Genomic DNA, 72,089 nt, shown 5'->3' with positions numbered 1-72,089 from the left:
AAACACCATGAAATTAGAAAACATAGAAAAAGATGCTGAGAATATTTAAGGTAGGAAACATTATTAGGTCTTTAAGTTTGTTCTTGCAGTCGAAATAAGTGAGTTCTGAGAGCACTCTTGAATGTGATCACTGTATCTTTGTGTCTAAGTTCAGTGCGGAATTCATTCCACATTGCTGGGCCCTGGTATGCAAAAGAACGCTGTCCATATGACTTTGTTTTCGTAGTGGGAATAATGAGTATACGATTGTCAGAAGAGGAGTGTAAATATCTTGCTGGTGTATACACATGGGTGAGGTCGGATAGGTATGTTGGACTAGAGTCCGTCAGTGAAACGTAGCACAGATTTCATTATGGTTTCCAGTTCTTGTTCATCTCCTGCTAAGCCATCGATATCATTAGTGAAGCAGAGTTTGGTGATTGTTCTGCCTCCAAAGCTGACACTGCCTCATGTTCTTCCAATGCATAGGACATTATCCTTTCCAGGTAGTTGTCCCTGTCTGACTCTCGCTGTGGTTCTGAACTAATTTTGTATAGGTATTATATGGTGCTGATAGATGGTTTCGGCAATGCCCAAAAATCCAGCATGTCGAGCCATAATGCCAAGAAGAAATTCAGTGAGCTAACATATGATTCTTTTATGTTAATCAGTGCATACTATTACGTAAAATTCCTTTAGTTTTTATATTCGTTCTTATATTTTCTTCAGAATGTAGGTCTGCTTGCTTGCTATTACAACGTTGATGCAACTATTAGAAAAGCAATGTAACCATGATCATGGACATGTACTAAATAAAATTCTGAATTATTCACATTCCTTTCAAATCTTTGCAGTTCATTTCTATTATTGTATTACGCGTCCTTAAATCAATTGCTATTTTACAGTGATAAATCGTGTTTGTGTGTGCATATTTATTTGAATCCCACCGAGTCTTTGAAGAAGGCAATTACAGTACAAAACTAAGACGAACAATAGAAACAAAAGAAAAACATTGAATTTACAGATTTTATATGATTCTTCCTAATGGACGCATTGTTTGAAAAATATTATATACATTGACAGGTAATCAATGTAGCTATTAAGTAAAGATCAATGAAGAAAGATTTAATTACATACTGACTCTTTTTAGCAGTACTCAGAACTGAATTATAATTTCAATCGCCCAGGAATGGAGTTGTTGTTACAGTAATATAATCCGGATTTAGTCTCACTACCAGTAACATCATCCGGATTTAGCCTCATTACAGAAAAACAAGGACACTGACAGAAAAACGATAGCAAGTGCAGAAAAGCAAAGAAAAGGACAATGGCAGATAACGAAGGACAATTACAAATTCAATGACAGAAAACCAAGAACGGTGACAAGGACAGAGAAAAACAAGTCATTAAAATCAATAACAATGATAAGGACATATAAACAATGACAATGACATGGACAAAAAAATCAGTTGCAGAAAAACAAGGACAAAGACAAACAAGGACAGATAAATAAGGACAAGGACAGGGACAGAAAAACAAGGACAAGGACAGGGACAGAAAAACAAGGACAAAGACAAGCAAGGACAGATAAATAAGGAAAAGGACAGGGACAGAAAAACAAGGACAAAGACAAACAAGGACAGATAAATAAGGACAAGGACAGGGCCAGAAAAACAAGGACAAAGACAAGCAAGGACAGATAAATAAGGAAAAGGACAGGGACAGAAAAACAAGGATAAGGACAGGGACAGAAAAACAAGGACAAGGACAGGGACAGAAAAACAAGGACAAAGACAAGCAAGGACAGATAAATAAGGAAAAGGACAGGGACAGAAAAACAAGGACAAGGACAGGGACAGAAAAACAAGGACAAGGACAGGGGCAGAAAAACAAGGACAAGGACAGGGACAGAAAAACAAGGACAAAGACAAGCAAGGACAGATAAATAAGGAAAAGGACAGGGACAGAAAAACAAGGACAAGGACAGGGACAGAAAAACAAGGACAAGGACAGGGGCAGAAAAACAAGGACAAGGACAGGGACAGAAAAACAAGGACAAAGACAAGCAAGGACAGATAAATAAGGAAAAGGACAGGGACAGAAAAACAAGGACAAGGACAGGGACAGAAAAACAAGGACAAGGACAGGGGCAGAAAAACAAGGACAAAGACAAGCAAGGACAGATATATAAGGAAAAGGACAGGGACAGAAAAACAAGGACAAAGAAAAGCAAGGACAGATAAATAAGGAAAAGGACAGGGACAGCAAAACAAGGACAAAGACAAACAAGGACAGATAAATATGGACAAGGACAGGGACAGAAAAACAAGGACAAAGACAAGCAAGGACAGATAAATAAGGAAAAGGACGGGGACAGAAAAACAAGGACAAGGACAGGGACAGAAAAACAAGGACAAAGACAAGCAAGGACAGATAAATAAGGGAAAGGACAGGGACAGAAAAACAAGGACAAAGACAAACAAGGACAGATAAATATGGACAAGGACAGGGACAGAAAACCAAGGACAAAGACAAGCAAAAACAGATAAATAAGGAAAAGGACGGGGACAGAAAAACAAGGACAAGGACAGGGACAGAAAAACAAGGACAAAGACCAGCAAGGACAGATAAATAAGGAAAAGGATAGGGACAGAAAAACAAGGACAAGGACAGGGACAGAAAAACAAGGACAAGGACAGGGACAGAAAAACAAGGACAAAGACAAGCAAGGACAGATAAATAAGGAAAAGGACAGGGACAGAAAAACAAGGACAAAGACAAACAAGGACAGATAAATAAGGACAAGGACAGGGACAGAAAAACAAGGACAAGGACAGGGGCAGAAAAACAAGGACACAGACAAGCAAGGACAGATAAATAAGGAAAAGGATAGGGACAGAAAAACAAGGACAAGGACAGGGACAGAAAAACAAGGACAAGGACAGGGACAGATAAATAAGGAAAAGGACAGGGACAGAAAAACAAGGACAAAGACAAACAAGGACAGATAAATAAGGACAAGGGCAGGGACAGAAAAACAAGGACAAAGACAAGCAAGCACAGATAAATAAGGACAAGGGCAGGGACAGAAAGACAAGGACAAAGACAAGCAAGGACAGATAAATAAGGACAAGGGCAGAGACAGAAAAACAAGGACAAAGACAAGCAAGGACAGATAAATAAGGACAAGGGCAGGGACAGAAAAACAAGGACAAGGACAAGCAAGGACAGATAAATAAGGACAAGGACAGGGACAGAAAAACAAGGACAAGGACAAGCAAGGACAGATAAATAAGGAAAAGGACAGGGACAGAAAATCAAGGACAATGACAAGGACAGAAAAAAGTACATAGGAATATGGACATTGACAAGGATAGAGAAAAACAAGGACAATGACAGGGAAAGAAAAACAAGGACAAACACAAGGCCATAAAACAAGAAACAGGACAGAAAAACATTGACATCAATGTCTTTAAAACACCTTCGTTCTGAAATGCATTTATGAGGCATCCTACTCGGTTCACGATAAGATCTCGTGAAACGAAGAAGGGCACTTTATAAAAAAAAAACAAGAATACAAGAAAGTATGAATCATGTAACTAACAGTAATGATGTGACCATGATATACTTCTGCTTGCTTGTATAATGTTATGATACAATTAATTGTATCCGTGTGTACTCTGTCCCTCTGCCTATCTTGACGGACCGATTTAATGCCAATGAATATCAAAGCAAATAGATGTACTGGCACATATTGCTTTCTACACAGTGAAGAACTCCAAAGGACAGAGGTCATTCTGCATCCAACAGTCTTTATAAGGAAGGTATTTTGACAAACGTTACTTGTGTACATAACAAAGATTTGAGGAATGTTCGATAAATGTTCATATCTACAGGAAAAATGAGACCAAAATAGATTCTTGCTATGTCTTTATCAAATATCATTTTATGATATATACGAAATGAAGTTCCCATTGAGAAAACTGTACCCCGAATGACCCCTTACCTGACGCATGTGGACATCACTGGTACAAAGTGGCGTACTGTAGCAGTAGTACGATTAAATGGCGATTCTGGACGACATAAAAATAGTTTTAGTTTGCTGTCCACGACTTTATGTACCTTTTCTACGGTAAAAATGAGAAAAAAGGTACGGATTTAAAAATCAAATCCAAAATTATTCCAAGAATTAAAAAAAATCATTAGTGAATCTGAGTTCGAATTCTAATGAAATCCAAAATAAAAGACGATGACGTCTGTTGTAACCTGTGAAGTGCTGCAGTGTCTGCAGTCTCTTGTTGAATTACATAAATTATTATTATAGTTTTTCAATTATGTATCAATTTCGATAAATGTCCTTGTTCAAGAATTCATTTAAAGCATTGGTATTTTCAGGGAAACCAATTACTTGAAATCGAAATGATTTGAAGAAAAGATAGGGCTAATTAGTCCAAAAGTGGTCACAACATAAAACAACTTGACTTCTCAAGTGTTAAGGCATGACTGACTATTCTTTCTCAAAACATCAATAATAAGTCTAACTACAAAGCAAAACAGATGCCCGGATGAGGGTCACATGGTCATATTTCTAGAACAAAATATAAGCTTTGTATATGTCTAACATCATGTACTTCCAGTGTAGCATTAACTAAAATAAATGGTTATTACTCTGGGAAAGAATTTAAAAAAAAATAAACAAGGTTGTTTACCAGAAATGACACTGTTTTTGAATCAAGGTAAGGAACTATATCAGCATTAGATACAATGTCTCTATAAAGTTGTTTACGTCAACAACAAAAATAAAAAAGTCAGAACTGAACTCTGTTCTAGACAATATCAAATCGAGTTAACAAAGTTACATTACAATAGCATGTAATCGAATAAAAAACTGAAAACTAACAAAGACTTTAATTAAGTATACATAACGAAATATAAATAACTAGCACACACTCGATTAGGTGACATATCATGACAAACATTGGTTATCGAATTATCCCTTCTACACACCAAAACTTGCAAGGAAAAATGAATCGCAAGTAAATGAAAGAGACACGCTAGGGAGCGACTAATTCCCGATAAAAATAGACATGCAGTTCAAAGCACCCTAAATAGATAAGTAACCTCCGCCAAGATGGAAATATAAACAAGTCAACAGGTGCATAAAAAACCTTTACGGAAAGTTTACGAGGAACAATAAACGTCACAAATATATACAACCAGGGTATCTATATTGTTATGAATAACATAAAAGAAACCCAAAATACTTTAGCCCAAGCCACGATTCCCAAAACAAAAGGGTTAGTCCACAAGCCCACAGCACCATGGTGAAATAACGAGTACCAAACAACCATTAGAGAGATAAAAAAGACTAAATAAATTTATAGAAACAAACAAGACTAAGGATTTTAAAACTGCAAAGAAAAAGTGAAAATAGCCCAAACATGATTTTGGTAGCAAAGCAAAACTCCTGGAGATATTATTGCTCAAAACTAGATCGCTGCACAAAATCTAAGGGAATATGACAAAAAATAAATCAATGACAGGTAAAAGCAAATCAATAGCCTAAAATATTCCTAGACCTGACAATAAAAGTAAAACAGAAACTTTTGATGACTTCTTTACCAGAATAGGCTGAGACACTAACCTCGACGACAAATTTAGAGAACATAAAAGTGTTCCTCCGAAACAAACTACAATAGTCTTAACGAGACTGCGGTCAACCGCGCCCCCTTAAACTTACCATTAACCATCGCCAAATCGACTAATTTCCCAAAACAGAAAAAAACAACATTTCTTGCAGAAGATTCCTTAGGACACGAAATATATAAAACCTGCCAAACAAACTATTAACAGTAACAATCATCCTCATTAACAAAATATAGGAAACAGGAGAAATCCCCAAAATATATGAAAAGCAGAAGTCATCCCAGACCCTAAACCAGGAAAACCATCTAGTGATGTCAAATCATATAGGCCCATGACACTAACTAACAGCATATGTAAAGTAAAGAAAACAATGATAAACAATCGTTTTAAATACCGCCTAAAAGCCAGGGACTAATAACGAATCTGCCACACCGGATGTACGATAGACCTACAAATTCGACTGGGTTCCGCCATTAAACTAGCACGTGGTCAAAGAAACAAACAAGCCTAATATGTTACAGTCATCTTTCTAGACGTGGAGAATGCATATGACCTAATGTGGACGAAAACGCTCAAGATAAACTGAAGAAAAAAATAATTAATAGACGGCAATATATACAAATGGATAGCAAGCTTTCTAACCGACAGGAAAATGCAAGTCCACATATGAAAAGATTTATTTGTGCAATACTTGCTAGAGAAAGGCACGCCACATGGAGATGTGATCAGTCCACACCTTTCAACATTATGTTAAACGATCTGGAAGAAAACAAAACATCGGCTCAAAAGACATCGATCGATCACAAATCGCCGATGATAGTGGCTTATGGAAAGATGTCAAACAAACAAGCAAAGAAGTAATCAGGCAGCTATAGAAAGGGATAAATGACATAGGAAAATGGGCAGATAAATGGGGATTTGACCTGGCACAGCAAAACAAACAAAAGGTATAGTGTTTAAACCAGGACTATAAAACCACCTGCCACAAACAAACTATTCCTAAACTGAGTACCCATAAAGTATGAAAAACAAGCAACTTTATTGGGTATGATACTCGATGAAGATCTCACGTGGGCAACCTTCATCAAAAAGTTCGTAAAACGATACAATCGAGGTATCAGTTTTTTTTTCTCAGCCGTCTCAGAGGCGCAAACTGGGGAGCTGACCAAAAGACGCTAGTAACTCTGTACAGGACGCTAATACGAGCTAAACTTGACTAATGTTCTAAAGTCTATGGATCAGCGAGATCAGCATAACTCAGGAAATTATAATCCAATCAAAAGCGCTAGGGGCGAGTACAGGAGGACTAAACAGCAGACAAGCACAATAAATCCAAATACTAACAAGAGAAGACCCACTCGAAATAAGGCCTAAGGAAATGATGCTCCGATACCTTACTCGAGAATCAGCACACGGCACTAAACCACCTTAGGACGAAAGCCCTCACAAAGTGCAATAAACCATTATGCAAAAGAGTCAAGAGCAAAATTTCCTGTGGGGAGATAATGTCAGACCCTAACAAGACTTACAAATCCCAGATGTTACTCCAGAAAAAAATAAGATGCTCTCCAGGCCCACCGTGGACCCGTCCCACACCATAAAATTACTTTAAACTTATAGAATTTGGGAACAAAGAGGACGCTGCAATGGGCATAAAGCTATAACCTTAATGTGCATATAAAGCAAATACGAGGTCTATACTCAACTTTACACATATGGATCGAAAACAAAATGCTGAAATGAAACAACAACAGGAACAGTCATCCCAAAATTAGGTAGTTCGGAAAAAGACTACCAGACGAGTGCACAATGTATGGCAATTATAGCAGCACTAAACTACACCAAAAAAGCTAGAAAAATCACAGAAGCTGTTATACTGAGCAACTCGCACAGAATCCTCCAGCCATAGCATCCGACAAATTAAAGAGTATACCAAGCATAATAAATCACACAAAGTCACAATTCAAACAAGTAGGGCTCAGCAGTAAGAAAGTAGAATAGGTATGGATCCTATTCCAGATGTAAATTCTGGTAAAGAAAAATCAGAGGCAGGGACGAGAAACCATATTGATGACGTCATGGTTAAAAATGTCTCATGCAGCGTCGCAGAGGTCAATATCATCATCCAGAACAAAGTCAACGCAATGTGCCAAGAACAGTGGCACATGTCGACCACAAGTAGGCAAATGAAAAAAGAAAGCAATTAGGAACAGAAAGTGCTCGAACTTCAAAAAACCATACGATGCAACTATCATAAACAAGATAAGTACAAAGTAAAACCCTACTGATAGGATCTGCAGGAAATTACAAACTGCCCCCGCTGCCTAACCCGGAAACAATCGACCGTATGTTAAACCCCTGCCCAAAATACGATTAAGAAAGGGCATGGCTATAAACCAATAAGCAATCATAGGGGAACGCAGTACATTCCCGGTGTTACTAGAGGCTAAAAACAGAAGCATGGGGAGGACATACAATCACATTCGGTATTTTATAAATAATATAGGAAACGGAGTGCAAATTTGAAATTAGAACAATATATAGTTATTACAATATAATAAATCCTAACCACAACGTAAAATAGTCGGAGTTGTCGAAAGTCACAGCTTTTTCGTAACGTCTTAAACTAAACACAGTAGCATACAACACTAAATTAAAAATTAATAGTAATTCAAAACTGATCGAAACCAGCTCCGCAACACCACCCCAAACGTTCGACAAAACAAATAGCAGGATCGTCGAAAGTCATAGCTTTATCGCAACGACTAAGACACTGGCTGGCTACAAAGAACACTAAGTTAAAGGTTAATAGTACGTCCAAACTTACCGACACCATTTACTTCCATCCCCAGTTAAAGGAGATCAGGAAATGAAAGCAACATCGCAGTAGGACAAATGAGAAGAGGCAACAGTATCAGTAATAAAGAAGACCAGGAACAGTGAAAACGATCAGGAAAAGAAAGCGACAACACAAGCAAGAAAAAGCAAAACGGCGGTAGTATCAGAAATTCAAAAAGACCAGGAAGAGACAGAAATAACGGAAACATATTACTAAAACATGTATATATCTCCCGATCACCCCACCTTAAAAGAAACACCAAATCTATAGCACACAACCACAATAGCACACATAGTATATATACACCTATAACGTGCATACAACAGATCATATATACAGCCACCAGCACCACCAAACAAAATCACCAATCCTTATCAAATAGGGTTTTCATAGTGAGAGAAGAAAGCCCTCTTTGGACTAAAACTGTTTTTATTTCATTTACAAAGTGACGGCATCGAAACACCAGAACTGATATCGCAAAAACAGCGGCTGCTTTAAGCCAAACCTATTCGGTAAATCTTTAAGAAGAAAATAGTACTCATAGTGTACGAAAAACAGTAACTATTACAAAGTAGGAAAATTCACAACTCGGGAAAAATTCGACTCGGATGTAGGTTCGGGACAGGTCCGCAAAAATAAAAAGAAACTGGACGTGGATTGGAACACAGGGAATTTTCTGTTGTTTGAGTGAAAGGTCACAGCCTTAGGCAGAAATGGACAGACGAGGGCATTAGGGGTGCCCTTTCTTTCTGCGTCTTGCTCTGGTGGCATGGTAATGGAGGTTAATTGCATAAATTATATAGCACGCCAACAGCTTGCGCATGCCATTAGTCGATAAATGACTTAAATACAATCCAATTAATCGAAACCGGGAAGGTACTGGCAAGCTTTTTCACATACTCACGTTGGTCAATTTGAGACTCGAACCTACGCGGACAAGGGTCACATGAGAACGACCTTCCATGACGAGCGCCTTAAACACTCGGTCATCCAAGCTCCTTTGCTGAACAATTTTCTCACTCTCGTACCCTGTTCCCATTTTTTCTTTCTCTGTAAAGGCTGTTTTTTCCTGGTATATGATCTATACTGTGATATATATGCTTCTAATGCATTAACACGTACCGTTTCTACCTTTTGAATAGCCTTTTCTAACTCCGTGTTCTTGTAAATTTAACATCTTTATCTAAGTAAAATGGTATCTTAAATGTGCATGTGTATCTTAAATGGCAAGCCATTACGCAGTTGTATCTGAACACCGCATTTAACCGAAGACTGGAATCTCTCCATGTAAATTGATTTCTCTTCATTAGATTTTTAACTAACTGTATAAATTAGGGGTGAGGGAGGGAATAGGCGAGTTTCCGAAGTGAATATTCATTCTCATTTTAATATTGTGTATAATTGTGGTAGTTTTTGTAGTTTTAACACCATTTTAGGTCCAATGAACAAATGTTTCTTATTATTTAAATGCAGATCAGACTAAACATTCCTCTTGTATATATCTGTGTTGCTTAAAGGAATCACATAAACAGTGATCATTTTAATCCTTTTATTATCCCACAGAGACAGAACAAGTACAGAACCGAACATAACTGTAATGTCAATTCAGGTCTAACAACATACATACGAGATTAAATGCAATTATAAATTATTAATGTCGGTGGTATAGCAATCATGGAATGATAATGAAAGAGATTAATCTGGTCAATATATGTAAGGATGGATATACATGACAAAATGGCATGACAGATGTATTCTGAGTTTACACCGGATTAAATGTGTTAAATATCAGTTCTATAAACGTTACTTAAGCTAATTAGTACATTAGCGTTAGCTTTATATAGCAACTCACGAACTATGTACTTGTTATTTATATATTGTTTCTTGTTTCAACAATATATTGACACTGAAACAGATAGGAATATTCATCATACATATCATGTGAGACGCATAAATCGCGTTTTTGTTTCTACAAATGTATTCATATTTATCCACCTTCTGTTTTAAAGGGAAACATGATTTTGTTTTGTGGAACTATTTAACTATGCTTATTACGATACTTGTTATAATACTTTTGTGCTACACGTATTAAATAGGTTTCACCATTAAATTTGTGCTTTTACTTTCAGGACGAGACTTTTAAACAAAAATATCAGAAAAATATTCTCGTTGCAGAGGACACAAAACCACCTGAATACATGGTTTTTATTGAGTCCTACTACGACTGCTTTCTTTAGCCAATCAGCAGTGGGTCATGATGTAATGTTGTTCCAACTCGAATCATGAAAACAATTTCTTGGTTAAGGGAAGACATATCAAAATGCATACACCGCCAGCAGCAAAATGGAACACAAAGTCATGCACTAATTTGAAATTGTACTCATCTGTTTCAGCAAAAAGCACAACCAAAATTGCAATATTTATAATGAACAAGAATAGCCCAAATTACAATAGCTTTAACGAACAAGCATAGCCCAAATGACAATAACTGTAATGAACAGGCATAGCCCAAATTACAATAGCTGTAATGAACAAGCATAGCCCAAACTATAACAGCTGTAATGAAAAAGCATAGCCCAAGTCACAATAGCTGTAATGAACAAACATAGCTCAGATACCATTAGCTGTAATGAACAAGCATAGCCCAAAGTACATTAGCTGCGACCATTCTAAGACCATCTCATCTCTAAGTCCACGCTAATTGCATATATACACACCCAACCATTATGGCACTGGCCGTATTAGAGTATGCAAAAATCGACATAGTTTTTTGGTTTAATAGCGCATTATATCTCAGATTTCAAAAGGGATATATCGGACGCGTTGAAGTGAACACTGCAATAATAAATATATAGATAATTCAGATGATGTTGTTGCAAAATGGTTGCAACAATGTATGTATGTATGTATGTATGCATGTAAATATGTGTGTATATGTATGTGTGTGTGTGTATATATATATATATATATATATATATATATATATATATATATATATATATATATATACAAAACATACACACATTTATACATATACACATATACATGCATACACACATATATACATACATGCATGCATGCACGCACGCATACATACATACGTACGTACGTACATACATACATACATACATACATACATGTATGTACAATCATATACATACCTATATATACCTATATATACATCCAGGGGTGGGCAAACTACGGCCGCGGACCGCATGCGGCCCGCCAAGGGCTTTCATGCGGCCCGCCAAGGGTTTTCATGCGGCCTAGGAACAAGTCATCATTCGCACTGACTCTGTTTATGTTACTCTGTTTATCAAATAAATGTGCTTCTTTTGAAGTTTAAGTTTAAGTTTTCAAATATTAACAACATATTAACAACTGAAAATTAATTAGATGTAATTTAGAAAAACCTTTTGTTTTTGCTATTTCAAATATTAATTATTTTACTTAATGAACTATGCGGCCCGCGAAGGTGTAACTTTGTGTATGCGGCACTTGCACTGGAAAGTTTGCCCACCTCTGATATATACACATATACGCACTACTGTATGTTAGGTACAAGAGCACCGCGCCAAATATCCCATTCCAATCATCTATACAATTTATATACTCAGGAGTATTTAACACACTTCCTTTATTGTTTTCCAATAATTATGTTGCCTTCAACACTATGTACTGGATATACTGATTCTACTAAATAAATAGTATGCGAACATTTTTAGTTCATAGCGTGCTTGTGACTTTTCTTTTACAAGAGTCTTCTAGTATTTAAATCGCCACGGCAAATTTGTAACTTCGAGACATACGTGAATATATACACTGTACATTTTAATTAAAGGCGAGCAAATATTTCAAATTAAACACGACCACCTTAAAAGTCTAAATGACATTTATTTGGCCAGAATCCAAACGAGAATTGTGCAACATGTTTGCAAATCCCCAAGGCTCTTTCATTTACCGAGAATTTACCAATTGATTTCATTTCGTGACAAAAGTTTCCTTGGGTATCAGTTTTCATGGGTCTCAGTTTTTGTGGCTATCAGTTTTCGTGATTGAACAAGAAAATAACATTTTTCGTTATCGTCTGTAGCACAAACAATGTCCACGAAGTTGGCTACCCTTATGCAAAATAGCGAATTCAGGGGATGCTTGCTATCGCTAATAACTCACCTTCCCCGACCCCAAACCCACTCCCCATCGCAAAACCCACTCCCCATCCCCAAATCCCAAATCCAAAACAAGGGAAACATTTGAGTTCATATAATTATTTCGCGTTTCGTGCTGATTATGTGAACATATATCAAGTATATCGGGGTTGGTTTTTTGGGGATCAATAATTTTAAAGACCTGACCCTGGAATAGTATTCCCACCCCATTGGTAATTTTCAAGATTTGACCCTGGAATACATTTAGCATGTCCCATGGAACCAATTAAGCACCTTATATTTTGCACATCGTTCCTAACTGATTACTGGTACGTACTATGCAAGCCACATTGTCCTCTAAACCCATGAAAGTGCTAAACATGGTATATATTACACTGAAGCATATCAATAGTACTAAACATTGATATAGTACATTGACGCATATCAATAGTACCAAAAATTGATATATTACATTGACGCTATATCAATAGTACTAATCATGGTATATATTACATTGACTCATATCAATAGTACTAAACATGGGTATATTACATTGATATATTACATTGACGCTATATCAATAGTACTAAACATTGATATATTACATTGACGCATATCAATAGTACTAAACATGGTATCTATTACATTGATATATTACACTGACGCATATCAATAGTACTAAACATGGATATATTACATTGACGCTATATCAATAGTACTAATCATGGTATATATTACATTAACTCATATCAGTAGTACTAAACATGGGTATATTACATTGATATATTACATTGACGGTATATCAATAGTACTAAACATGGTACATATTACATTGACGCGTATCAATAGTCCTAAACATGGATGTATTACATTGACGCATATCAATAGTACTAAACATGGATATATTACATTGACGCATATCAGTAGTAATAAACATGGATATATTACATTGACGCATATCAATAGCACTAAACATGGTAGATATTACATTGACGCCCATCAATATTAGGTCGTTTGTAGCATCATTAAATGTGAAGAAAAAAAATTAAATTGTCAAACTTCTGCATACGTTAAAAACAAAATACCGCATTTGCAAAAGTAAATCAAGTAAAATGCTGAAAAATGGTTATAGGTGTGTAAAGTCTAAAAATTAAAATAAATGTGTAAATCGCACACTGTCCCTGTAGACCTACTTTTCATTGCTGTATTTATTAACTTAGGATAAAAGAGAGAAGCAAAACGAAACCCAGTCACAATTAAATGCTTTTCAGGGTTTATTGAACACTGATTAAACTTTAGCTGTTATAACTTGTTTCTTTAAGCTCCTATGTATATGCACCTCATATTAGTTATCATTATAAATTACTATTCAAGTATTTAAGAATACCTGCGTTTAATGGATTACCGTCCCCTATAATTTATGCGGAAGTAGAAATTAAACGAATATCCGAACATTCGAATCAGAATATGATTCTGCGAATATCTGAGTAGACGGCTGGTGTTCGAATATTCATTTGTTCATCTACAGAGGGCTTTTGTAAAAGAAATAAATTATGCATTGTCGAACTGGTTAACAAGGGAACAACTTCAAACCTTCTAAATCACAAGGAATAAAAACTCCGAATCATAACTTAATAATGATTTCAATATTCTGAACGGTCACATTGGGCGTAACATCACCATTTCTATTCATTATGCTCTAGCAATCTGGTAAGTTGATACAATATAGATTATATCAATGTGAACAAATACCTTATGTATCAGTCAACCAGAGTTTTTATTATTCTGTGAACAGTTGTTGGATACTTGTTCGTCGCGAACAGTTGTAATCTGTCCCGAAAATCCCCGGTCATCATTGCTCGGAAAGATGACTCTAATATATTTCCGTATTTAGTATTTTGTGTAAGTTTCAAAGACATACAGTAACGGAATTACCAGTATGCTAAAAAAATATGATACAACCTATTTCTTTATTTTCTTACAAGTCAGTCATGCTACGTCTACAGTCATGTCAGTAAGATATATTTAGACCAAAATGACATGAATTTTGGTATAGAACCATTTAAGCTGCAGGGTACATCAATTTCCTCTTACAATAAAGCTTGCTAGTGTGTGCGCTATTACAACGTCATTGTTTCCTGCATATATCTTACTTGGAGCTGGGATTATTTCACGTTTCTGACTTAATTGCTTGCTAGGAATCCCTTTTTTTGCTCATGAAACCTGAAGGTCTCTTCCAAAACTCGGTTAAGGCGCGGAACGACTTCCCATGTATGCCCCTGGTAAAAAACACATTATACTGTTTACAGAAGTCACATGGTCATTCACAGCCATCGTAATGTAATCTTGTGTATTATCAAGTCAGTCACTCGTACAGGTCTATATATTCTATCTATTCTGATTTTGCCTTTATTAAGGCTGGACAGAAAATCCCAATGTCCAATTTCATAACTGTTGGTGGAAACGTTAGCCCCTACGGATATGTCCGATATATATTAGTACGACAAATTCCGAACACCTGAAATCAATGTATCCAATTAATTAAATTAAATCAGTCACATGCCAAAGCAAGTTTGATTGCAAACAAATCATTTCCCAGAGTAGCTGTGATAGTAACTGCCTTTAATTGAACAGGTAATATAGTTTCCTGCCCTTCTTTACCGTCCGTCGTTAGCACTAAGGGACTTTTTATGCTTGTAATGAGTTGAAGACAAAATAAAATTTAACACACAATCATTTAAGTTTTAATTCATATCCTGCAACAAAATTCATTCCAAGGTCCTAATATTTAATTTTTAATTAGATTGAGATGACCTGCAGTAGAATGAGATGACCTGCATGTGTGTGTGTGATCTGGAATTTTAAGAAGCTTGAAAAATGTTTCAGTCATATCGCTATGTTGTCCGCATTATAGCACTGGGTCATCATATCATGCCGCAGACATGTAGCAAGATGTCCCACCCAGTCACATTTATCCTGACACCAGGCCGGCCATTCCTAACACTAACCTCTTAATGCTGAGCGCCTAGCGAGGCAGCTGTAAGTACCATTTTTATAAGTCTTTGGTGTGACTCGGCTAGGGTTCAAACCCGCGACCTCCCGCATCCGAGGCGGACGCTCTAACCACTATGCCGCCGGAGCTGTTTCTGGTGGAGGACTATAAATGACTATCATATTAGTCAAAGAAAGAGAACGAATTTGTTACCTTCATTAATATCGATACATATTCGAATACCATTTCATTATATGCGACGAATATTTGATTCAGAAAATGTCTGCATTTATATCAGCTTTATAATGAAGTGACGTATCGCTAGAACAGAGAAATCATTAGCTTAGAGATTCATGATATGTTAAGTAATGAGCAGTAATCCTCTGCAAGATTATGAAATGAACTGTAATCCTGTGAAAGATTACGTAATGAACAGTGATCCTGAGTAAGATTCTTAAATGGTCTGTAATTATGTGTAAGATTGTAAGATAAACAGTAATCCTGTGTAAGATTATGTACTGAACAGCAATCCTTTGAAAGATTATGAACATAAGAGCAATACTATGCAAGATTATGTAGGAACAGTAATCTTGTGTAAGGTTATGAAATGAAAAGTTATCTTGTGTAAAGCTATGTAATGAACAATAATCCCGTGTTAGATTATGTAATGAACAGTAATCCTGTATAAGAATTTGAAATGAACGGCAATTCCGTGTAAGAGTATGAAATGAACAGTAATCCTGTGATATTATGAATGAACAGTAATCCCTTGATACATCATGAAATAAACTGTAATCCTGTATAAGATTATGTAATGAGCAATAAGCTCGTGTAAGACATTGATACGACTTTTGATAAGTCGACAGTCAGTCAGATCAACCATAGACTGAGAAGAAGAAAGAAAAGAAAAAGAAACAAGATAAAACAAATAAAGAAAACAAATAATTAAATAATTTCGAAAATACTGTGAATATAAAAGAAGAATAGTGACTTTAGCATATAATTTTAACCGTGTTACTATATATGTCACATTCAGAAAATCAGATCCCCAAATGACAGCGCTACATAGTTTTGCACAAATAATAGAAAAACAGGTTCCTGTGTCCATCATATAGCGAACCAATATGTTTTGACCTAATTTTAAGTTGTGAATAAAAGGAGGAAACACAGCTTGGCGAGAGATCAACGCCATCTATATGATTTGGTAAATAAATCTTATCCTGTTAGAATTATATAAGGAGGCTGAAGAACTCGAATTATCTATATAGTATTGACAGCTCGTATCTTTTCTGATCTTCGTATAGAATCATAGTGTATCCATTGAATGTAATTTTCTATTTAGATCTTGTTGAAAAATATCTTTACAACATTGTCCAAATATAGCAAAAAATAGTTTCTCAAAACCCACTCCTTGATTAATCCAAAACTTTCACAATCCGTATGAAAACAATATATTTTTTTACTTGATTTGCCGAACAATCACAGTGCGTTCGCCCCATGTCGTTTGTAGATTATAGCTTTGTTTTGGGAATCTATCATTAGTCATCTTTATATATATATATATATATATATATATATATATATATATATATATATATATATATATATATATATATATATATATATATATATATATATATATATATATATATATATATATATATATATATATATATATATATATATATATATATATATATCTTTTCGAGGACATTTTTGAATTCACTCTCCCTCTCTGTCTGATGTTGAGTTCAGTTTAATACAACTTTGCGATCAGTTCAAAATTCTTACGTTGAGGCATGGTTTGCAAAGCTTTGATACGACTGGGAAAATAGGAATTATACGAATATAAAATTTTGTTGTATCGGTCCTAACTTTCCTTGATTTCCTTTGAAACTAAAATATCACCCTCATGTCCAATTTTTTCATTATATATATATTACAAATCTTTAATGAGAGTGTCAGTTTAAAAGACAGAAATGTCCTTAATACAAAAGTTTAAAAGACAGATGCGTCCTTAATACGAAAGTGTCACAAGACTGAAGGTAAAATTCTGCCATAATTGTATGCTTAGTCAGCGGTGGCTCGTGCCTACTTTTTCTTGACAAGTTGGTACATGGTCATAATATTGAAAATAGCTAAATGACTCTTCTGCTGTTCTGTGAATCGACGACACTTATCACCACACTAGAACACTTTAAATGGGCACAGCTCTATGATAAATCTCACTTGCAAATTGACATCAGACTACGGATCGTACCTCGACTGTATGCCGATAGCTACCGTTCGGACCACTGCGACTATTTACGAAACAAGAATGTAACGAAAAGTTGTGAATGCATTGATCTTCCTTCGACACTTCTCAGTTAATCCAATTTTAGAAATAGCCGATGTCGTCTAAATGAATTTCTTAATCTTTTTTTGTTGTTGTTGGTAAAACATATTCCGGCAAGCAAAATATATGATTTTTCTGTAAATTACTATGCCAACGTATATCAGAGGCATATTTCCTCACGTATAAGTAGCTGAAGTGGTCAGAGTTAGGATAAAGAAATATATCCACCGTTTTGGTTGGCTTTAGTGTTCAACGGACGACCAGGATATCAACAGGCACAACAATTAATAAAGGAGAGGACTCGTATAATATCTTAACATTATCATAACGTCATTTTTGTTGTTGCTATTCAGACATAAACAGTTGTCTTTTCTACATGACGGAACAAGCACAGAAATGTGTTAGGAGATCCGTTTTGTATGGTATTCTATTACGTATGTAAGTGCGTGCGGGCGTTTTGTGTATTTGCTTGGAACAAAACTAAAGATATGTTAACATATAGGCGAGTCACAGCAGTCATATCATATTCTAGTAACCATTAAAATAATTTTGTTCCATAACGTGCTTTATTAGCAGTAATGCATATGGAAAATAGAGAGAACACGTTATAAGACATTATATATTGTCGTAGTATACTACAATGGGATTACATTCGTAGCATCTTTTAATCCCACATAATGCAAGGAAGGAGTTATCACGTTAATCCAAGTCATGTTCGATCCAAGAGATTTCCACCAGAATTCGAACACAGGTCGATACTGTGACAATAGTACGCTCTGCCAGGTATCAGCCGTGATTTATAATTGCTATATCAATATATACCCATTACTTTTATACAATGTACTATTTGAATCGAACAAGCATTAAAGCCATTTGAAATACTGGTCTTGCATCGAATGCTTAGATTGAAATCTGGAGCTATTTACACATTTTTTTATATATATTTCACTTTCTGAATAATAGCTTTTCATTTGATGTTATATGTATCAACAATCTATATGGATATCGATCACCTTTCTTGACGCAGACCGGTGCTTAGCGACATTGGTTCAACGATCGATTCGGCGTGTGCGGGAAAACTGTCACAATGCATGTAAAAATCTAGTACCTGCGACATTTACATTTCACAGGTAAAGTTCAGGTGTTGAATTACGCTTATTCGCATCATCAACTCTTAGAATATGAAAACTACAATGAAACTGCATCAGGCTGCTTAGTTTACCGGATGGAGGTATTTCTTATATTTTATTTACCTTTTTATTATTTTCATACGTTTTAATTTATATTTTAAATTGTAGTAAGTTATAAATCCAATTATAGTGACTTACATTCGCTTTGTCAAAAAATGAAACATTTAATAATAGGATGCAGATGGGTTAATTAAATTCTGTAATCGAAGTGTAATACTTTGATTTGGTTGGTGATTTTATCGGGATGACTCGCCATTATGGCATTAAACGATTACATAAGCTATCGAAGGTTTTAACAATACTGAGTTCATAGATCTTGTAGAAAAAAGCATCAATAAAATATTATTGCTTCAGCAATAACAATTTTCAAAATTAATAACCTGCAAAGCATGTAATTGATTTAATCATAAAACAAGTTAATGTGAGTCAGTTATATGGAAATCTCCATTCACCGCCTTGATTAATAGGTAAAACCATTTTAGTTAAACAAATTATTATTATTATTATTATTATTACTATTATTATTATTATATCTCGAATTCTAGAAATCTGAAAAACTGCAATAGTTGGTCTTAGCTTAATAGAAAAAAAATGAAACGTTGCACTGTTGAATAATTACATTTAGCTACAGATAAAACGAACCATCTGGACGGTTGTATTTTTTCAGTGCAATTTGTTATACAAGTAGGCTACTTTCCCGATATGTAAAGGCATCATAGGTGTCATACTAGTTCTTTCAAACAGTCTCGTATTTTAAGCAAATCTCTTTTTAGTGTTTAACATATACTTTATAATTACATGCACCGAAAATCAGATTCGGATCGATGCACGACAAATACATATGTAGGTATCACTTGTTCCAATTTCGCGAAATTAAATAAACAGCAACAATAAAATTCATTCCAATCATTCCATTTTAAAATTATAATAACAAAAAGTATTTTAATGGAATAATGTAATGGAGGATATTACGTGAGGTACCGTTTTGAGTTCTTGATTTACATATGCTCCCACCCCCAATTATCATGATGAAAATTTAAATGAACTAATTTACTATATTTAGATATTCTTACCTAATTAAAAAACAAACTGGATCGCTAAATTTTCAGGTCGATTTTATCGTATCATTCACATTGAAAAAATACTGAATGTGCTTGCTCATAAGTACAATCAAACTGCAAACAAACTAGACCCTGATCTGCTATAGCAAAATGCGCCGGGGTCTATTTTTTTCTTCTTTATACTCCTAACAAACTGCATACAAAGCGATCGGGATCTGTGCAGTTTACAGCTGGACTGAGCTTATGAGCGAGTACATATGGTTCAATTCATCCTTGTATAGAATTCCTCTGCAAGGATGGAAATAACCAAACGTTTTACAAACTTTTCTATGCATCAAAATCATTTGTAAATGTGGACAGAAAATAACTTAGAATCAGCATCTTTTAAACAGGTTCCTTAAGATTGCTAAATTTCATTAGATATAAAATGCTAAAATTCTTTGCAATTGAAATGCTAAATTTCATTTGATTTGAAATGTTAAATGTCATTAGATTTGAAATGCTAAATTTCCTTACACGTAAAATGCTAAATTTCATTAGACTTGAAATGTTAACCTTCATTAGATTTAAAATGCTAAAGTTCGTTATATTTGTTGCTAATTTCATTAAATTTGAAATGCTAACTTTCATTAGGTTTAAAATGCTAAATTTCGTCATGTTTAAAATACTTAAATTTCATTAGATTTGTGCTTAAATGGTTTTAGGATACGGGGCCAGATAATGTCAGATGAAAAAATTACTGTGGAGAGAGAGAGAGAGAGAGAGAGAGAGAGAGAGAGTTAATTTCCTTTCTGGTTATCAGTAAGCTGTTGCAAGTTAACTTAGTGACGGCATCATGCTTGTAACCATATTGATGTTATTGAAGAATTTCATCCGTAGCAAACCTTGGTTTTATATTATTACGTTCTATATTTCCAAAATGTCGTCCAATTACGTTAAAAATATTCGACTGAATACTAACAATTCTAGAAAGATACTTATTTTAAAACATAAGTTAAGCTGCAGTCGTTGTCCATTTTTATCACTTTATGTATGTATGTATGTATGTATGTATGTATGTATGTATGTATGTATGTATGTATGTATGTAATCATGAAAATTTCCACCAGATCCGATTAGGCGTGCTAGATAGTCTTTGGCAAATATTTCATTAGACTTTGTTTCTTTTCGCTAACGTTGAGATCGTGAACAAAACTGAAAAGTGTATACCGAATCTTCAAAAAGGAATAAATTTACAAACGTATAAGGTGCATGTTCTAAATTGTAAATTATTTTGAATAGACACATGTTGTTTTCAAGAAGAATCAAACTTAATTTTTATCATTCGCTAGATGGCAAAATAATGTTGAAAAATTAAAGCAATCAACAGTTAAAGATGAACAATGTAAAATTCAAGGTCATACATGTAGGTATATATTGCCTTATGTTTGTATTGTTTTAATGGTGTGGCATGCTATGTACTTTTTACTCGTTATTTCGTTTTGGTTTCTAAGACCACTGTGATGTAACGGGTCGTTATGCCGCCACTGTGTTAGGTGTGTTATTGTTGGGGTGGGGTGCTCCCAATATTCTATTTAAATTATTATAGAAGTCCCACCCAGGCTCGAATTTGGTTGGAAGTTAAATTAGTGAAAGATAGATGTAAAGCACCGAGCTTCCAGTCAGCAATGGTGACGGTTAAATGATTGAATATACAAAAGTGAAGTTCAACAAATAACAATTTAATAATAATTCAATAGTCAAGTGCTTCAAATTTCCAAAGTACTCTCAGTCCGCTCTATCCTGTAATAGCCTATTGCATCACCTGATAAGTAGTGTGAGATAGCTTTCCACCTGTCCTTGCATTCTAGTCATCTGTATATTCTTCTCTCCTATTCCTCAAATTCCTTCTCCTCTTCCTCCCGACTTTTTCCAAATTCCTTCTCCTCCTCGACTTCTCTATACCCCTCCTTCTCCACTTCCTCCACCTTGACTCCTTTTCCTCCTCCTCCTTGACTCTCTCCACCGTCTAGACTTGTCGATTCCGACTGCTCTGCTAGTCTCACTTCCGTCTCCCTCTTAATATTCTGCGAAAATCGAGCAAATAACTTACTGACCTTTACGAAGCTTTGTCTCTCCTTAGAATCTCCTCTCAAAGTGTTACCGCCAAATTACAAGTGGCTTCCTCGGAGTAATCCTATGTTGCTCAGCAATCTTCCGAGGCGAGACTAAAATTTTGCTTGCTAGTTAGAAGTTATCGAAATTTTTATTACAAGTCCGGTAGAGTGTCGCTTTGAGCCGATCCAATCAAACTTAGCGGACAATGTCCTTCTCGCTGTACGTCCACGTGGGGACGGATTTAGAACACGCCCTGGTCCCTCGCGGGTTCTTCCGATATTAGTACTAAGCTGTAACACATGTGCCGATTCAAGATATCGGGTCTTCCCTCTGGTCACGGTAACCTTGCATAAGAGACTAACTTTCGCCTGAGGCAATGTTTAGTTATCAAACAATGGCTTGTAATGATACCTAATGATACACGACTTACTAATACGGGCTGAACAAACGTGATACCCACGCGTCACTCTGATTTCACTGCACCATACATACGTTATGTCTCTGTACGGAAAACACAGTAGACCAAGTCTAATAAGCTACATAATTGACCCTACAGAGTGATTCGTATTGGACAGGAAGTCTCCGTATACCATTTTATTTATTCTTTACTTTGGACTTTACATCACTCACATTAGAATTGTTTTTCATCTACGGTTAAGAAAATATTAATGTGGAAGTTGATTCATTATTTGATTGTTTATCCCCATTCATCCCCAAGTGATAGCGCGCACATTTCATTGTATATAACTATGTGATTATAGTGTACATTACACATCCATTACTAAAATAACTATTAATTTTATCTTTCTTTTTCTGTTAGCTTTAGCATCATTTGCATGGTATGGGGGAAAATGTTACATTCTATCTAACTGTCAGCTCTCTAATATAGTTCTGTTTTTTTTATGTATTTTCTGCATAACTTTTGTTTTCTAAAATCGTCTTACTCTTTCAAACAACAGACGAATTGAATAGGAATTATCTTTGAAGAATTTGCCTAGTTACATATCTTTCTTTATCCGCAGGGTATACTTTCTTGTTTGTGTCCGTATATGGTGATATGGTTTATGGGACTTTCTAAATATAATCGCCAATATTTATAAAACAATAATTCTACATGTGAACTGATGAAATGATAGAAAAGGTATTTCGCCAAAGTATACTGACTCTGCCTGGTCATTATATGATTTTATAGGACAGACAACATCGATAATATATATTTAAAATGTTTTGAAGAGTTCTTTCTTCATCAGATCTACATTTGGAACATATCACAAGCTGAATAATGGCTTTAACCCCACTAACCCCATAACTATTATCACGACATGAGAAGAATATTAATCGTGGTGCCTGCTTATTAGCCCAAGGGTAATAAAAAAAAAAAGTAAACAAACGATTAGCATAGCATATGCAGCACGTACGACCTTTAAAAGAATTTGCGTTGAGAATTTACCTCTGTTATGCAAGGGTTATATGTGTCCTCTTCTCTATCAGCTAGAGAGATGTATATCATGGCTGTATTTCGTAAACGAGTAGATCCAAACAAATATTCTTGTCCAAGTAGCTCCTTATTTTCTTAAGTTTCTGTCTACAGTTAAAGCTACAACCGTTTGTGTACAATGTTATACCGACTGGAATGTTTTTTTTTTTTTTTTTTTTTTTATCTCCGATTGCACCCGGATCAAACATTAACTTAATAGCTATGCAAGTGGGGACATTATTCGGCTAATTTTCTTGTATTTCTACTCAAATTTGGCCGCAGTGTATTTCACATTTGTGTAATTAACACAAAGCCCATAACTGTGTATATGATGTACTCGAAAGTATGTAGTTTTCTATCGACATTTTATTAATTCTAAATTACGTCCAGGACAAAGTTTGTTGCTGGTACTTCTATTTGGTCATTGTAAAAGTGGGTTTTCATTTAAAATACTTCGTTAATAGTTCGTATTATTTCACTAACCGATGGGATGAACCATATAGTTTCAGGAGGTTTGGCTCCCTAAATATAAAGACGAATTAATATATAAACTCCCTGATATTTCTAAACCTGTAAGATATGTAACGAAGGGTGACACAGAATCACATATATATATATATATATATATATATATATATATATATATATATATATATATATATATATATATATATATATATATATATATATATATATACAACGGACTTCTTTCTATCTGTAATATGATACAAGGTACATAATGGGCTTTTGCTACCTATAGTATGATACAATGTAAATAATGGGCTGTTTCTACCTGTAATTTTACAAAAAGTACATAATGGGCTTTTGCAACCTGTAATATGATACAATCTACATAATGGACATTTGCTACCTATAATATGATACAAAGTACATAATGGGCTTTTGTTACCTGTAATATGATACAATGTACCTAATGTAAATTTGCTACCTATAATATGATACAATGTACATAATGAGTTTTTGCTGCCTGTAATATGATACAAAGTACATAATGGCCTTTTGCTGCCTGTAATGATACAAGGTACATAATGAGCTTTTGCTACCTATAATATGATACAATGTACATAGTGGAAATTTGCTACCTATAATATAATACAAGGCACATAATAAGTTTTTGCTAGCTATAATATGATACAAGTTGCATAATATAATGTTGCAACCTATAATATGATGCAAAGTACATAATGGACTTTTGCGAGCTATAATATGAAGCAAGGTACATAATGGACTTTTGCTACCTATAATATGATACAAGTTAAATAATATACTTTGAAACCTATAATATGATACAAGGTACATACTGAGCTTTTGCGAGCTATAATTTGATGAAGGTACATAATGGAATTTTGCTACCTGTATATGATGCAAGGTACATAACGCGCCTTTACTACCTGTTATATGATACAAGGTAAATAATGGAATGTTGATACCTATAATATGATACAAGTTACATAATGAGCTTTTGCTACCTATAATATGATACAAGGTACATAATAGACTTTTGATACCTATAATATGATACAAGGTACATAATGGACTTTTGCTACCTATAAAATGATACAAGGTACATAGTGGACTTTTGATACATATAAGATGATATGAGGTGCATAATGGGCTTTTACTATCTCAAATAATGAACAAGGTACATGATTTGTGGACTTTTCATCTTTTGTATAATTTTGACGTACCACTGACCAGGTAAAAGTTTAAAATTTAGGTAATTCTGGTATGTCCAGTGTTACGTGACGGTTGGTTTGGCTGTCGTTATGTAGACGATGATCGACCTCGGTGTTATTGTCCGAATCGAGTAAATAATGAATAAAATATGAAATTAATGAATGGAATAAACAGAGCTTTTAGCAGAGATATATAATAGAAAAACACGAGCACCCATGTATAAAATATAACAATTTAATCACTTATACGAAACAACATGAAATTGAACGTGACATTTTGATGGATACATTTCTTTTAGAAATAGGTATCAGGTTTATGAGCATGCAATCAGCTATACTGTTAATACTGATAAGATATATTTCATTATTTAATAGAATGGACGATCGAAATCAATTGTCCGGCATGCCTACATAACTTGTTAGTCTGATGGTTATCCAAATACAACGCTGGTGGCAGATTAGAGTCGTCGTATTCCTTTTCCTCCCCTCTCTTTATCTTCCAGCCTATTTCGTGTAATCAGACATAAAAAACGAATAAATTTGAAGAATTCTTTCAAGAGTATTATCAAGGAAATTATGTATGAAATTCTTAGAATAAATGAGTCATATAACATGCAATACATACGAATGAATTATCTTCTGAACTCGTATCAATGGGAAATTGATGTATGAATTTAGAACAAATAAATTTAAGCAAATAATTACTAACTCATATCATTTGCAAGATCATGGAGGCAAATACACTCAGTCACTACTGTTGTAGTGGAATCTCCCTGAACCTTTAAGGTTTCGCGTCCCTCAGACTTCCAGACACCCGGCCCTTTTATAAGTATCAACTACTGAATATTTACTATTCCCCTAGGAGCAGAAACTTAGACTGACTAATCTTGCGATTGAGAAGACTTAAAACACTGAATTACTTCTGGGAAACGATCACACCTTATTTAGCTTAGCCAATCAGGATTAAATTTACATAACCACCGAAAATTAACAAACACCTACCCATATTTGGGTAATATCTCTTTCTTAATACCTATTCCTGGAAAGTTTCAGGTTGTGACATTTATTTCAATTGATATAAAATTGTTTTTGATCATTCTTCTATCATTTTTCCGGTATTTAGTCGCAAACTCACCTTTCTTTGTCCATCTGTCTGGCCATTCACGAACGGGCCCTAATCAAAACTCCATCCCAAACAGGGATATTAAAATCACCGCAGTCTATGGATTGGACATGATACGTAAACCAATTTCTTAATTTAATTTGTTACGTGTCACACTGGCAAACATGCAGCGAGACCAGCTTCAGAATGTACAATCTTTCAGTAACACTTTATTCTGCTCCAGTTGAAGTTTTTCTAATTTTGCTTTGTCATCTTGACATCATCCGCTCCAGACAGCATATGCTTGCAGTACACGTGCTCGAATAAATACAAGTACGTGTATTTTAACTTTTGGATTAATTTCAATGTTACTACCACAGATGGTCCTATCATTTTAATACAGAATTACAGGGATTGTGTAAATGTGATGACTATGTTCTATCATTACAAGAAAATTACATTCAAATGCTTATGACATTCTACGAAGCTAAGTATTTTTTTTTTCAAAAGCTAGATTTGGGAGGTGAAACATACAATTTAGTGCTAAACAGCATTGCATCGGCTTTGCTATTAGTAAACATTAGAAGCCATTGGTTAGATCAGGCTATTAGAGTTTATCGGTGCTCAGAACATTTTGGGTTTCATCAGTATTTTTTATTTTTTTGATTCAAATACCAAAAAGCTGTCGTCTACAAAAAAGTTCGTATGAGCAAGTAAATCAACAAAAATTGCATTTAAATATCAAAAGAAAGAATAGCGGTCTTAAAAAATGTCCTTGTGGAACACCTGCTTGAACTGGTTTAAATAGCCATCAAGCCATATTGCTAAGAGCTGCACAAATTAGGTCCAAAATATCAACAAGCTGATTAGTTGTCGAATGACATCCAAGAGATTTTTTAATAAGGATAATTATATCAGTACATTAGTCGAACACTTTCCAAATGTTTTCCTGCACAACACAATTGTAACAGTAGTCCATGATTGTTAGAATTACTCCTCACACGACGGCTTCTCTGGCCTAAGTGGTTAGAGTGTCCGCCTCGGATGCGTGAGGTCGAGGTTTCGAACCACGAACGAGTCATACCAAAGACATAAAAATGATATTAGCAGCAGCTTCCTCGCTTGGCGTTCAGCATTAAAAGGTTAGTGCTACGACTAATCGACCTGGTGTCGGGATAATGTGACTGGTTGTGACATGATACTCCATGTCTGCAGTATGATGCATCACTGCTTCATGTCACTAGAAATTGCCACATTGCAGACATCGTAGCGATATGACCGAAAAATTGTTAAAGCTACGTTAAAACTCCAAATCACTAAAACACACATACGACTTCTGAAAACAGGTATAATGACTGAATTTTACAAGGTTTTTGCGAAACAGTGTTCTCCGAGTGATTTATTAAACAGTAAGTATAGTGACCTAATAACCACAGACGTTGTGACGTTGAGTATTTTATAGATAATTCTGTCATAGACGCTTACGTTACTAGTTGGAATATTTTGTATTTTGGCAAGAATATCTTGTTCTTGAATACCAATAAAATATATCCTGGTTCGTTTTGCACTGGAGCTGAATCTGGGTATCATGTACAGTATATATAGATGTAAATAAGTCCCTGAGACAACCAGCAGTCTCACAATCGTAAAAGTATTTAGTTTCATATCCATTATCTTGTTTAAGAATTGAGCATGCATTAGTCTTTAATGATCGTCTTAATTTCAAATAATCACGTGATTTCCATAAAGAAATGTCCATATTTCTATATTTTTCTTTGCATATTATTTACGATTGTTGACGTTTTGTCAGTTGCTATACTTTTAGAATGGTAGGGACTTCCGCTCTTGATATATTGTGACTTCAGTCGATCCCATAATTTACTATAATTTTTAATACGACTGGTATACCATTGTTCAACATTCAGCTTTATTCTCACATATTTTCTTAGGATTCAAAATTGCTTTTTCACTTAAAAGGGAAGAATGTAGTTGAGCTCCTTATTCAATATCTCGAACAGATTATCCCAGTTAATTTTATTTTAAATCTAATGAAATTATTGTTATTTCATTTAATAAAAGGGATACTAATTGACATGTGACATGTTAAGGTTAATTCAGAGGTGACCCACAAAATCGTTTTCATATTTCAACAGGGAGGACAATTAAACATTTTATGGCATCTGTTGGCATGATAACGAATTAAACCGTCATCTCTTTGAAAGTAAGGTTCTTGATTGAAACAACACGTCACTTGAGTTAAGATGAACTCATAGAAAGGGTAAGAGAACGCGGTCATATTGGTGCATTACTTTTCATTAATGAAAAAGTATTTGTTATAAAATTTATTACTAATGTAGTTTAACCGAAGGAATGAAAAATATTGATAATTTCTGACACTATTGTGATTTCAATAAATTCAGAATAAACGAGGAATTAGATAGTCAATTGAAATGATTGATGTTTGTTCTAATACAGATTAACAATTAGGTTTATTAGTTTACGTTTTTTAAGTCCTTAATATAACACCAAAGAAAAGATCCAGTAACGGGGACCTGCGTCACGCTGGGAAAACATTTATCGTTAGCACATACTAATGCAGAAATGTTTTTCTTTTTAATTTAAACTTATTTTTGTATTAAAAATAAACAAAATCTTTAGGATTAGCGTTAGATGAAGCTTCAGACCAAAGAAATCGGAGAGGTGGGCACACGTTGTCTGAGTTAATGTTAAGTTGATATAAAATGCCAGATGAGTTTCAGATCTGATTACTGTTACGAGTATATGCTCTTAAAATAAATAACAGAAAAGAGTGAAAGACAACAAGCTTTGTAAAACGTAAAAAATAATTTATTTCCCTATAATAAAAAGTGAAAATAAGAAAAAGAACGTACGGTATTGCGAATTAAATCCAAAAATAATCCAAGAATTAGAACCGACACAAGTCTAATAATTAAAAGTCTCGAATAAAACTTCAGTCCAGAATAAATCCAAAAACTGAAAGTCATGACGTGATTTAATAGCTTAAAGAGTTTTGATGTGTCAGCTATCTTTTATTGTATCACGGTAATATAATTCCAGGTTTTGAATTCAGTGTAAATTCGAGTGAATGTCTTTATCCAAGATTTATTTTATCAGAACACTTTTGTATTTCCAGAGAAACTAATCACTTGAATTCAATAATTTGAAGAAATAAAGTTCATCCCAAATGGACACAAATAAATGCAACTTGAAAGTGCTAGACATTAAAGCAGGAGCTACACAACCCTCTCAGTTACAATATATTGTAATAAATTTGGAGTATGCGCATTTGGCTACAGCGCCCCATTTTAAAGAATTTTTAGATTATTGTGATTACTTGTTTGATTGGAATTAGGTCCTGTGGAAATATTTCTTAGCCTGAAATAATTAGCAAATTACTAGGAGCTAACGTCACGGAGTGATGTCTTAGTGAGTTTCCATGATGCTATGGTTTACTTTAGGTGAATTCAGGTCAGAGCGGCATTAGTGTCTTTGTCGTTCCATGGTCCCTATTAAAATCTAGTAGTGTACATTGGTTGTGTGACTGCAGGTGCAGCATTTATGGTTAAAGACTGGAAAATTACACAATGGAATAAACAAGAAGGGACATCTTTATTGTCGGCAGATACCGTTAATGTCGCCATGGTGGCAAATGTAATGAAAATTTACAGGCGAAATGTGGCTCGAAACCATGATTTTACTGGCCTAAGATGGCGTAGTAAAAATAGTTCCCTGTGTAAGGGAAGTTGTATAGGTTTACGGAGTGAAATGCTGATAGTACGGAAAGTTGATGAAGAGAAACCATGCATATGTCTGGTTGATAGGTAATTTGAATGTTGTGAGATCTGTGGTCATGTACTGATTAGAGTAAAATTATTTATAGAATGGACACGTTAGGTTTTCTAATTTACAACAGAAGCTTCTTAACTTATGACTTCTAGCGGAATTGCGCCAGGGTGTGACACCGCTCGGTCAAAGCAAATACCCCTGGTTTGTAACAGTATATAGTTCTCTATTTGACCTCAGGTCACGACTAGCATTTTCTATTTTTTTAAAAACAAACATTACCTACAATGATCCTGATGTTTACAAAATAAAAACAATAACCTGTAAAATTCATTAAGGAAATTCCAAAACCTTTACCTAAATAAACATATTTACTTCTTCTATTAATAATACTGCTGATTTTAAACTCATACATACGGGTAATATTCTAGATTTGTATTAGTTGTCTACGACGAATAAAATTAAAACAGTCAATCAGAGAGAGAGAGAGAGAGAGAGAGAGAGAGAGAGCGAGCGAACTGAATATAATTTCATTGATTGGCTTATGCAAGGAAGCATATAGTTTATACAGTACATGATTCATATTTAACTCGCTGTTGCATCAATGAATGAATAATTGAACGAAAACCTCTGTATGTACATAGATAAAACATACATACATACATACATACATACATACATGGGGCAGATACGTTAGACAGTGGATACATTTTACGTCACTAATTTGGCACAGTTGAGTCTAGTACTTACCCTGAAAGGTCGAACTTTCTATTTGAAATGTAATTAAAGTAAGAAATGCGAGCAGCTAAATTTATGAATCATTATTTTCTCTGCTCATCAATTTTGTATATCTCTCAATCTCTCTTTAATGTGTGTGTGTGTGTGTGTTTGAAATCCATCATTCCACCCATCCATCATCTTTCTTCATTTCTCACTATTTCCAGACTACAACGTGCGTAATTTTATACGAGTGCGAAAGAGCTAAAGACAATCTCAGAGAAACTGCATTATATCTACAGTGCACAGACAAGTGCAGTTTTTGTTTCAAATTAAGACTTACTAGCTAAGGATTTCAGAGCCATATGGCGGCAGACTTCTTGTAAAACAGAGTGGAGGAAATTTAAACCGAACTTAGAGGAGTCTCAGAATATATAGCTTGACTCTAAGCATCGTCATCTTGTCTTTGTCAGATTGAACAATATACTTTATATAACGAATCGCTGTTTTCATCTGCAAAAGCCTTAAATAATATACAATATTTTCTGAACGCCTCTGAGGGCAGATGAAGCAAAACATTGAAGGAGCCGATCATAATTGATAAGAACATTATTGTCTTAACGTATTCTACACCTATTAAATGTTATCTTTAATTGATATGTGATATTGTGTAATGGAAATCTCATATGTAGTAGAAGACCTCCTCCAATGTTTATGGCTAATTAATCCACATCTATACAAATAATTGTCAGGGCAGTACGTAAATGGACGGGATTCCCAGATAATAAATGATAATAACAGAACAAGAAGAATTCAGGATGAAATTGGTCGGATTAAATATGATTTTGAAGGAAGTTGCGATAATGTTAGGTAAATCTTTCGTACTTGCCATGTACAACAGTTTGCTAACGGCCAGATAAAGTACTTCATTTGTGCATAAGAAAAAAAAACGGAAAAAAAGTGTGGGATAATTAGGTGGAACACAGACAATTCTCACTACATCCTTTATGCTGGCATATTTTTAACGTCTAATGAATTATTTGCGATGAGCTCAGAAATAAACTTAACGAAGCAAATCTCATTTCTTCCGATCGGAATGTTTATATCCCATGTGATCCTCGAGTCACAACCTTTGTTTGCTCTATCTGAAATAAACATGTCATTAAAGTTTGTTTGTTTATTTGCAACAACCACGAACCTATTATGAAATCTCAACCTTCTTATTCGATCTTACTTAGTACCAGGTCATGCTGAGGTCAATAAGCTACTGAAGACGTTATTATAGGTGGTACCATTGCTTGCCGTGTTGTCAGGTAAACATGTTGGGTCTAAAATTATCGGACGGTATTCTGCAAAATCAATGCGTATTCATCAAAAGCATACGTGGAAGATCCACAACAGATAATTCATGTCGAATAAAGACCATATAGCTCAACTGCTTTCCAAGACATTAATTCTTTCTTAAATGAATCCAGATAACGCATTTTACGTGCCAGTGTCACTAGGTACGTGACCACTATTAACTACAATAGGCCTTATCCTTCTAAATTAGATCGAGTTGAATTGCACAAGGCTTATGCAAATTGAATTCCATCTTTTCCATAAAATAATGGTCGTTAGAAAATATTGCAAAAACCGGCTGCGTTCCTATTCCAGCAATTCATTGTCAAATCAGCATATAGCTTGCGACAGGATATGACAAACCTGAATTACAATAAAAATGAAAAATGGCTTACATTTGCCTGCATTGTCATAAAATAAACTTAAATTGAAAGTCACCTTCACAATCAATCACACGGCTTATACAGAAACTTTTTCACTTGCATAGCCTATCGTGTGCTGAAATATGGCGTTAAACCCCACAACAACAACAACCTGTCTAATGAGGCCATATTGTTCACTTACAGGAGGTGGTTGCTTAAGACTAGTTTCACTGTATTAACTTTCTGAGTCCCTTTCTGGGTAAGAACAGGAACACTCTATGACCTTTGGTACAGTGACAGTTTTTAAGCTGTATCATTAAAGAGATTATGCTGTATCAGTTTCAATATTTTTCGTCCTGCGTCACGTGCTATTTTGGTTTCTCTCTTGTGTGTTCCTTCTGAATTCATCTGAGCGCCTGCCAAAATGAGGCCCCACAGTAGTCAGTGAAGTTAGGAAATATGTTCTTGTTTACTACCGTACCAATCGATTCAGGTTGATGAAGGTAGTTGTTATGACTGCGCTTAGGATCATATTTAGTTAAGAATGATGACGCTGGAAGTTTCACCTCAGTTCAAAATACAATAAGTCGTGTCATCATTATCGTTGTTTCTTTCAAATAATAACTTATGATTTGGTTTGAATATTCACCTGGTCAGGAAAAAAAAACGAAAGACATAGTCTGGTTTGACTTTCTTTTCACATGCCCTTCAGTCGTTTTAATTTTTAACTTTTACTACACGTCAGTTAAGTTTTACTTGGGAGCCATATACAAAATCGTCTTCGGTATATTATCTAAGTCTCAAACTTCTCAAATTACGCAAAATTGTGCATTATGTTCGAAATAGTGTATTAATGGAAACAATATTTTGTAGAACAGGCGCATTTCATGTGCATTAGAGATACTACAGTAATAAAATCTGGTTTATTAATTTCAAAATGAAAATTACGACCACAAAATACACATTTCCACGATTTGATTTATAGTATGATTTTTATGAACTGTAAGGTCAGGACATTGGTCAGGGCGAACATGGCCCTGCTAAACAGGCGATGGAGACCAAATGATTAAAATATAGAAATGCAACTATCTGATGAGATGTTTTTCGTGTCTGATCAATAACCGTCCCTTTTATCAGTTGGCACGTTTAGTGACAATTGTAGATTACTTTGTTGACAGTTGCCAATGGAGATATATTAGCTGGCAGGGGAGAAATTGATCACCAATTATTGCCAATTAAAGTTTTACAGCTGAAACAAAGAGCAAACTTGTGACGGAATAAATACTTAATGTGTCTGTTTTCTTATATTCCGTGAATCTTCGAGTACAGCGCGTTTGCAAGTATAAAAAGATTCGTCACCGGCTTTTAAAAACATTCTACAGATGTGAAAACATGCAACCAGAGAGACAGAAAGAAAAAAAAAAATAACACGTTTATCATGAAAATAAGGTTAACGCGCATCCATCCAAATCCATTCACCCACTATTGCAACAGAAACATAGAATCTGGCATGTGTGTATTCAACAGGAAATACATAAATACACATTAATATATGGACTTGGCCCAAATATGGCACATTTTCATGCCAACTGGAAGTAACACTGCCGGCAAAAATCGTTTTTGACTGGTGCCCTGACGTGTCGGCCTTGTGTTTCTGATGACCACTGAATCGATGTCGTACACTCAAATTGCCAATATGTGCGCCATGGGTATCCTAAGGGAACATTGGCTAACTATATCGATGGTAACCCGTAGATTAACGTTGTTTGCCATATATAACTGGCAATTAAAGTAAGTTATTTCCGCTCATTTCGGTATGAAACGCCAAGGGTTCTGCAATTCTCTTCGGTAAGTAGGAATTTCTTTATATTTCATATCGAATATTAATTTTATACTATTTTTATAAATTTTAGCGCCATGTATTAATAGAATCATCAGCACTTTATGATGATGATCTTTATTTAATAATAATAATAATAATAATAATAATAATAATAATAATAATAATAATAATAATAATAATGTTTTCTTCATATTGAAATGCAATAATATTACATTCAAATTAAGGAAAGATAATACATTGCCACAACAGTAAAAATTAGGTCGTAAAATGTTACCTAGAGAAAACCGCAAGCTTGGATAACTGCAATTCATGCAATTTATATTGCATTTCTGCAAGCCTTTCAGCACAGCTACTTTAATACAGGATGTGCAGATAGTACATTATACGTAGGAGAAAACTATCAGGAATTCTTTACTTGCAGCGCTGTCGACGGCATAAGGTGGAACGTGGCAGGCGTCACAATAGTCTGGTTGTTAATACCTCGTTTTTCATTGTATTTCGAACTGTCATAATAGATGAAAGATATAATCCAGTTAACGTACTAGTGTATTATTGAACAAAAATGATGTACTCAGGTTTGAATTACCCTGAAAGCAAAATAGCCTTGAGGCACCGAACAAGTATGCACTGTGATGTGCGTGTATTTTTGGTAAATCCAATTACTGGCGAAATTATAGAAAGATCAATAACGTTGTATGATATTTCTCTATATCTTTGGCAACTTCAGCAAACCTTACAATGGTGCAAATATTCTCCTGCCATATAATGCATCGGCGCGACTGAAGATAATATATATATATATATATATATATATATATATATATATATATATATATATATATATATATATATATATATATATATATATATATATATATATATATATATATATCATCGCGTTTGTTCGCCCATATATCTGTCCGTCCATACACATGTATATTTTCAATTTTCGAAGTATAACTCTCTAACCTCTTAGGGTATCTCAAAAAAACTTGGTGCACGTGTCTAAAGAAGCATCTGGGTGCCTTTAGATACTCGGTATTTTCCTTTTTTAATATTTTTATCTTTTCATGGAAATAATGGGTTGCATAAGTAGTTTAACATATTAAGAGTACGGTCCAGAGGTTGTGTACATCATCTCAAGAGTACTCTTCTCAGATTACATATTGATGCAAAATAAATCAATACAATTATACTGGCAATGTAATGTAATACTAATCTAATTTATTGCAGTATTAATAATAAGGCATTTCACAATGCTGACATGTTCGTTATGAGTTTCCTAATGGTTGAGATAAGTATGAGAGCCTGATTTACCTCAATACACTGACTCCTGTCATTGCTAATTTTGCCTCAAGACACCGACTCCTGTCATTGCTAATCGTGCATCAAGACACCGACTCATGTCATTGCTAATCGTGCATCAAGCCACCGACTCCTGTCATTGCTAATCGTACCTCAAGACACCGTCTCCTGTCATTGCTAATCATGGATGGCTTTGTCCGGTCTTCTGTCGTAGCGCTGCGTATAAACGTAAATTTGCAAGCCTACACATTACTCAGAATCAAAGGTAAAATACGTCCATGCAATATTTGAGTCTCTATTCATCAACACTTGTAGTAACGCTGCTGTGTGTTGTTTTGTTTATTCTTTCTGACAGTGTGATTTCCCATGCGAAACGTTATGTTTGTTCTAGCTGAAAGAAGCTGAATCGCATATCCAATGCAGTGTCATTCAAATTACTGTACCATGCAACATATCGATATTTTTCCAATATATAATGCAGTATATTTTACTCTGCAGAAAAGAAACTAAGTACCGAATTCGCATTTGAAAACTGCAACTTTTGCAAAACATTCAGTTGCTGTTACACTGGGATAATTAAAATATCAGGTTTCGTTCGTAGAATCAATAACATGTTCTTCCCATTACAATAAATATTTAATCGTCATTTTTGGTTACTCTCAATTCTTCTCTAGTAAACAATACATTTGTGGTTACCACTCAGGACGAAACGTTCCTATGGAAATTAAAATTTAGAGAATTTCAGGTAGGTTTTTGATGAGTGATAGAAACAAGTTCTGAATGGTAGCTTTACTTATTTATTTAGAAAATCATGGCTTCTAGTCAGTCATAGCCTAATTCTAAGCAATACATAATTTGCAAATTTACACAGACAGATTCAAGTAGATATCTGATATAAATCAGAAGCACAATAACCAAAACAAAAAGTAAATGAAAAAATTACAATTGCGTTTGCAACATAAAGTTGCAAACGCAATTGTAATTTTTTCATTTACTTTTTGTTTTGGTTATTGTGCTTCTGATTTATATCAGATATCTACTTGAATCTGTCTGTGTAAATGTCTGTCTGTCTGTAAATGTCTGTCTGTGTGTCTCTCTGTGTGTGTATGTATGTATGTATGTATGTCTGTGTGTCTCTGTGTATGTATGTATGTATGTAATGTGATGTGATGTGATATTGATTTTTAACGTAGCTTTAACAATTTTTCAGTCATATCGCTACGATGTCTGCAATGTGGCAGTTTATAGTGATGTCTAGCACTGGGGCATCATGCCGCAGACATGAAGCATGATGTCCCACCCAGTCACATTGTCCTGACACCAGGCCGACCAGTCCTAACACTAACCTCTTAATGCTGAACGCCAAGCGAGGCAGCTGTTAGTACCATTTTTTAAGTCTCTGGTATGACTCGGCCGGGGATCGAACCCACGACCTCCCGCATCCGAGGCGGACGCTCTAACCACTAGGCCACCGGAGCGGTTGTATGTATGTATGTATGTATGTATGTCTGTATGTCTGTGTGTGTATGTGTGTATGTGTGTATGTATGTATGTATGCATGCATGTATGTATGTATGTATGCATGTATGCATGCATGGACAATGAGCCAAACAAAATTAGACTAAACGTCAGAATGAATGTTTATGTAACCTGATCTGAGATTTGCATGTACTTTCATAAAGTCTGATTTAAGGTTTGCATGGTTGTTCATATAATCTGGATAAACGTCAGCATGGATGTTTATATAACGTGACTAAGGGTCAGCATGGATATTGACATAACCTAAGAGTCAGCATGGATGTTCATATAACCTGACACAGGGTCAGCATGGATGTTCATATAATCTCAATGAACGTCAGTATGGATGGTCATATAATCTAAATGAACGTCAGTATGGATGGTCATATAATCTAAATGAACGTCAGTATGGATGGTCATATAATCTAAATGAACGTCAATATTGATGTTCATATAACCTGACACAGGGTCAGCATGGATGTTCATATAATCTCAATGAACGTCAATATTGATGTTCATATAACCTGATTAAGTTTTGTCTTGCTTTAAAGGTTGCTTAAAAGATTTCTGAATATACGCTTACTGAGAAAATGCATTGCCCAGGCTGTTCAAGCACATCATCTACGAATTACAAACACGGCTAGAGCAAGAAAGCGAAGCGGCGAAGCTACGCATATTTAATGAACAGCACGCGATCAAAGCAATTATGTCAACCATCACATTAAAGTAAAATACATTACGAGGTATAGGAAAATAGTAGTATCATGTAGCTTGCAAAACTTTTCGCTAAAAAAATAGGTATGCCTTATAAAAATCTAATGAGAATCTTAAATTGCACGTGACATTCTCTATAGCCTAATTATACACAATTTAATACCGAGTGGAATAGCTCATTAGAATTTATTCTCGTGCGTGTTTCTTTTACCATTATAACTGTGTCGCTTCTTGCAATAATTGCAACGTCAAATGCCTTGCAAATCGTCAGTGATGTATTACAAATAATGGTGCATTCTTTGTGTCATTTTTGCTCTTTGTATGATGTTGCAGTGATGCCGCCTGAAACAACTGCATCCTTTGTTCAGATCTGTGTACATTCTGTATATTGCATTGTCAAAACTGTTACATGCAAGAGCCATGAATAATTAAGTTATTTTAGGTATAAATGTGGGCACGGTTTTGTTCAGTTTTCAACTGGCTTATTAATTATTGTGCAAACCATTTTTCATTTTGACTAATATGTACTATTCATAGTAGCAGGGCCGCAAGAACAAATTAATAAACACCATCAAAAGTTAGGACTATCGAAGCAAAGCAATGCGCTATTTAACAGAAGATAAATGTACATGTTAAACATATGTCTTTTTTTCTCTATATACAAATATTTCGTAAACCCATTACTAATTGGTCATCAGACAAATAGGCACTGAATACTGTATCCTGTAAACACTCAGCGTTTCTGAAACATTAGGTGGTAAATTTGAGTTTGTAACAACGAAAGGAAATTGCGGATTGAGACAGAATAGCTACAGAATTTAAACTGAAAATTAAAACACATTAAAACATATGATGATGTGACATAACTCAATATATTCTTCTGTATCCAAACAGAGTATTTAAAAACTTAGAAGGTACATTCGTCATAATGAAACGTATTCACGGGACTTTAGCTTTTTTGTTTCATCAATCATGAATAATAATATGATTATATCTTACGATAATCTCGCGTATAAGCGATTATTAATAAGAGCATGACATTACTAGTGTAAAACATTTAGGGACTGTTGAGTGCTGCGTACCATAAAACACAGACTGTATCAAGATAACCCGGTGGGATTTCCGATTTACAACAGAACACTTTTGATGTTGATACAAATACAATGTTTAATAACGAACGACTTAATGAGCAATTACTTATAATTACTACGTGCGTGTATATCATCCAAATATTGGATCAATTAACATAAAACGCACGGACTTAATAATGAAAATACAAATAAATGACCATATACAGTACAAGGACAAGGGATGAATGATTCACAGTGATTTCACAACAAAGTGGTTGATGTGTCTTACTCAAATAGTACAACAAATGTATTTTGCTCGTATAGTAAAATGTATTCACTCAAATAGTGAAATTATGCAAACAAAAGGGACATATATACAAATTTTCCTTACAGTCTTAAAAACACACTGGGTTTTACAAACTCCAAAAAATGAGCCCACGGCTAAAAGATTACATTTATGGAGTTACACACTCCGTCACCAGCACACTCGGCTACCAGTCACAGTGGCCAATCAAGCCGTCATTATTCCAGGTTGGCCAATCAAGCAATCAGCGCCCATCAATCTCTGTTAGCATCGCCCGATCACCTGCTATTCAACCAGCAACACTGTCTGTTCAGCTCTACGGCTGCTATGATTCAGTTTCACAGCTGATATGGTCGTTTTCTATGGTTAGCTCTGCAGCTGGTACCACGTCGACTCCGATCACTCCGATAACTCGGATCGCTCCGGTCACTCGGTTCACTCCGACCACTCTTGTCAGCTGAAAATACATCTAACATCGTGTACTATGCATGACACGGCCATATACGATAAAACGTAAAGACATTATGTACGTTAAGTTATACAGATTACATTATCGGCACAATACTTATACAACAACAAACAGGTTCAGAAGTAAACCTAAGCGTGCCCGACAAGAATCCTAAGGTACTAAACGTTTCTTAAAAATGCAGCTTTATATTGTTAATATAAACCCCTTGCCAGGTCACAAACCAGAATAGAAAATATTTGCATTATACTACGTAAACAGAAACTACATGGCAAATAAACAAAAATAAACGTGGTAGTACAATAGTTATAACTTATACACAAGAAAATAATAATTCACATACCTCTACAGCTGAAGATGAGCAAGTCCTTAAATTTATTGGTGTGGTCCCTCTCAGATTTACATCGTGTCTAAAATTAAAGGGTTTTTATATGTTTTTGTAGTTTTCCTGCCATATGTCTTTTATTGTATAATTATTTTTATAAATTTCGATTTTATCCTTTGTATTTCTGTTCCGACTGGCTAGTAAAGATCAAACTTATTTTGAGTTATTATTTACCTATATTCAATTTAATTTTTTTGGAAGCAGCTTAGGTTAAGTACAGGAGAATTAAGTATTATGTATTTGTTTTGTATAAAGAGAAGTAAGGAAATACTTAACTGAGTTCATTTTATGGTCACCTTGGATTGCATAGCGCACGCGGTCAGCTTAAGAGTTGATTTGATTAGTTAATGCACGTGCAGCACTTACGTCATGCACGAGATAGCAGCTGCTCATGCTAGCACAAGTGCTGCAAGTTTGATGTCCATTAATAATTCAAGAAGTTCAAGTTATAGCATTGATAATAGTATCTCTCTCTCTCTCTACAAGAAGTTCAAATTATATATAATTTCTTGATAACATGTGGTTAAATAATGTTTAAGTTACAGCATTCCGCGATAGTGTGTTACATGTTTGAATGCATTTCTTAAGTACATATTAGTAAATATGTAAATAATGTTTCTTGTGTACAAGTTTCTTGTTTGTGGTTTGTCTAAAATTAGAGAAAATTCTGGCAAATTGCCTCTTTGTGTTATGGTCCACTTGTTAAATTCATGATACATGTTATGGCAATTTGGTAGCATATCTTTTCTGTTGAGAACATTACGAAACTTTAAAATAATTCTAATGCTAATTCTAATACGATATCTTGAAGTTATTTTGTATGGTGTTTGCATGTTTGCAAATATCAAAAATGTTGGAGTGAGTTGATCAGTAACTAGTAAAGGAAGTAGAGAAGCTTGTAAATCTGTATGTTCGTCCATTAAAAATGTTTGCATTTCGTTATCTGAATATTGTCATACACATCAGAATATAGTGATAATTGTGTTTTCAAGTTGTATCTTCAACTTGCATTCATTTCTAGTATTATAGTAAACTTATTGTATACATCCTTTTATACTGTTAGTTTATTATTGAGTTGTATCCCTCGATTAGTTATTCAGTTCTACATCTTGTAATCCGCTATTGAATAAAAACCCTGTACATTCAGTCATTTCTATGGTAGTACACCTTTACATACATTTCCTTAGAAATATGAAACGTCCTTTATCCTTTATTCTAGTCGATGTTCATTCCGAGTCGTTTCCTGTTTCGATATTTATATCGAGTTGTATTCATCTGTAAATTGTAATATACTGTTTAAATAGTATGATTCATACTACGTACCGTTCACGGTTAAGTAGTGTCTATCGCAAGAATAATCGCGAGACGCTAATCAATCGCGAGAATAGTCGCAAGACTCCACCCCACAAGAATGAGTACCAGTATCATAATTCCTGTATCCGTTGTCTTGAATCCTAGTCCGTGTTCATTTTAGTGTAGTGTTAATTATATTTCCATCGTCTTATATCCTAGTCCATATTCGTTCAGAGTAGTTTCCTTTGTAGTACACCGTTTCACATGCTCCCACTTGCTTGCTTAGGCTGTGTTGTACTGAAAAAATGTGCAAGTCTTTAAGTGGACTGCTCACTGACAAGACGTTCCATAATATGAAGATTTAATCTTACGGTGAGGCATTTATACACGGACGAAGTCGTCATACATTGTCTGTGCGCTGGACGCATTCGGTGTTTCCCTACTGAAAACACTTCGCAAGTGCGGCATAGGATGAACCGAACCCACTATTTCGAAATATTGTACAATATACATAAGTCACCTTGGGCATCGTTGTACACAAAAAACGAAACCCGAGTACATTTATTTAATAAATGAAAGAATTTATACAATTCCGTGACACTGACCTACGGCTTAGAGCTGTGGATTTTGAAATGATACCACTGCGAAAATAGAAACAACAAAACACAAAGATGTGAAATATATTTGAGTCTCATTAATGTGTGATTTGTAGTTTGTTTCGCTCGGGAGTGAGGAGAAGGAGGAAAATTAATGCTAATGATACAATATCTGAACCCTTTGCTGTAACCTGTGGGGTGCCTTCTCTTCCTTTTTTATACAATTGAAATGGCGGCGAGCATCGATTCGAACTGTGGGATAAAGACTTCAGTTATGTAATTAATTTGTCATTTTGGTAAAACAATGTATTCCTTTGCGATTAAAAATACGAACCTGCAAAGATGAATGATTCATTGTTGAGTGCCATGATTATGCCATCTCGTTACAAACATCAGCAAAGTAGTTAAGTTTGGCAATGGCAAATGGTATTGTGAAGATGTTCCAAGAAAGGTTTAGATTTCATTGTAAACAATGTAGTGTTTTCAAATGGAAAATTGAAAGTAAAATCTCAGTGCACTGCATTGGTTCAATGCTATTTAAATTATGATTATTCCTCTTCGTTTTCTGGACTTAGTATTAGAAAAAGAACAACAACTTATATTTGTACAAAAATAAAGCTAATCATTTTATAAAATATGTTTTGAATCAGTCTGTTATAGCAAATATGGAATCCAGAGTTAAACAAATATGTACTACATTGTGAGCAACAGTGGTCAGACATGTTTATCTAGTATTTTCCTTAGAATCTCATGCCAACACCATTATAATGCTAGAAGCTATAATTGCAATTTTGTACTAAACAGTGCGTCCTGTATGATCTTGTAATGAAATCAAATTTTGATTAGCTCATCACGGAATATATTGGATATTATCTATATATGCAGCTTTAAAGTTTCATTTATGGGAGCAAGATGAATTGTTGAAGAAAGGAAATTCTCTGAAAGAAAAAGACACAATATCAGGCCACATAATTCTTATTAAAAGAATGCAGGGAGCAGATTATGAGATAACATAATTTATTTACCCTGATTTCTGTTTTTAATTTTATTTATTTATTTTTTCCTTCTCAGGTTTGTGTGTGCCACTTTTGTCTTTTACCAAGAAACGTTCATCAATATATTTATAGACTACTACAAACACCGGAATTTGCGTCATAAATATTGTCACGGTTTGCAGGCAGATTAATCCAAATTGAACTAATCAATACGCTATAGTTTCTGAACTACCATTACACATTGTATATTTATCGTTTCTGAATGAAAGGGGAAACAAGAGGAAGACCGCATGGAACACTACAATTTAAGAGATTATTTATTAAGTATCATTTGCAGAAAAGGATATTGTGTTTAAAAAAAGCATCGGTTGACAATCCAATAGTTTGATTGAAACGAACTTTTTCCTTTATTTAGCTCTTATCAATATATCGAAATTACCACACCTAGAAATGATAAATCACCAAACGTAGCGGTCATATATTGCAATTATTTTAGAATAATACCTTGGATCAATAACAATCACGGCCGTTAAATGATTGTAAAGTTAAAATACATTATTTGGGATACTTCGATACGAGTACAGTAATGAAAATAACATCTACAGGTCAGAATATAGTTACTGGATTGGTCTTCTGAGCAATGCAAAATGCTTTTGTAAACTAGGTGACACAGGTTTATATGAATCAAGAGATAATAATAATAATAATAATAATAATAGTTACAGCAACAAAACAATAACAACATTGGCTAAACTCTTATGACTGCCGTGTGCGAGCTAATCCTTCTATCAACGACATGTCGAACATTAGGTTGAAGAAGCATAAATTGTGTGACCCTTACATGAGCATTGTCGTTGCGTACAAAAAAAGGAGTCTGTACTTAAATTTTAAAACCCAGCATCCCCTTCCACTATGACTAAGTCACCTTCGTTGATAAAAGCTTATGTTTGTGCGCTTCTTTCGTCAGTTATTGTAAGGCTCACCTTGAATAGCAATATGAATTACCATTAGGTGGCTCAGTGATGGAAGAATTCGTATGTTCAAATCTTTCGACAACTGGAAGAAATACTGCAAACTACTTCGTTACACGCGAAAAATACATGCATAACACCGATATGCAATATATATCTAAATTTTGTTCCGACAAGATTTACGAAAGGCGCAATGAATCCATTTAAAACTGCCTATAATATGGCTTCATTTATAATTTTAAAACAGTGCTTCTTGTATAGCTGTTCTAGCACAGCAATAAATTATACCCCCCCCCAGTCAGAACTTAATCTCGAGTCCCCATGGGAATTTTGGGCCCACGCTTCACCTGGATCCCTACCCCTCCCACGCCTTTAGAAAGATGTGGGTCTTGGTTGGGCTTTTTCTACGCCACTGACCTTTATTCGTATCCTAAAAGTGCTTACTAATAAGTGTTTACATACACGCAGAAGACTCATTTTTGTATCATTTTGAAAAACAAATGAAGTTTTCAGTAGATTTTATGTTTTTTTATGAAATTCAAAACTGCCAATGAAAGAATCATATCGTGAAACGATTTACCCTTTACTGTGGTAATGATACATCATATATACAGTTATTCAAGACGAATTTAGCTATGAATTATGCGGCACATCGATTTTGACAACGCCTTGTATGTCTGAAAAGCGAGGCAGCTGTTAGTACCATTTTTTTAAAGTCTTTGGTATCGAACCCACGACCTCCCGCATCCGAGGAGGACGCTCTAACCACTAGGCCACTGGAGCTGTCCATCAGTGGTGATCATTACAGAATATATACATCAATGGTGATCATAACTAAATATATACATTAGTGGTGGTCATTACAACCGTATATACATCAATGGTGATCATTACAACCGTATATACATCAATGGTGATCATTACAACCGTATATACATCAATGGTGATCATTACAACCGTATATACATCAATGGTGATCATTGCAACCGTATATACACCAATGGTGATCATTACAGATTATATGCATCCATGGTGATCATTGCAACTCTATATATATCATGGTGATCATTACAACCGTACATATATCAATGGCAATCATTAAAGATTATAGACATCAGTGGTTATCATTACAGATTATATACATCAATAGTAATCATTACATAAAGTATACATCAATGGTGATCATTACAACTGTATATACATCAATGGTGATCATTACAGATTGCATACATCAATGGTGATCATTAAGGTTATATACATCAATGGTGATTTTTAGAACCGTATATACATCAGTGGTGATCGTTACAGATTATATACATCAATGGTGATCTTTAGAACCGTATATACATCAAGGGTCATCATTACAGATTATATACATCAATGGTGATTTTTAGAAGCGTATATACATCAATGGTGATCGTTACAGATTATATACATCAGTGGTGATCTTTAGAACCGTATATACATCAAGGGTCATCATTAGAGAATATGTGCATCAGTAGTGATCATTACAACCGTATATACATAAATGGTGATCATTATATAATATATACATCAATTGTTGTCGTTACAGAAAAGTACAGAACATAACTTCTGTAAAATTCCTCTTGTGACTCGTAGGTTTTATAAGAGAAGACGCAAATTATATTTACAATGCCGTAGCGTATTGACATGACAAGATTTGGGTGAGAATAGATCCTTTTCTACTTTACGTTAATACAGATTTATTGTTTTATTTATAGCAAGATGTGAAATATTTTCATTTGAACATAAAACTTATAATTTTGAATGATCTCAGAAACAATACAACCAGTGTTGAATATCTTTTAAATGTATTATGATAAATGGTGTGTGTGTGTGTGTGTGTGTGTGTGTGTGTGTGTTATTTGGATTTTTAACTTAGCTTTATATCAGTCATATTGCTACATTGTGGCAGTTTATAGTGATGTCTGGTACTAAGGCCTCGTGCCGCAGATATGTAGCTCAACGTTCCACCCAAACACATTGTCATGACAACAGACCGAACAGTCCTAACAATATCCTCTTAATGATGAGCGCCAAGCGAGGCAGCTGCTAGTACCATTTTAGAAGTCTTTGGCATGACTCGGCTGGGTTTTGAACCCGCGACTTGCCGCATCCGAGGTGGACGCTCTAACTACTAGGCCACCTGAGGGGAAGAGTTAATACTGAGAAATTCAAGGTTGCATTATTTAGAAATGGTGTTAAATAAAGCTCAAAATGAAGCTAGCGAAATTGTTAATAAATGTTCCGTCCTAGGTCAGACTTTGTATAGCAACGGTATGCTTCAAGCAGCCGAATTCCATATATCATCGCAAAGCATAAATTCAAAATTGGTAAAACCGTTTACATTTAAACCATCTCTCATCTGCTGCAAAGTTACTTTACTATTAATCTTAGTTATGTTTGCGTAGTTTTGAGTTTCAATCTAGCCCCAGAAAACGAGAAAAATCGAATAAACGATTTTAAGGAAGATATTGGTATGCATGATATCGTCTGTTCAGAGGTTTCCATTGTTAAATACCAGAAAACAGAGAATATTTAAGTACTGGTTAAATATAACTAAAACCAATAATTGTGTCGTAAATATAATTATTACTAATAATCGTGTCTTAAGGGAATGTTTATAAGATTTTTATGACACGGTAGAAGTTAGTAATGTGAGCTGGTCGCCAACCTGTTGTTTTCGCTGATATTTTCTTAGTTCATATTTTCATTGTATTATTATTATTATTATTATTATTGTTTTGCAGTTGACCTTACTGCTAATCGTCTGAGATTTTACGCCATCAGTTAGTGATCACCCTGATTGATGGTCATCAAAAAAGGTGTATTAAAAAGGAACGTGACTGTTCAAACATGCCTGCTTACGTTTGAAAAAACATATCCAAACTTCCAGTGGGCATAAGATTGATATTTTGCTCATTTCCGATACATATCATATTCTGAAAGACGCTGAAATGGGGTCTCCAGTTAAAGTACGAAGACTTGATGGGTGTTGCAAGAAAATTATGAAGTTCATGTTTTCTCACATCGGCCTATGCGGTATGGTTGTGCTTTATACAGTTGCCGGAGGCTTCATTTTCCAGCATCTAGAGAAGGCCAATGAAGTGATAATTTGCTACGAGTCTCAGAAAGAATACGATCCAATGGAGAACAAAACTTTAGAAAATTTCCGGAAAGTCATAGAATCGAATCCATTAGATTTGGAAGCACAAATGATACAATTTCGGAGCATTCTGCAGACATTTCGGAACAACGCCTTAGCCATTGGTTATGATGGGAGCGACTGCGACCGATATGGAGAAGAAAACGGCCCTGTGTATGCGTGGTCCTGGGCAGGTTCCCTTATGTTCTCCGTCACCGTCATCACAACTATCGGTAAGAAAGAGTACATAGCTATCTTTGTAGTTTTACTACAGACCTACTCAGCTAGAACGTGAACTCGGGCGTTTTCGAAAGAAAATCATAAGTAGTTATAGGGGATATTTTATGGTCTATGGGAATCACAGTCCAAAAAGGTTGTGGGACACTTTGCGGTCAAGGGGAATTTAACATGGGGATATTTAACATGGAGTGAATGGGAATTGAACATAGTGACAAGGAATTGGGCGATATTAGCGTCAATAGGACCTTAATGTTAAAATATTGTATATCAAAAGTGGCGTCATTGGGAATTTAACATGGGGACTTTCAACATGGGTGGGACTATAGAGCGATAAGGGATTGGGACTGTCTAACGAAAATGGAATTGAACATGGGACGATTTACAGAAAAAGGGACTTCTGTCAAATTTGGTCGTTTGTACTATACCTACAGAACTGGAATTTAACATGGTGGGACTATATTCAGAAAAGGGAAATTGAAAATGGGTGGGACGATATACGGACAATAGGAATTTAACATGGGGAAATTTAACATAATTGGGACTATATCGGGACAAGGGAAACTTTAGCATATGTTGGGACTGTATAAGGACAAGGGGACTTGAACATAGGGAATGTATAGCTACAATGAATTGGGACTATCCAGGGACAAGGGGAATTGAACATGGGACTATCTAAGGAAAAGGGGACCTTGAATATGGATGGGCCTGTCTATGGACAATGGGGAAAGTTGGAAGGGGCCTGTCTGGGGACAAGGATGGTAGAGGGCCAAACACAACAGAGACAAAAACAGATACATACTAATACAAGGCCTAGATTTATATATAAAGCATTACCTAGACCTGAAATTATGTTGGCTGTGTTCATAACGTTGGATGACTGTAATGATGCTATAAATAGCTATAATCAAGGAAAATACCAGCGCCAAAATGGATGTGAATAAAAGTAACGCTAAAATGACGAAATTGTCCAAGAATTTAAAGGAGACTAAACATATCCCCGAGCATTAGGTTGCATTGGGTTGGATTTAAATGGATAAACATAGTAACTATTTATAGTCTCAACTTGTGTAACGATCGTGGATAAACGGCCATGTATCTATTTATAGCAATAATCTGTTGAAATTGCGATGAAAACCCCACTATCTATTTATAGCTAGAACCGATGGAAACTCCTATGAAAAACCTACTATATATTTAAAGTCACAACAGGTGTGAAGGCCCTGTTTGAAAACCCTAGTATCTATTTATAGCTACAGCTTGTAGAAATTCCTATGGAGAACCCAAACTCAATATTTATAGCCTCATAATTTCTTGCCTTAGTGAAGTCACTGTACTGGACACAAGGGGAATAATGGCAACAGTATTGTAAGTGGCTGACCTGAATGCGCGCTATTGTAGGTAGGTAGGTAAATTAATTTGATTGGGATAAGGGAAGTTTTAAAGGGATAAATAAAACCAACTCGTAGACACAAACACACCCACACAAACAAGCGTACATGCGCACTTATACATACAAACAGACATATAATCACACACACGTGCACGTACACACACACGTACGTGCACGCACACAAAGAATGATACACATAAATACACGTACGCGTACGCAAATAGAAAGATCAACACATATACATACATTTCAATCGTTATGTGTTCGCTTATGATGTATGAGAAGTCGATAAAATCTCACAAAATAGATTATCTCTTACACTGCCAAAAATATTATTTTGAAAAACGCTAGTATATGTTTATAGTCACCACTGGTAGGAAATTCCTTTCCATAAACCTGGTATTATTTTCATAGCTACAACTTGTGGGAAATTCCTTTGGAAAAACTACTATTTATCTATAATCTCATCTTTTAGGAACATACTTAGAACTAACCTAGCATCTATAATTATAGCTACAACCTGTTAAAAAAACCCAAGTCTATATTTATAATCTCAAAATTTCCAGCTTCAATGACGTCACTGTACTAGATACTATTGGAATAATGGCAGCAGTGTTGCAAGAGGCTGACCTGAATACGCGCTACTGTAGGTAGGTGGGTAGGTGTTATGAATCTGATAGGGATAAATGTTGTTTAATAGGGACAAAGACCAATACATACACAGACAATAAACCTACGCGCACACACTCACACAAACAAACGTACGTGCGCACACATACACAAGCACGTACGCGCACACACACGCACACAAACAAAAACCAATACACACATAAACACATACGCACGCACACAAACACATACACACACAAATACACACACAAACAGACACGAAGTGTGTGTGTGTGTATTGGTCTTTGTGTTTGTGTGCGTGGGCGAATGTTTGTCTATGTATGTACTGGTCTTTCTGTTTTTGTGCGCGCGAGTAAGTGTGTTACTATGTGTGTGCTTATATGTGTGTTTGTGTGCGCGCGTATGTTTGCTTGTGTGTATTTTGTTTGTGTGTGTATGTGTGTGCGCGTACTTTTAATTGTGTATGTATGTATTAGTCTTTGTTTGTCCCACTAGCGTTTTTTCTCATAGTATTTTTGGCAGTGTAAGAGATAGTCTATTTTGTGAGCTTTCTCGACTTCTCTTACATAATAAGCAAACACATAACGATTGAAGTGTATGTGTGTGTGCGTGCTGGTCTTTTAGTTGATGTGCGTACGCGTACGTGGCTGTGTATGTGTATTGTTTTTGTGTGTGCGCGTAGGTATGTGTATAAGTATGTGCTTGTATATGTGTTGGTGTGTATGTGTGCGCGCGTACGCTTGTTTGTGTGTATATGTGTGTGTATTTGTGTGCATGAGTTGGTCTTTGTTTTTCCCCATAAAACTCCCTTTATCCCATCATATTCATTCACTTACTTACCTGTTGTAGCGAGCATTCCGGTCAGCCACTTGCAACACTGTTGACAGTATTCCCCTAGTGTCCAGTACAGTGACTTCACAAAAGGTAGAATGTTTGAGGCAATAAATGTAGACTTTGGGTTTTCAATTGGAATTTCCACAAACTGTAACTATAAATAGATACTAGTGTTTTCAAACAGGATCGTCACATAAATTGTGACTATAAATATAGAGTTGGGTTTTCATAGGAATCTCCACCGGTTGTAGCTATAAACAGAAGGTGGGGTTTTCTAGAAAGTTCAACAGGTTATAGCTATAAATAGATACATGGATGTTTATCCATGATCGTCACACAAATTGAGACTATAAATAGTTACTAGGTTTATCCATTTTATTCTAACCCAATGTAGCCTAATGTTCGGGAATATGTTTATTTTCCATTAAATTCTGGGGCAATTTTTGTCATTTTTGCGTTACTATTAGTCACATCCATTTTTGGCGTTGGTCTTGTCCTTGATTATAGCTATTTATAGTGTAATAAATATGGAGTTTGCGCATTTGGTTATAGCGCCCCGTTTTAAGGAATTCTTAGATTTGTGTGATTACTTGTGTGATTATTGGAATTCGGCGCAATGAAAATATTCCTAGCCCGAAATAATTAACCAATTATTAGGAGCAAATGTCACAGAGTGAAGTGTTAGTGAGTTTCCATGATGCCATGGTTCACATGGTAGTGAATTCAGGCCAAAACCGAATGTATGTCCCTGTCGTAAGATAGTCCATATTAAAATATAGTGGTGTACATTGGTGGTGTGATTGCAGTGGCAGTATTTACGGTAAGACACCGGTAAATTACACAAGAGAATAAATAAGAAGGGACTTGGCAAATACCGTTTATGTTGCCATGGGGCAAATAGGGTGCAGTTATATTGGCGAAATGTGCTTGGAAAGGTTACATTCACTGACCTAATACGGCGGAGTTAAAATAGTTCCCAGTGTTAGGGGATAATCGTATATTTTCTACGGCGTGAACGGTTGGCGATACGGAAACATGATGAAGATAAACCATGCAGATGTGCGGTTGATATATATTTGGCAGGTTGTTTTATCTGTGGTCTTACGTTAATTTGAGTAAAATTTAGGCATAGAATGGACACGTCGGGCTTTTTAATTTACAACTGAAGTTGTATGGAAGTCTTTGGAAAGTTGTGGTAAACTTATAACTTCTAGTGGGAATCGCGCCAGGGTTTGACTACCGCTCGGTCAAGTAAGGATGCTTGGCTTGTAACAATAGTATCATTACCGTTATGAAAATTTATGAACATCGCCAACATAATGTCAGGTCTATGTGTGTCTGTGTGATTTGGATTTTTAACGTAGCTATTACGATTTTTCAGTCATATCACTACGATGTCTGCAGTGTGGCAGCTTAAAGTGATATCTATCAGTGTGGCATCATGCCGCAGACATGTATCATGATTGCTCTCCCAGTTACATTATCCTGACACAAGGCCGACCATTCCTAACACTAACTCTTAATGCTGAGCGCCAAGCGAGGGAGCTGTTAGTACCACTTTTGTAAGTCTTGGTATGACTCATCCGGGGATCGAACCCGCGACCTCCCGCATCCGAGGCGGACGCTCTAACCACTAGGCCACCGAAGCGGTCAGGTCTCGATAATGCTTTATATATAAATCTCTGTCTTGTATTAGTATATGTGTGTCTCTGTCTCTGTTGTGCTTGGCCCTCTAACACCCTTGTCCCTAGACAAGCCCTGTACAATTTACCGATTTTCCGTAGACAGGCTCATCCATGTTCAAGGTCCACGTGTCCTTAGATAGTCCCATGTTCATTTCCCTTTGTGCCTAGACAGTCCCAATCCAATCGTTGTTATACATTCCCTATGTTCAATTCCCCTTGTCCCTATAGAGTCACAACATATGTTAAATTGTCATTTGTCCCGTTATAGTCTCACCCATTTTTAATTTACCGATGTTAAATTTCCATTGTGCGTATATCGTCCCACCCATATTAAATTTCCTTTGTCCGTATATAGTCCCACCATGTTAAATTCCCGTTTTTTACGTATAGTACAAACGACCAAATTGACATAGAAGTCCCATTGTCCGTATATCGTCCCATGTACAATTTCCCTTATCGTTAGGCAGTCCCAATCCCTCGTCGCTAAACAGTCCCAATCCCGTATCGCTCTATAGTCCTACACATTTTAAAAGTCTCTATGTTAAAGTCTCATTGAAGCCAGTTTTGATATACACTATTTTAACATTAAGGTCCCATTGATGCTAATCTGGCCCAATCCCTTGTCGCTATGTTCAATTCCCATTCACTCAATATTGAATTTCGCCATGTTAAATTCCTCTTGACCCCTAAAGTGTCACACGATCTTTTTGACTGGGATTTCCATTGACCCTAAAGTATTCCCTATAACAACTATCATATCTTAAAATGTGTTGTATTTTTTTTTTTTTTTTCTTCTTCTATTTTGATTAATATTGTCAATTTTTTCTAGCAGCTAGTACCAAACGCTTCGCTATATGTTTTTAAACAATAATTGTTTGATTTTAAGTGTGCACTCAAAAGTTGTGGTGGTGGTGAAGAGGTGTTCTGTTTCTAAGAATTACTTGTTGAAGAAAACACGTAGTGAACTGCATTTCTTCTCTCTGTTTTCTTAGGGATTCGCAAAAGCTCAAACGCAGGAGCGTCGAACTTAAAACATATGGGTCCTGTGTTCTATATGCTGTTGGGACAGCCTGGGTAAAAAAATAAAGTTCTATCATTGTCACTTGTAACTCGAGCGGTCCGTTAAACATGACATGGACTGATCGGTCCGTTTCTTTTGGTAAGGTACGCCTCTTACAGGAAGTTATACATTGCTAAATTGCAGCGCCTTACGAACGGATCGATGCTCACTCATTATGACATACCCATTTAATGTTAAAATTATTGATATGGTTTTCAGCTGTTCAGTACGTATTTCGGTATCAGACACTACTTAGGTGTCTACTTTGACGTCGACTCGATGATATTTATAGATATAGTGGATTTAATTTTCATACACCCCAAATCATTTTGAATTATGTCATACAATAATGCGAAAGCATTAAAGATGGGTATGTAATATATACAGCACTGCGTTTGTTTTTAAAGCCGAGTCTTGGAAAATAGCTCGTTTGAGATGGCACATGAATACGTCTTGACCTAACGGCTTTGACGTATTCCTACGCCTATCAAACTCATTCTATCAGCCTACTCAGAACAAGTTATGCATGAAGTTTGATATATTTAACAAATATTGCATGGTCCTATAAGGGCCTCGCGGTCGTTTATGCACAGGTCATTCACCCCAAGAAAAGTATATGGATCACAGCTTCACTTCAGTTCCTATACTTTTCTTACGGTGCCTGACGAGTTTATAAACTGTTATAAGGACCTCAGCAACATACAATACTTATTAACTATTGACATCAGGTCCAAATACAGTGATTTTGCTACCTGTAAGACATAATGTTTAACAGTGAAAGCATAACTGACACTTTAGCCTGTGTGACGTTGTAACATCGTATTTTTTCACATGTGCTATCAAAACATACGAGACTGTATAAGAAAGGTAATATAACTTATATACATGTAATCTGAAAAAAAAAATGAAAATCTAAGAGATGACCCAACATATGATTAGGTCATCTCTCTGAAGTCGGAGTGGGTGGGTGAGTGGGTGATAAATTGACATATGTATATTCGAAACATTTGTATCTATCACAAAGACAAGTAAAACAACATGCTATTAGACTATTTGGATGAAGATCTTGCTAGTACCTTTGACACTATCGTCCTTGTTTTCGTGCAAAACCCATTAACAATGAAAGCTATCAGGTCAATAGTTACATGTACTAATCTCAAACTCAGTTTTGTTTTAAAGTGTTACCTTACTTAAATCATGGCCTGAGTAAATCTGTAATGTGCAAAGATTTTCCCATGGAAAATTGTACAACTATTGATCGACAAATCGACTAGCTTAAGTGCCAAATTAATGCCATACGTTATTACCTTACTTGATACACCGTGATGATATAATTATCTAACAAAGGCTTAATCTCATCACCAACAAGAAGCGTATTTATAATGCACTTTAAAAGTAATGAAAAGCTAATAATCTGATTGCATTTAAGGTACCGTCTATACTCACTTATAAGACGACACTAACTGCAAATTGCACAGACCCAGATCTGCCGTCGCATAATGCGCTGGCAAATCTGTGTCTGTGCAGTTTGTTAGTAATCAGTAAAACATACAACATAGACCCAGATCTGATTATACGACAGTAGATCAGGATCTTAGTTGCTTGCAGTTTGGCTCTACTTATCAGTGAGTAAATCTGGTATTTCACTTATACGCAGTTTTACAAGGCTTGTTCCTTATTGTAGACCACAGTTTTGTTGGTCACTGAATAGAAACCTATCGCTACAAATCAAAAGGATATATGACTTACATAATAGTATGCTATTTATAGCACGCATATAATATTGACTAATTGCGGGATATTTTTTGTAGAATGTAATATATTAGCATTTTCATGCTCGTGGGAATAAATGATGATATTAAATTGAACCAAGTACACAATTATTTCAAGCGCCCGCGAACACGTGCGTGAGGTATCCTTCTTCTCCTTGATAACGCACAAGTGCAAAAATCTGCCTTCGTTACAGACGTTCGGAAGAAGAACAACTTCCAAGCGTTACCCTCCCTGATCCAAGTGATTATTATCTGAATCCCGTTAGCAAAAACTGGATGAGTTGCAGACGATAAGAAAGCCGTCATGTCGTTTGAAGTGCATTTTTCGAGCGTATAAGCAATGAATTAAAAATGACGTTTAATAATTGGATAATCAGACTGTATGTAAAGCTGAATGGGGGAGTACTCTGTTGTTGTTATAGGGTTTAACGCCATTTTTCAGCACACGATAGGCTATACATGGCAGCCAGTATTAATGGTGGAGGAAGAACCTGGTAAAACCACGGAAAGAACCACCGACCCACGAGAAGCTACTGGCAAGCTTTCTCACATACCCACATTAGCCGAATCCGAGAATCGAACCCACGCAGACAGAGGTGAGCTGGCAGTGATCCGTAACGGTGGGCGCTTTAGACCACTCGGCCACTCGGGGTCCCCGGGAGTACTCTGTGAGGACGCACTGACGTAATGTTTACTATTAAAAATCTTTATTGTATAGCGCACTAATAGTAAGAGATTTTCAAATGCGCCCAGTGTATCCGAAGAGTAAGGTCACAAAAGCAATTTCATCACCTTTGCCAGTATCACGACTCTACGGTCTTAAACTAGGTAACAGAATAGATCGAAAACCAACAAGTTTTGTTAAATTCGACAAATAACTTGTTTCCCTAGAATACAAATTGAAGTGAAACTTTCAAAAGAACTTACAGTATTTTAAATTAAATCCCAAATAGTCATACATTTTCTATCACAAGTCCAAATATATAAAATTCCAACTAAATTCCAGTCGTTTCCCAATTAAATTCCTATAATGAATTTGTTGATGAGACTGAAATCTCGAACGTGGTAATGAGTCAATAGCCACGATTGTGACGATGTACTACGTATCTTATGATGTATAACAATATCATAATGTTCTTGTCTGATTACATTATAAATACAGATCAAAGTTTCTGTCCAAGAAAATTATTTATGAGCACTTTGTACTTCCATTGAATAATATTTTGAATAAATAATTCCACCCAAATGACAATATGAACCCAAAAATGAGACTGATTCTGCTTTATGATGTTAGGTCAAGAATAAATAATTTCTAAAGTAAACACTATTATATTAAAAGCCATGACACACATATAGAACTAGGATGAAGGTCAAAAGTTCATTTTAGAACATTCTAAGTTGTGAAATCAGATACGGTATATTACTAAAATTATAATAAAGAACATGGCAAACATCAGGTAGCCTAGATTTTTCCACGTGGGAATTCCAGTGTGCTGTACTCAGATTAAGATAAAAATGTTTACATTAATTATGTTCTGAATATTTAGTCCACACACATAAAGAAAAATTGTAGCTATGAAATATTTGTTTAAAAACCTAATACTCATAGTCTGGTACACAGTGACCTCGATTTTAGATAAGGTTAAGTAGAAAGTACAAATGTAAATAGCATATATTCATTAAGAAAAGCCAAGAAAAAAATACCAATTAAATATACATACCACCATCACGTAGGTATTCTAATATATAGTCTATGATAAAGTTTAGCGATTTAGCAATGAAACAAATGGAAGTTATATAACCTAAGAGTTCTTTTTGGAATTCAAGACGATGTAGGAGACAAGGTCGGTGAATTAATAGGTAGGTAGGTGTGAATTCAGGCATGTGGTCATGTTTATGTTATAGTGATATGACAGCAGCTCTTAACCTGAACAAATGCCTGAAAGTTTACGTTAAAGAAATAACAAAGTCAAGGTGAGTATCCAACGTTTTAGCTAATGGATTCCGTGATACCTTCACTCTGTCCGCCCGTCTGAAGTCTGCCTGTTTATCCGCCCCATCCCCATTCGCTAGTTTTCCCATAAGGAAAGCATGTGCACAATCACTATAAACGTTTGGTCTCTTCCTTTTCCTTGGTCTCCTGGGAGGTGGTCTAAATTTAAATGCACAAACATCATTTCCATTCATTCCAAGCAGGTTACCAGTTGCTATATAAAACAGATTTGGGTTACAACCCCTGAGTCTCAGTCTGGGATGGAACTGGAGGTCCGATCTGTGTTGAGTGTGGACAGTGTCATGCCATAAAAGATGTGATTCCTCATAGGGAGCCATGGACGTAGTTCCTTAACATATGTAAGACTCTATATGAGACAAAGTAGGAATATTGGCAGGTAGGCAGGTAGGTAGGTAGGTGTGAGATCATTCATGTAGTCATGTGTATGCTATAGTGATATGTTGAACGCGTAGATATTATGATCATCAATTTGAATGTATACGTTTGGAACTTCACATTAGGAATTGTAAATATTTCATTCAAATATAATTTCACAACCATCGCTATTTTTTACCTGTTCTCATTTTCTCCTCAGGGTATGGCAACATTGCACCAAAGACGTTTTGGGGAAGATTGGTTTGCATTGCTTACGCTGTCCTTGGGATTCCTCTCATGCTGCTGTGCCTGGCAAACATTGGCGACGTCCTGGCCGACATTTTTCGCTTTATCTATTCTAAGATATGCTGCTGCGGCTGTTGCAGAAGGAAACGGAAGACAAAGGTGATGCAAATCAAACCATCCTCAATGGAGCCAGAACACGCCTGGAACGACAAGTCCACGATCATTACCAGCTCTGCGCCAACAACAACAGAATTTACAAGGATGCAAAGCAGGTCGCCAGAGCCTGTCATCAACAATGAAATAACCGTCACTGAAAAAAGTACTCCAACAGAGAAGAAATCAAAGATTGTACCGTTGGATATTAAGACTCTAACTAAGGCTGAGATCGCAAACAGAAATCAAGCAATCCGTAAACAGCAGATACTTCTTGACGATGACAGCGATGATGACGACGAAGACGACTTAAATGATAAAATAACAGTCCCTCTGACAGTGACGATGGTGGTCATCGCTGGCTACATCTTCGGCGGTGCGGTTCTCTTTGGTCTCTGGGAGGGATGGGATTGGCTTCAGTCGGCGTATTTCTGCTTTATTACTCTTGCTACCATTGGGTTTGGTGATGTGGTTCCTGGCACAGATTTTGACAACCCGCAAGCTTCGGCTCAGCTTATTCTCGGCTCTGTGTACGTGCTTTTCGGTATGGCGATCTTGTCTATGTGTTTTTCCCTGATGCAGGACGAGATTACAGCCAAGTGTCGCTGGATTGGACAGAAGCTGGGAATCATCGACAATACCGATGAAAACGATAATTAAGCAGTTATATGTATCCAGGTTCACTAATAAGGAACACTATGTTACAAAATAGATACCAAGGTATTGAGGGAAATTTTTCTACGGTATAAAAATTACATTACAAATAGAGATCTGAAATCACCCTCTACTAGCCTGCACACTTCCTCAGTGTCTACTGTGACTATCACTAGAGTTTTGAATTATATTTGAGACAATTGAGTATTCTTCATAAATTGTTCCGTCCACAAATATAAATATTTTTATAAATTGAAGGAAATGTTGATATTTATGAGTAATATTAATGAAAATGTACGACAGGAATACATAAATATAAGCAAAATAATGTAGAATGTTTACATAAAGTTATTTATGTTTTTTTAATATAATAGGTAGACAGTAAAACGTAAAATGTTTAAATTTATGGAGCGTCGAAAAAGATCGAAATAATCGTATGAAGCACACGAAAAATTTAGAATGTTGATATTTAAAGCCAGTCATTTATTTATTTTTAAATTTTAAATTTCTACAACTTCTGCATTTATTTTTCAAAATAATTGACTTGAAATGCTGGTGTTATGTTATCAAATAGTTGCTTTCCTACTGCCCTTGTTCAATGTACCGGCTCAAGTCGGGATGTATTTGTCCGGGGATATTTCACCTGAGACAGGCGTAAGTCATCATGACTTACAGCTCATTCCATTCAACAGCAAAGCATGCTTTTATACGGCTCCAAACAGACATTTTGCAAAGGGCCTATACACCCTTGTCTACTTCCTACTTACAGCAAAGTCATATATAAAATCCTTAAAGCCCTAATGACGCAGTGACGTCAGTCTTATATGCCAAGTCATCTGAATAGTACGGAATATTTGAAATATATTGATAGTCAAACATCGTCTGGTTTCATTAAAACCTGAAATAGCAACGTGTCATCACATTACGAGCCGTGATGTTTCTCCCTCAAACTGAGAACTCCAGCTATATATTCAGCCCAAGTTCGCCCTTCATAGTATTCCTTGCTATGTCAGACAGTCTTCAGCCCAAGTTCGCCCTTCATAGTATTCCTTGCTATGTCAGAGTGTCTTCAGCCCAAGTTAGCCCTTCATAGTATTCCATGCTATGTCAGAGTGTCTTCAGCCCAAGTTCGCCCTTCATAGTAATCCATGCTACGTCAGAGTGTCTTCAGGCCAAGTTCGCCTTTCATAGTATTCCATGCTACGTCAGACTGTCTTCAGCCCAAGTTCGCCCTTCATAGTATTCCATGCTATGTCAGAGTGTCTTCAGCCCAAGTTAGCCCTTCATAGTATTCCATGCTATGTCAGAGTGTCTTCAGCCCAAGTTCGCCCTTCATAGTATTCCATGCTACGTCAGACTGTCTTCAGCCCAAGTTCGCCCTTCATAGTATTCCATGCTATGTCAGAGTGTCTTCAGCCCAAGTTAGCCCTTCATGGTATTCCATGCTATGTCAGAGTGTCTTCAGCCCAAGTTAGCCCTTCATAGTATTCCATGCTATGTCAGAGTGTCTTCAGCCCAAGTTAGCTCTTCATAGTATTCCATAGTACCAGTTGTTCACTAATATTCACTTGAGACTTACTTTAATCTAATGTACGCTTTTTCTTCTCAGATCCGTTTAGTAAAGGCGGGCTTTCCTTTCATTCCCTCTCGAATCAATTTGTGCGACACGTGCGAATGTTGTTATTAGTTTAGACGCTAAATGAATTTGTTGAAAGTATCACATGGCTACTTTGGAGCACTCCTGCAAAAGAATGAAATTACGAGCGACTTCATTGACTGATTGAAAGGGCGTCACCTGTAAAATATAAACTGAATATTTGAATGCCGTTTTAACTTAACATCTTGATTGTTTTAAAGAAGGGTTTATCTCAGATAACCTTTTTACAGATCATTTCCTTCCTTTCAAACATTAGCAAGATTGATAGAATGGTGAAATTTATGACAAACGGCGGCATTGAGGCTTTAAGTCAAGTATATTGGTTTGCCATGGGCATTTATCTTTCTTTCTTTCATTTTCCTTTGTACATTATTATATTGCTTATACTATTATGCACTTAGCACATTAGTATATTGTATACAACACTATGCACACTGATTTTTATTATTTATATTGCTTCATAAAGTCGTCTGTATAAATTTTGCAGAGACTTCTAAAGAGGATCCAAAGTTATACTTAATGAAATGGCTGCTTGTCGTCTATATTTGTTATTATCAGGTTGATTTTAATCTAGATATCCACACTGGGCTTTGTTCTAAAGGTCTCTGACTAGCAACACGTTCCACTTTGATTATTGGTCAGACGTTTGGGCGAGCGTGTCAGAGTCCGTACTGACGCCATTGGTCCGAACAAAGAGAGACCTAGATTTATATAATCTTTTTGACTGCTATTATTAACCAGTTCTTCTACGGGAACGACAATTACATTTTCGGTGGGCGAGAGTTTCTCTGGATATTTTGGGATTTTACTTTTCTTAAAATAATTAAATTTGTTTCAAGTTATGAAATAGATAGGCCTATAAATTGTTCTCTCCTTCTACTGATCATAGCAAGACTAATTTCCCCCGCATTTTGGATCCTACGAGCCCATGAGTCCACTTTCTAACGCAGCCAAGTTGGACCCCATACAGGTCTGTATGTATAGCATTGTATACTGTTTTTACACTTGGAATCTACCTGCGCACAATCAAAACATCATTGGCATTTTCTGTCAAGAAGAGAAATACACAGCTTCGGGGTCAATCCTACCTCAAATGGATATTGATAGAGCCATTTGGTCCACTTCGCCTATTTACGAAATAGAGATTGATCTAGAAGTTACGAATAATCAAACTATTTTTGCATTTATGATATGTCGGTCAATCATACAGTCAATCCTATTGTAGAAATAGCAGAGGCGTTCCGAGTAGATATGCTTTTGGCGAAAAATTTCCGGCGAACATAACATATGATTATTTTTGTATATTACTATGTGGTCATATATCTAAGGCATCTTTTTCTTCCGCAGAAATAGCCGAGGGAGTACCGTATAAAGTCGCTATTTAGAATAATATTTGGAGCTATTTATGTTCACTTGGCACAATATGTCTGCGGAAGGAGAAACATCACAGTCAGGACACTCTCGGGCTTTTCTGTTGTAACAACTGATGATATTAGAATGAGGCGAAACCCATAAAATTTATGTGCAATCCTACAAGTAGATTTCGAATTAATTTCTCAACTTAACGGATATGACTGTGCGATGGTCTACTTGACCCGCACCAATAAAATGGCCACATCTCATAAATTGTTCATGTAATACAAATCCAAGGCATATAGACTAAAGCATAAAATATTAATTTGAAAACTCTTTTCTTCTTCAATATAATAAGTAAATATTGTCTTACGTAATTTGATTATTACACGCGAAAACAAAAGGCTCATTTTCGACATAAGATTATAATGTAAATCTACAGTCATTAGTGTATGTTTTAATTATCGTTATATGCATTTGAAATGACAACTACTGTAAATACTACATTGTACATGTAGCACGTACTCGTCTGAGCTATTGATTATGATGCAAAACAATGTGTTTGGTATGCTTGAGCATGAGGATTTCGACGAAAATTGCTTAAAATAATAACAAAATCTCGGGTTGTAATAGGAAGCAAACGGACTCAACATTATGCAACAGATGCAATATGGTGAAGACCGAGGGGCTCCGTGTGTAGCCGTAATATGCGTACTAAAGCTAGTTGCAGAAAGAAGGTAGCGATCATCTGCTCTATGTAATTTCCAAAGTGAATTTTACCTAGTTTCTCGCTTTTTGTCCCCGGTCGGAACATATACCTTAGTCAGAGGGCGAACACACACGTCCTTTCTCCAGAAGACTTAGTGTATTGGGATGGAATGGTTAGATAATGCAACAATATCAAACCTACACAACAAAAGACCTAAATAAACTTTAATTTTGTTTTGACTGAAAACTGTTTTCAATAGAAATAGACGCTGTCATTTTTAAATGTTTTGTTTTGCATATATGTTTTACTTGAATTTTATTGAATGTGTTACACATATGTTTTAGGTGTACTTTATTCTTGTATTGGTGTCATAATATAACTATATTCATTATTTATATAAATGTTCTATGGATGCTATGCAGAAAATGGAAGCTGAGATTTTGTTTTGTTGTAATATTTATTTCCTTCCTCAGCGAAAAACGCGAGTCACACATGTGTCGTTCTCGTCGGTTTCCTGCCACCTTTATTTATATTCAAGTTATTCAAGAATTCGATTCATGGAAAGTATTCACCATATTTCCTTGATAAGTCGTTTGTACTACAAGTTTTGTCAATGGGGGAATGTATTTTTTACAGCTGCTGACAGAATGCAATATGCACATGACGGCTGTATTTGAGGTCAAATTTCACCATCCGTTTGCACATATTTTTATACAAATTCATTTTTGTTGGTTTTTTTTAAAAGACTATTTGCTCACTCGCATTTAGTAACTTGAAACAAAACATCTAAAGCTACAGATATTTCTTAAAAAAATCTCTACCGTTTTTTTAAAAAAAAATCGTTTATACCAGCAAGGTTCCAATGAACTTCACATTTTGATCTAATTATACCTGCGTGTTTATTTTCTGTTCAAAAAACTGGACAATTTACATTATGTTGGAAATGTCGAGGTCAGCGTGCATTCTTAATAACCGTGTGTCTGGCGTGTGACTATGTTTGCTTATTTTAAAGAGTCTCTTCTTGATTAAAAATTGATCCTCCATGAGTCTCTTTATTTTGTTGTGAATCTACATTTTCTATATTTTACATAAAGTGTATTCAATTGATATCACTGAATACCACCTGAAGCTAGTTGTGCAGGAGTCATCACACGGCTCTTCCATACCGATTACCTCATTGGCATTGTATTGTCACCAATATTGTATTTATTCATAGCATAGGACAGTAATGACCTGACCGCATATCACAATGACCCTCCTCCTCCCCCCCCCCCCGACAGACCAAAATCAAGAAGCTATTCCTAATATGTGCTTGTCTGCATGGATTGTTTGCAGCTAACGTATAAAATAAACGAAATCTCTTTTTGTGTAATAATTATGAACGGGCAAACTTTCAATTTCATGGAATCGAACAGTAAGTTGCATTTGTTCGTTGTTTCATGAAAAAATGGTGGTTGTAAAATGCACGTCCTTGTGGGTCTGCTCTACGTCAGTTGGTTTACATTAGTAATACACAAAAACGGACGAATCGGTCAATCTATGATGAACCGTGCTGAATCCATTGTACAAAGGTGGTTAATGTGTTATCAAAAGGTCAAAGCGGTCTGTCATGGCCATGTGATGCCTTCTTATACATGAAGTAGTCTTTTCTTACGTGTTTAGGCTCGAATAAACAGTTACACAAAACAGACTGAAAACATTTAGCTTTAAAAAATATAATAATTTATTTCCCTGGAAAAATACTGTAAAAAGGGAGAAAAAAAGAATTTACGGTTTTAAGAATCAAATCAAAAAATAATCCAAGAATAATCCACGAATAAAATTTTAGAAATCATAATAATAAAATATTCTAATGATTTCAAGTTCGAGTCCCGACGAAGAATCCGAAGATGATGACGTATGCTGTAACCTGTAGTGTGTTAAAGTCTACAGTTCCTTGTAGAAAGAAGAAATATCACTCCGGCTTTGGAAATCCAAATAATATTTTTTATAAGAGATGTCTTTGTTCAAGAATTTCATATGAGCACACGTATTTTCCAGGAAAAAAAAAATTGATCCTTTCGAATCCAAATAATTTGAAATAACTCCAAACAACACAACATACACTTTGACGTGTAAAGAAAAAAGCCAAACTGAGATTATTTCTCTAAAACAAAGGTTATATCGTATTCTAAAGCGCAGTTTCAAAAATCCCTAAGTTGCGAATTCGAAAGGGGGATCACGTGATCATGTTTTTATCACGTACGCCTAACATGATCCTGACAAAAACCAATCATTTATTTCTAAGAATAAAATTTAAAAAATCGTTTACATCTTAAACTACGTAGTCCCATCATTACCTTGACAATAACCAAACATTTTAAATTAAAAATAGAACTTATTTACGTGGCAGCTACTAATTTTGAATTAAGGTCAGGATCCAGGTCAACATTTGGTGTTTATTAAAATGAACAGTCAAGGTCAAACTATTTTCTGGAAAACGTATCATGTCCAGTGAATACATTTACATTACAATAACATGTAATGAAAAATAAAAAAATGAAAACTGACAAACAAACAATTAAATTAACATAAATATATATTAAATCAGATATATTTAAATCAAATATACATAACAGTAGGGAAAAAAACAGTTTGGTCTAGGGCCAACTGAGAATATATATATATATATATATATATATATATATATATATATATATATATATATATATATATATATATATATATATATATATATATATATATATATATATATATATATATATATATATATATATATATATATATATATATATATATATATATATATATATATCAATGAAAACAATTTTGTTTATAAAAATTCTTTCAACTGCAATGTTAAATAGTTGAATTCTTTCAAATTTGTTTTTGGAATGACTCAAAACTAGTTTTCATGAAATAATTTCCAACTTCTGAAATTCTCCATTTCTACATCAAATTTGGAAAGTCTTGATGTATAAAGCATGTCCCCGTCTGTATTTTGTGTGTTTTGTATTGAGTCTGACAAAGAAAACGTGCAGTTTAAATTTGGCAATTCAAAAGAAGAAAACAATGAAATATACTTTGACATTATTGATAACTAAAATTTGTGTAACTGTTAACAGAATGTTAATAACGACGCTTTTAAAACTTGGTGTACGGACTAGAGTTAATCCATGATAAACAGGTTTTTCTAAGGCGCCATTATTATTTTTACTATCTGTTTTCGAAATGTTCAATTTATTTTTATTTATTTATTTTTTTAATTTATTTTTATTGATGTAAAGATAAAACAAAACACAACCGTGGAACAGAATTGTAAAGTCTTCTCCAGGAGTCAGTCGTAAAAAGACTCGAAGAACAAGGCTTTTGAAAATTTTACTCTAAGTATTTTTAAAGATCTAGTATTGCAAGAATTGATGCAAGTGATTTTATTCCAAACGAACGGAAAAGAATCGGTATTCTGCTAAAGTATTCATACTAAAACCCATGGTAATCTTAATCCGATTTTACAAGAATGTTATAGTAATAAGGATGAAGGAATTAACTGCTTCAAATTCGAAATTTATTTCGTTAGGGTAAATGAAGTTTGCTAAGAGCCGGATCGCACCTTTGGTGCTCGTGAAATCACATATGCCTACCAACCTTCATCTCTGAACATCACATATAGTTAATATGTTCATTTTACGAATCATGCAACCCACCGGGTGCAAGGTACCAACCAATCAATGCATCAATTGACCGCAAGTAACAGCTTTCATTGGCTAGAAAATCTTTGTGAAAAATGAGTACTCGCACCATATTAATTTTTGTAATCAATAACTGACATTTTCTGTATGTTTTTATGTGTATAATCGATGCAAATCAAGCAATATTTTTTTCTTCTATTTTTAATTCATAGTCTAATATGTGTAATATATACTAGAAAGTCACGTAAACGTTTTAAGATCCCAAAAAATAGCGTATTTTGTTATAAAGCATATCTGTGGCGTGGCTGGTTTGTTATGCCGTCACTGTGATGTGTTATGGTTGGGGTTGGGTGCTTCCAATCTTTTATTTAAATTATTATAGAAGTACCACCCAGGCTTGGTTTTGGTTGGAAGTTAAATTAGTGAAAGATAGATGTTAAAGCTCCAAGCCCCCATTCAATAATGCCGACGGTTAAATGATTGAATATACAAAAAAATGAAATTCAACGAATAATAATTTAATAATAATTCAATAGTCAAGTGCTTCAAATTTCCCAAGTACTCTCGTTCCGCTCGACCCTGTGGAAAGCTATCTCACATTACGAATCAAATGACACAATAGACTATCACAGGGTCCCTGTCTCTGTCTGTCTGTCTGTCTGTCTGTCTCTCTCTCGACCATCGTAGCAAGATACGGACTAAAATCTGTGAAATGACGAGCGTAGAGGATTTTCGTTTGTGTCATCCTACGATGTCTCTGGATTTATGAATGTCGGTAAAAGTTAAGTCGTTAAGTCAAACCTACCAAAAGATGTGTGTGTGTGTGTGTGTGTGAGAGAGAGAGAGAGAGAGAGAGAGAGAGAGAGAGAGAGAGAGAGAGAGAGAGAGAGAGAGAGAAAGAGAGACAGCGAGAGAGAGAGAGAGAATTCACTCGGTCAATACACAGCTGCCATTATTTAATCTTAACTACGTTCAAAGGGCAATTATACGTATTGGTATGTGATATAAATAAAATATATGTATATTATGTACGCTGTATCAATGTTATACAACTCGTTGTATAATTTGTCATTTAAAGGGAACTCGGCAAGCCTTGCTTCCTTCTAATAAAAAAAATTATACAGCTCGTCGTATATCATTGATACAGAGTAATACTATATATCTATAGCATTTATATCTATCTATCTACATATATATATATATATATATATATATATATATATATATATATATATATATATATATATATATATATATATATATATATATATATATATAGAGAGAGAGAGAGAGAGAGAGAGAGAGAGAGAGAGAGAGAGCGATATATATATATATATATATATATATATATATATATATATATATATATATATATAGAGAGAGAGAGAGAGAGAGAGAGAGAGAGAGAGAGAGAGAGAGAGATTGATAGATAGATAGATAGATAGATATTTGCTTCAACACTATACCATGGGTTCTAATTACTTTTGTATTTAATGAAAATGCAACACTAATTGCACCTACATATTTTACATTCGTCCTTTTGTTAAAATGGTCATGATGGATCAATATAAACATAATATGCCTTCATTTAAAATTGATGCATATATTCCATTATTTGCGAACATTATTTTATGAATCTGCCTCAAGCTTAAAATGTATTGCTTTATTATAAATTTGACGCCAACAAAAATGATATCAGCTTTCGAGGAAGGTCGCATTTGAAACATTGGCATGGCAGTGTTGGAGCTACGCTGTTTGTGTGCTAACATATCTGGAACAAAAGTAGTGCAGACCCTTTTCTGCCAAATCAATATGTGATACAAAATCCCAGTCTACCTCATTCTCCGTAGGGATCACCTGCTATACGAGTAGATAATAGGGACGTAAATTGTATTCTTTTTAGTCAAAATCCATGTCGGGTCCACTTCTTTGCAAATATCTGGTTTCCTTTCCGAAGACAATACGTTTCTCATCAATATTTAATGGCATTATTTCGAAAGCATCAACGAGAACAAAGCTCGATTACATTGCCAATCAATTAAAAATTAGCTCTTTTAACACGGATGCAAATTATTGTACGAGCGTGTTTCATTGACTTAATTTCATGTTCGATGTTTTTAAGATGAACCGCCATGAAAAAAAGCAAATTTAAAAACAAAAGTTGATTACACGGCGTCGTATACAATTTTATCATCGAATACGTTGTATGCGTATTCCGTTGAGTGCGTTCACATTCCAATAGTTACCAGTATATTTAAAATCAATGTTAAAAGCAAATACAAATAAGACTCGGGCTGTTTAGAAACTCAAGATAAAAACATCACAATAACTACTCTTGCTGATAACAGGGAGATATATAGCATCAACAATAAATAGCAAGATGGGTATAACAGTGCGCTGTATGGAAGCTACTAGTGACGTACATGTATTTGACATGGGTAACTATACAAGCGGTCGTTCGGCCTCTTTTTGAAGTACAATTTTTGAAAAGCTTGTACACATTACTCGGTTAAACAATCCGAATCGATTGAAAGGAAACAAACTGAGTTATAGAAAACACAAAGTTATATTTCAAACAACGCATGGTTAGTCATTATATGAAGTATCTGTTTGAGAAATAACCATAGGAACGAAAACATTCAGAAAAAGCTGAAATTATTTATTTCACGTCAAAGAATTAAACAAATGTCGCATATTGCTTGAAACTAAAGAACACGTTTTAGACGGATTTACCACAGGTTTGCTGAAAACACCTATAGGTAATTTATCAGACATAATTCATTTTTAGGATATCTTTAACGTCACAGACCTTGCATAACAAGGCGACCAAAGTATTTTTAAGAGCCCTAAAGTCTGAAAGTCCAGTTCTTTTCAAATATTTCAGTCTATTGAAGGATCGAATCAAACAGGTCAAAATAACCAGTTGCAAATAGAGATTGCGTACCTGATAGGATATGGAAATTATAATAGTATATACCAATACACTTTGCCATTGACATACGTTTGCATACCATGCTTGTGCTAAAAAACCAAAGTGAATTTAAAAGCAAAAGGTTTTTAGAGAAATCTTAAGGGACAGAAAAGCCGGAAAGATGCAATTAGATGTACTACAAGAACAGTACGAGTGAAACGTTAAGGATGTGCTTGAAAACGTAAATATTAAATAATTTATATCGTTCTCTTTGGAAACAATCTTTATAGGAAACAGTTTAGCAAACTGAATTTAGGCACGCACTAAAACTCATCGTAGATCAATACATACTTTACCAGATGAAGCAAATTTTATCTGTACATAAATAAAAGTGACCCAATAAAGACGTATACTAAAATAGGAACGAAAACTTCGTTTATAACCTCAGTCTTATATTTAAAAAAACAAAGACACTATAAAACAACCAGGCTGTGGGTCAAACGTTTCCTTCCAGAATATTCCAAACATTTTGAAATAAGGCTAGACCTTAAACTCGGTCACCGGAAACAACTTATAAATAACTTAGAAATCAGACCTAATAAGGTAGATAACATATTGTCCTGAATTCAGATCTAAGTAAACATAAGTAAAATGTCATTAATCGAGTAGGTCCAAAGGATAAAGTTCAAGCACACAATACAAATTAAATATACATAACACATGCTTTGTTAGCAGCATAGTCATACAATATTGTGAATGCCTTTTGATTTGAGCAGCTGTCCTTCCAAAAAAAAAAGAAAAAAGACCAGTGTGTTCAGAATTTCAGACCTGTGAATAGTGCTAAATTCTGAACAAACGTCAATTTGGCTGCAGAATGGTGCAGCTTCTTATCTTATTAGGTCGTAGTGACTGCAATACTCATCCACAACAGCAGGCTGGTATAACCTACATTTCAAACTCCATTCAATGTTATCTAAGATTTTCGGGTTATATAAGTTTCATGTATTGTAACCGAGTCGTTCGTTTGTGGAGCCGTCATGGACAGAAGAACACACTGCTATTGTAAAATTGGAGTTAGTGGGGTAATCGTGTTCTAGAAACATGTTTTATTTACTTAATTTGGAAACTGTCGAAACGATTGTCTTGAAAGTAGTTTTGTTCCTAAATAGCGCTTTACGTGATCGCGTTAATATAAGACAAACATCTTTGCCAAATCATCTTACACAGAAATTCTACATAGTCTGGATTTGGCGATTTAATTTTCTTTGAACTTTAACTGGTTTTCTATTTTCTTTGTTAATACTTCGAATTTATAATCAGTGCGTTTTGTTAGTTCGTAAACGTTATTGATAAAAAGTTCAATAATATCTTAACAGAGTATAGTTAATGAAGAAAATTCAGTAAGTCTATGTGCAGAATCTCTCTCTCTCTCTCTCTCTCTCTTGTCTCGTATCGAACCACCTAACGATACGCATTTATAATACTAAGAAATAGAAAAGAATGAGAAGCAAAAAGTTTTTGAAAATTACACACACACACACACACACACACAATATTGGACGGAAGATCCAAATTTTAATAAATAGAAGGTTTGAAATTTAAAAAAGATTTAAATGAAGAGAGAAGTTTAAGTTCATATTTAGTTTTTAAAATTTAATTAAAATTCCCAGTCTTGACGAACAGAATACGTTTCTTTGAGTAAATTTGTATTATGTACAACGCCTTAAAAAATCTCAAATGACTTATTAAACTTATATGCCGGATTTAAAGTTAAAACGTAGAGAATTTAAAGTTTACGTAAATCTTTTAAATTAGTTCTGTTTGTGTCGCTAACACTATTCGAAGAATTCTCCAAATGTACAACATCGTTTACCATACTATTTGTTTTGAAGAATGCATGAAAGTTTCCTTTAAAAAGGATGACTGAATATTTTGATAGTTTGTAAATATTTAATACTCACTATCTTGCATGAATATTAATCTTTACACCAAAACGCATGCATATTAATCTTAACACCAAAGCGCAATACTATTAAACTATACACCAAAGCGCATGTATATTAATCTGAACACCAAAGCACATGAATATTTAACTTGACACAAAAAAAGCATGAATATCGATGCTGACATTAAAACGCATGACTTTTACATTTGACACAAAAACGCATGAATAATCTTGGCACCAAACGGGATGAAATTTGATGTTGAGACGAAAACTCATGAATATTAATCTTGACACCAAAAACGCATGAATATTATTCTTTACATAAAAAACGCATGAATATTAATCTTGACACCAAAAACGCATGAATATTAATCTTGACACCAAAAACGCATGAATATTATTCTTTACATAAAAAACGCATGAATATTAATCTTGACACATATATGCATGAATATTAATCATTTTGCGATAGGTTGCCTCGTTTTAAAATATAAAGTTCAAAATATTTCAAAAAGCTCTAATAGATTATGAAGACCAAAATTCGTTGTTCTTTAAAATAAAACTGTGTCATGGTTCAAAATCATTTAATTTTAAACTTCAGTGTCACTTTAGTAATATGCTAGAGCAAATGATGGTATAACTAATACTACTGATGGTCATCCTCTTTCTTGATGTATAAGAACCGCTATAACTAATACTACTGATGGTCATCCTGTTTCCTGATGTATAAGGACCGCTATAACTAATACTACTAATGGTCATCATCTTTCCTAATGTATAAAAACCGCTATAACTAATATTATTGATGGTCATCCTCTTTCCTGATGTATAAGAACCGCTAAAACTATTAGTACTGATGGTCATCCTCTTTCTTGACGTATAAGAACCGCTAAAACTAATACTACTGATGGTCATCCTATTTCCTGATGTATAATAACCCCTAGAACTAATACTACTGATGGTCATCCTCTTTCCTGATGTATAAGAACCGCTAAAACTATTACTACTGATGGTCATCCTCTTTCTTGATGTATAAGAACCGCTAAAACTAATACTACTGATGGTCATCCTATTTCCTGATGTATAATAACCCCTAGAACTAATACTACTGATGGTCATCCTCTTTCCTGATGTATAAGAACCGCTAAAACTAATACTACTGATGGTCATCCTCTTTCTTGATGTATAAGAACCGCTAAAACTAATACTACTGATGGTCATCCTCTTTCCTGATGTATAATAACCCCTAAAACTAATACTACTGATGGTCATCCTCTTTCCTGATGTATAAGAATCGCTAAAACTATTACTACTGATGGTCATCCTCTTTTCTACTCTTATTACGACTGCCACAACCAATACTATCACTGCCGATACTGC

The 72,089-nt window shown here is 35.1% G+C and overlaps 1 protein-coding gene across 3 annotated transcripts; it reads left to right on the top strand.

Annotated features, from left to right (window-relative positions):
• Positions 1-19,049: 19,049 nt before the first annotated feature.
• Positions 19,050-63,211, top strand: LOC149802163 (potassium channel subfamily K member 18-like). Of its 3 annotated transcripts, none has more exons than XM_089956576.1 (3): positions 19,050-19,170; positions 47,019-47,646; positions 57,613-63,211. In XM_089956576.1, exons 2-3 carry the CDS (start codon positions 47,226-47,228, stop codon positions 58,449-58,451), a joined length of 1,260 nt encoding a protein of 419 aa, XP_089812702.1. In that variant the 5' UTR covers positions 19,050-19,170; positions 47,019-47,225; the 3' UTR covers positions 58,452-63,211. The 3 variants fall into 3 exon arrangements, with proteins under 3 accessions (XP_089812702.1, XP_089812699.1, XP_089812701.1); XM_089956573.1 differs by lacking the exon at positions 19,050-19,170 and adding an exon at positions 34,018-34,635; XM_089956575.1 differs by lacking the exon at positions 19,050-19,170 and adding an exon at positions 36,634-36,680.
• Positions 63,212-72,089: the final 8,878 nt, after the last annotated feature.

The sequence above is a fragment of the Sinohyriopsis cumingii genome, chromosome 4 (assembly GCF_028554795.1).
Source record: "Sinohyriopsis cumingii isolate HCF-2022 chromosome 4, ASM2855479v2, whole genome shotgun sequence".
NCBI lineage: Eukaryota > Metazoa > Mollusca > Bivalvia > Unionida > Unionidae > Sinohyriopsis > Sinohyriopsis cumingii.
Note: the sequence above shows the minus strand (reverse complement) of the source record. Positions and strands in the feature narration are given on the sequence as shown.

Coding starts and splice junctions, on each gene's coding strand:
- LOC149802163 (XM_089956576.1), top strand. CDS start 47,226: ATGGGGTCTCCAGTTAAAGTACGAAGACTTGATGGGTGTTGCAAGAAA. Junction 47,647..57,612: donor CACCGTCATCACAACTATCG/GTAAGAAAGAGT, acceptor TTTTCTCCTCAG/GGTATGGCAACATTGCACCA.